Source organism: Homalodisca vitripennis, chromosome 8 (genome assembly GCF_021130785.1).
Source record: "Homalodisca vitripennis isolate AUS2020 chromosome 8, UT_GWSS_2.1, whole genome shotgun sequence".
NCBI lineage: Eukaryota > Metazoa > Arthropoda > Insecta > Hemiptera > Cicadellidae > Homalodisca > Homalodisca vitripennis.
Genome location: NC_060214.1, coordinates 108,948,222 through 109,020,310, shown reverse-complemented (window position 1 = coordinate 109,020,310; position 72,089 = coordinate 108,948,222). Strand labels below are relative to the sequence as shown.

Sequence of the window (72,089 nt, the reverse complement as noted above, 5' to 3'; positions counted from 1 at the left end):
ATCCAAGACTTCCGCGACAAGATTGATCGTTTAGAGGAGAGCGTGCTCGGCACCACTGGGACGTTGTCGTTGGCGGTGATTTCAACATGAGGGCCGTCGAGTGGGGAATGCCCTCTACCAACTCCCGGGGGAAATACATCTTGGACTTCATCGCCAGGGCCGGGCTCGTCGTCCTAAACCAGGGCGACACGCCTACTTTCAGGCGCCCCAGGCTGAGAGGCACGATCCCTGACGTAACCTTCGCGTCTGAGTCTCTTCTTTCGAGGATCTCTGGCTAGAGGGTGGTGGAGGATTACACAGGTAGTGACCACCAGTACATTGTTTTTGATCTGCATGATATAAATCGTAGAGTTTCCGTATCTCGGGAAGGGCCACTCCGGTGGAACACCAATAAACTGGACGTGGTCAAGTTCACCGAGGTCATCTCTCGGGGAGCGCAGGCGAATCCTGGTGAGGCTGGCGCCGAGGCTTTAGTAACATCCACGATGGAACTTTTTGTCTCGGCCTGTGACCGGTCTATGCTGCGAAGGAAACTCCGCCGCGACAAGCAACCCGTCTACTGGTGGACTGAAGAGATTACGGAACTCAGAAGAACATGCCGTAGAGCAAAACGTGCCGCCACTAGAGCGAGAATTCCTGCAGATAGAGTTCGTAATTCGGATGTCTACAAAGTTGTGAGAAAGTCTCTCCGCCGAGCCATCAACAGGAGCAAGGCGAATAGCTGGAGGAAACTTCGGGACGACGTCGATTCCGATCCTTGGGGTTTGGGTTACAAATTTGTAACCCAGAAACTCGGCGCCCGCTCTCCACCCTCCATTATGGAGGGCGCCACCATGGAGAGGATCGTCACTGCCCTGTTTCCTGTACACCCACAGCGACCATTAGTTGACTTTGAACGGATGGAGAACGTTCCGCTTTTTACTATTGAGGAGTTGGAAACCTCCGTTCTCACCCTGAAGAGCAAGAAGGCTCCCGGCCCGGACGGAATTCCCAGCGAGGCTCTGAAGAAGATTTTCACCATCAATTCCGGGTTGTTGCTGAGAATGTAAAATGCCTGCTTGGTTGAAGGAGTGTTTCCATCTCCCTGGAAAACCGCCAGGCTAGTACTTATTAGCAAGGGAAAAGGGAAGGATCCTGAGCTGCAGTCGTACTACAGACCTCTCTGCATGCTGGACACGGCTGGAAAACTTTTTGAAAAGTTGATTCGTTCCCGCCTGATTTCTGCCGCGGTAGCTTTCGGGGACCTTTGCCCTCGTCAGTACGGCTTCAGAAAGGGACGATCAACAATCGACGCGATCACGGAAGTACAGAAAGCAGTTGAGAGAGCCGAGAGCCACAACCATTTCTCCCGACGAGTAGTGCTTCTTGTTACGCTTGATTTCAAGAATGTCTTCAACTCGGCGAGATGGGTCGATATGTTGGATGCACTTCGTGACACCTTTCGCATTCCAACGTATCTGTTACGGCTCATCTAGGACTATCTCCGTTCTAGGCGTCTGATATACGACACTCGAGACGGAGCGCGGACGGTGGAAGTCACCTCTGGTGCCGCGCAGGGTTCAATACTCGGTCCGGATCCCTGGAATATCGCTTATGACAGCCTCCTGAGATCCGAGATGCCAGAGGAAACCATATTAGTCGGTTACGCCGATGACGTTGCGACTCTCATCGCCGCACGCAATGTTGAGCTGGCCCAGCTAAAGTTGAACCAGGTCATGCGAGTGGTCAACGCCTGGATGTCCGATCACGGTCTTTCGCTTGCTCTGAGCAAGACGGAGATCGTGATTCTCACAAAGAAGAGAATTAACACCGTCGTCCCGCTGCGAGTGGGAATGGAAGTGGTCCCACGCGTGCCGCCAAGTACCTCGGAGTCATTGTGGACAACAAGTTAAGCTGGAGAGACCAGATCTTCCGTTCGGCGGACAAGGCTGCTAAGGTGGTCTCTTATCTTAGTAAGCTGATGGTCAATGTCGGGGGTCCTCGGTCCAGCAGAAGACGGTTATTGATGTCCGCAGTCCAGTCCGTGCTCCTTTATGGGGCAGAGGTGTGGGCAGACGCTCTTACCAAGGAATTCTATAGGTTGCAACTCGCCCGGGTCCAGCGTCAAGCTGCGCTCCGGGTGTTTTCCACCTATCGGACAGTATCCGAGCCTGCCGTCCTGGTGGTTGCCGAAATCATCCCTGTCAAGCTCTTGGCAGGGGAGAGGAAGGCGATTTATCAGAGACAAGGCGAGATCGGCAAGGACGCAGCAAGATCCGAAGAGCGTGCCCGAACCTTCCAGCAGTGGCAACACAGCTGGCAGCACGAAACCCGAGGACGATGGACTGCGCGACTCATCAAGCAGGTTCAACCGTGAGTCGAAAGGCGGCATGGCGAGGTGGACTACTACCTCACGCAGTTCCTGACAGGTCACGGCTATTTCAAGTTGTACCTGAACCGGATGGGCAAGACCGGTTCACCGAATTGCATCTACTGCCCGGGCGTTCCCGACGACGCGGAACACACCTTCTTTGGGAAAGGTCCCGCCTGGAGGCCACAAGAAAACTCGGTGTTTTTTCGGTGGATACGGTCTGTAAAAAGATTATGGAGGATGAGGGGAACTGGGATTGTTTGTCACAGTTCGTCCGGGGCATCCTCCTGGAAAAGAAACCGGTCTGGACCGCGAAGTGGCCCAGATCCCTTGACCGAGCGGCTGGATAAGGAGCGAGCCCCACGGGCTTAAGCCGAATTTAGGCCTATCCTGAAGTAATGTGATAAACAATCCCAGGTTAGAATCCTAAAGAGTAGAGGAGGTTTTTTAGTGGGTAAACCCGTTTTTAGGGGAGTCCCACACTACAGGCTGGCCACCTGCGTGCGTAATTGCATTTTTCCTGCCTCTCCCTCAAAGAAAAAAAAAAACATCAGTAGTCTTAAAACAATGGCAGTCTTTCTTTACACCTCTTACAATTTCTATAAGTAGCATACCAAGTTTGACCAGACCAGGCCTAACTAGACTTGACTTCGGCCCAAATTCTTGTTTCAAAATATATTACATATCTCTACCATGGCTGTCACTATATAATGTAATTAGAAAAATGTTTCCTTGTCTTCTTCTATGTTTTACCTTTCTTTTGATACTGAAGCTATCCAAAGATTTATCATCCGACTCTAGTAAGTAACTCACCAGTAAGTAAGAGACGAGAAAATTTGTTTGATGTTGTGACTGTGAAGTTTTTTATATTATGTAAGTGAGAGGGGATAGCTCCTACCTCAACCTAGATTGTAATGATTTTACATCTTCGGACAATTTAAAAGTCTCCTTTTTACACTGCCCAAATCAATCTATTATATAAAAATGAAACTGTTCGTGTGTAACAGCATCACTCACAAACGGCTGGACGGATTCGCCTAATTTTTTTTTTAATTTGTTCGTCTTGATCTGTAGAAGGTTATAGGATACTTTTTATCCCTTTCCCGATTCAGGATTCCACCCCACTGGTTACAGAAATACCCGTAAGAAATGCATTGCAGCAAACATATGTTATTAAGTGAAAGAGTCTTTTCAAATTTTTAATCAGCTGTTCTTTGTAAACATATATAATGCGACAAAAAATATATTTATATATAATTTAATTACTACACTTATAGTTTTAAAGCATAGAGTAAGCTTAAGAGAAACGACAAATTTTGTTTAAACTGTTTCTGCAATCACTGTTAAACATAGACTTTACTATCCAGATAATACAATTCAAATTTGACGTAAAAATTCACCTTTAACTGCAATATTTATTTAATATAAACCATGCTCATGCTTGATCAGAAGAGCAATGCAGATATCATAATTACTATCTTACGTTGGCTACAAATATAAAGAATGTTATAAAATCAACCTTAGTTGTTTTTTTTTGACAGAAGTATCAGGAATGTGGTACATACCATCATAATGCGCCCAAGAAGCTCACGAAGGAACGACTATCAATTATCTCAGCAATGTTTAGAATGTGATAGAAAATGAATAAGTGAATATAGTGTACTGTTTTCAACGGGAAATTGCGTGCGAAGCCGCGGGAAACTTATTGAAATGCGCAGCGAAGCGCGCCGGGTCCGCTAGTATTCAATGTTTTAATACTATCATTTAAATGGATTATGGTCATCTGTTTAGCATTGTCATCTTCTTGGCAAGAATTAATAGTTTTTTCAGATTATGGAGCTGGGTTTTCAGATCAACATAGCTACAATATAATTAATTAATTTGGCAGGACATCAAATTTTTGAAACAAAAAATGTATTAATATTTCTTATTTTTGGAAATATCTTATAAATAAATAAATAACTTACTTCTTGACAACTGAACCCAAAAACAGGGTGTTAGTTTTGCAATAGCTACTTGTCATAAAAAATTCAATATTTGTATCTATAGGTTTTGTTATCACATTGATTTCTTACATATTGGAGTTAATAATATATTTGTAACCCTGATGTTAACATGATTTTACAAATATACCTATTGGTGAAAATTCCTGGTGAATTGATCCAACTTTCTAGAGAAAATTTTATTAAATTTGAGTGCAAGTTGGGAAAGTGAGCAGTGTTAAGAGTCATATTCAAGAGCTGTAAGATACTCAAGGGGTTACACTTAAGAGTTATGGAAAACTGGAAATAAAGGAGACAATCTTATCATGTGCAAATGAGACGTTGATTTTATTCATTCAACAATATTACAAAACAACATTCCTCGTTTACATCAGCTATAATCTGCAAATACCTGGCACTTGCTATATTTGATAAAATAACAGTAAGTTACAAGTACACTAAGTTACTTGAAAAAAATAACTCAATCTCACACCATACAAAAATTATTAAATTTTGTTAGTCAAATTTACACATACAGTAAAATATTATATTCATGTTAACCAAAAATAACAGGATGATTAAGTAAATTTTGTAATGGTTTAATTTAATTTGTTTATCTATAGTCTAGGAGCCAGGAGCCATTTTTTTGCATTGCATAAGGCACACAACATACTTTGACTTAAAATCTATAGAGGAATTTCAAGATAGAAATCTATTGTCAGCTATGCTAGTTGTGGTGGAGGTCAAAATAAGAGGGTATCACAAGGTTTCAAAATATTAAATAGTGTTTTTCAATTAGTCAATCATTTGGTTTTTGACACGGTAATGATTGATTTGAATAAACTATAAAAATACAATCTGAGAAAATATTATCATTTGATATTTTTAATCTTTAAGTAACCTTACATTCTGACCTCCACCAAAACTAATACAGTTGACACTTTTTTTTTCTTAGGAAAAATCCCTCTACTGATTTCAAGAAAAACTAGATATTGGTGATATTTTTAATACAAATTGGCTACAGGCTCCTCAACTACTAGTAAACAACTTGTAATGTAAAATTATTTTTAAAAATGTATTGATTATATTTAGTTTAACTTTGCTTATTATATTAGGGAGTTTTAATTACAATTTTTTTCGTGTTTTAATCCAAATATCTTTCATGACCCTTTTAATGCTATAGCCTATGGTCTAATGTCATACCAAAGTTACTCAGAATGTAGTAGTTCAAGAAGAAAGATCATCAAATATTGATTTAAAGGGATAATGTTTTAGTTTTTTTATTCAATTTGTCCATTATAGCAACGTAAAATATTTTGGCCAAATAATAATGGGAGTGCCAATGGCCGAGTGGTCTAAGACGCTGGACTTTGAGTCTGAGTTAGAGATATCGCAGGTTCAAATCCTGTCTGTGACCATTGCACTTTTTATCAGTACCATCGACCTTATTCTGTTTGATAAGATCCTCGCACAGGCCAGTGGCCCATGAGGACGGGCAGAATACGGCAAAAAGGAGATCGGCTTCTCCTTAAAAAAATATATATATATATAAATATAGGTACAAGAAAATAATAAAAAGTTCAATGTGCAAAATAATTTTGGGTTTCATTCATAATATTACTGTATTATTTCTGAGGATCATTGTAACAATAAATGATCAACAAAATTTATGTACATTCTTTGAGAATCAATAGAAAAAACAAAAATTTACTACGGTGCCATAGACATAACCAAAAGATAAAATGTTTGAAAAAAAGTACAAAATACTAGTGCTGTCCGGAAAGTATTGAATATATTCTACCGAAAAACTAGCTTATCAATCGCAAACTTTAGTCTTTTTCAAAGGTACTCTCCAAAGGTATGAACTGTACAAACAATCCTCCCACTTCAAGAAACAAGTCACAAAGTCTGCCTTTGGAATTGCCATTAAGCTCCGTTGTCGCATTCAACAAAAACCAAAAAATTACCAGTTGCCAAACATAATCAAACCAACTGAAGTGGGCGACTTTTATCAATTCACATACCTCCATGGAGTGAAAATTAACAAATTGAAGCTTTTGGAATAAGAAGACACTTTTAGTAGCCAATACTATTACATAACTACCGTATTTTAAGAAGTACATAGAGTAATCCACAGCAATCCCGCACTTTTAGACTAAATCATGCTCACAGGGATACTATAGCACTAAAAGGGTTAACATTATAATTCTTACGTCTCACATATTTGAGAGGAATAGTGTTGCCTGCTGCTCCTATTGTTTAAGCCTTACCTTTACGCCTAGCTGACACTGGTACAAAGTGAACCTGTTAAGTGAATGTTATATTTACTGGTTCTATTATAGGCAGATATGTGTTACTTTAATGAGTAACCTATGAACTAAAAGATTTGTAATGCTAAAAGCATTTGGTTAATACATCATAAATTAATCAATACCATTTCAACAAAAGAGTTATACATCAAAATAAATTAAATAACTATTGAATATGTTGTTAATGTGTTAATTTAATATAACTATTAAATAAGGATGTTTAAAATGAAATAAAAACAATGAAATAGAAAATATTACAAAAAAACAGTTAAATGACGTATTTTTCATGACAACATTCACAGTTTTATTCTGCTAGTACAAAGCCTAATAATCTGTAGATGCCAGAGACGGGATTCACTGCATGAAATATATCTTAACAGCTGAATCACTTAGATGCTGGCTCTCAAGAGAGAAAAAAAACAGGAAATTCTGAAAATTGCTAGTAGACACTATAATAATTTGCTGAAAGAAGCCGATCTACAGAGAGTTTAATCACTTCCACAATTTCTGATTCTTTTGTAACCATATTTATAAATTTCATGTGCAACAAATAATTTTATTTGATCTAATATCAGTGAACCAATGTGAGGTGGTTTTTCAAAGCCTTCTTTGAAAAGAACGAACTTCGAATCGTACACAAAATAGGCCTATATTTAAAACCTGTTAGCTGTCTGTTTTCATAATCGCAATCCTAAATTCTTTCTACTATATTGTACATTTACTGATATTTCTCATACACTGTTTCAGTCAACTATATTTAAAAGTATCCAGATGTATTCTATAATGTTCAATTATATTGGATTAAGTTCAGGCTGGTTGAGTATGATTCACTTCTCAGTTTGGTGTCCACTATCTGTTGGATGTCCAAGTAAATATACTCAATAATTTTGTTTTTGCTACTAATATTACAGTAATAATCTGCAGCTTGTCAGCATAAGAATAATACTAATAAGTGCCTGTTATTGTAGCATAATACACAATAAAAAAATATATTTAAAAAAGTGGAGCCAAGAATGAATCCTTGTGGCACACCATATACAATGGATTTCTGTGTCGATCATAGCAAACTGTAGTTTTCCACCTAGATAAGATCCCATCCAAATGAGAATTTTTATAGAAAATCCTAGATGACAAGGTTTTAACTGATAGAGAATAAAATGTGTCAAATGCTTTAAAAACGTCAAACAGTGTTAAAACCAGATATTCTTTTATTCTCACTAAAGACAGTTGTAATATTTACACTAAACAATGGATATCAAGAATGTTTTGTATCTGAAAAGATTTAGGAACTAAACAATGTTCCGTTTAGTCAAGATTTTTAGATAAAGATGTGGGAACAGGTGATAAGTTTATTGATAAGAAGTTGAGTGGTATCAGATTCAAACACACAAACACATGGTTTTCATTGTGGTATGATGTTACTTAGGAAATAATCGTAAAAAAACACAATGGCACAACAATAAACAAATGAAAATTGATAAGTAAAATTTAAAACTACCAGTAATACGCAAAATGAAATACTCACAGAGGGCGCATAATGCAAATGCAACTAAATAAACAAAATTAAGGAAATAACCTCAAAAAGGAAAACATTCACACAAAAATTAGCAAAATCTAAAACAGTATGAGTTATAACTTTTAGTTATGTTTAAATATCAGACTATGTTTCAGATAAATGCTACTTTCAATTTGTATTAGTTACAAAAGAGATAACTCGTCCAGTGCTATATAAATAGAGGCACAGAAATAGTGAGCATCGGACTGAGAGGTCAGGTAGTAAATATTTGAATGTTAAAAGTCAAAGTTACATGGTACAACACTAACATCGCACCTCCGAACAAACTGAAATAATCCCCCTCACCTTAGCACACCTCATCCGAATGAACGATTTATCTCCTGTGTATCTAATGCAATCAAAGGACACATTACTTGTACCAGGGTAAACTAGGCTTTAAAATTCAAAGTCTTAACAGTTTAAAACTTTTTATTCCAACATTTTTAGCTCCACAGAGTTAACTTTCATGTTACTTTTTGCTCTGAAAGTTTGGAGTTTAGCCACCAGACAAAGAGACTCTAAAGCTGAAGTTCTATCCTGAACGTAAGGTACTACTGGCAGAAAACATAATAACTTAAGCTTTCAGTAAATCTAAATGCAACTCTTTAAGTTGTAATTAAAATTTTGATTATGAGAAATACAACACAAATTTCAGAATCAAACACTCTTATAACATATGCCTTTGTTTTTTACAGCCACACTTGGTTTATACTGTCAGGTGAGGTAGTTTTTATTTAGAATTTAACTTCATCACATTCTGGAAGCATTCTCCACACTGTAAACATCAAGATCAACTCACAATCTTTTGATCTCTAATCTAGATACACTTTATACAAAATAGAACAATTCATTTCTTATTATATAAAAATAAGCTGAGTTTCCGAGATGAAAATTCGTTCTAGGCATAAAAATATTGAAGTTATTTTTAAGAGAAATATATTTTTTACCCTAGATATGTCGAATCCATTCTTCAATTTATATGCAACTTAACATTTATAGATAATTTAGAATAAATTATCACTTACATGATTACTTCTTAAAATCTCAATACAGTATTTTAATCCTATAAAAACAAATGTGCTTTTAATTAATACATTGCCATTATCGTAGACTATAATTTTAATGCATTGTTTGATTAGATTTAAAAAAAATTATATATATATATATATACTTATTTTACACTGTTACTATTCAATCACACACAAAACTCATTTTGCTTATTTTCTAATCTTAATCTATCAAGGCTATTTTGTAAGATTTCATTTGCTTAGAGGTGGGTGGGTTGATCGCAAACAAATTACTTCAATTGAGTGCAATATTTTAAGGCAGTAAAATAAAATGAGTACATATTAATTAGTTTGAAAGGAAATGCTGAATATATTTATTAAATAAAATATCATCATAGGCGTTGTAGAGATCAAATAAGCATCAATAAAACAAAACGACCTACACTTTCTGAGAAACTAAATAAAATGTTTTCGTTATTTAGAATTAACAGTAATAGAAATTGAGCTTATAATACATATAAAAACTATGTTAAAAGTATTAAAAGAGATAAGATAAATAATAATGTATGAGATCAATAATCATAGTCAACTTATTGAAAGCCTAGGACTGACTGACTGAAAGCCTTTCATCTAAATCTGCATCTATAAAAATGTTTTAGGGAGCTCAAATCCCATTTAATCTTTATAAACTTTGTTATGAATTTACACCTCACTGAACAAATACGAAAATTAGTTCCAATTTTGTTTTAATTTACTCCACTGGTCAATCCTAACACTACAATAAACAGACTATATTATCTTAACAAAGCAAAACGATAAGCAAACAAGAAACTAGGTACTAGAACTAACACCTATTAAAAAAAGTTATGACCAACACAACTAAACGTAATTACCACAAAAAGTGAATCACAGTTATATGGAATTCAAGTTGAAGGAGGCTACTTCAAAAATATAAATTTCACCAAGAAGAAAGTATTACATTAGCTTTGCTCACACTATCTAATTTTTACTAGTGTTTCCTAAAAGATAAAAAATTACAACAACAAACATTTAAATTTACAAAAGTGAACATACTGTGACTGTTGTTGCATAATAAAATTCCTCATGACCTAATGTGAATAGTTTGCTACGCATTCAAAAAACTAAATTTTGATGACCTTAAAAACAAAATTGCACTTGTAACCAATCCTAGTTAAGTCTCTTGCCTTTTAAATGCATTTTTAACTTGGATTATTTGTGAAGCAAACTGGAAGCACACACCAAAAAATAAATTAAATAATTTTGTTACAATACTAAAACAAACAAAAATGTATGGATTTCCATTAAAAAATGTACATTGATTAGAACTTTTAAACTACAATCATATATATATATACATATATATATATTTTATATATTAATATATATATATATATATATATACATATATATATATATTATATATATATATATATATATATATATATTTTATATATTAATCAAACTAAAAAGAACATATTATATATTTTACACCGTTTCTCAAGACCTCTCACTTATAAACACATTATTAACTATTCTAAAATTATATTATTATTTATTATCACTTATAAATAAAAATTGAGACACAGGTATAATAAATGCTTTTAATGAACAAAAACTTACTGGTTATATACAATTAATGCAGTAAAACAACTAAAATATAGTTTATTTCCAATTTAATGGGAACACTGTACATGAATGATTAAAATTAGATTTCACGTAGGCTTGATCATCACACCAAAATAATTTTCTGCAGATTGGAACACCACATTTATTTTAAAAGTTGAATTTAATTAAATTTTGTACAATTAGTTATACAGGGTGTCAATTAAGTCTGGAACCTCTTTTTTAATTTTTGAACCATAATAGAAAGAAATACCAAAGTTCACACGTGCTTACTGGTGATAGTAACGCACATATCTGCCCAATTACCGACCGGATAATCCCTTTGGGGACTTAAAAAGGTGGATTCATTCAGTAGTTATAGCTATTTGAATTTTAAAACAATTGAACAATGTAAATTATTAAGTATTACAAGTAAACACCAATTTTTAAGTACCTGTGATCAAAGTAAGTGTTCAAAATGTTCCCCTCCCATCATCTGACAATGTAGTAATCGAAGCCAGGAATCAATAATTATTACCAATAACACAACTACTGTTAGAATGTGAAAGTGGCAGATTGAGGCATCCACAGAAACTTAACGTTTGGGCAGGTATTATAGGAAATCAAATTATGGGCCCATTATTTATCAATGGTAATTTAAATGGTGACTCGTATCTAGCAATGTTCCAAAATGAAATAATTCCTGCACTACAAGCTGCTCTTGGTCGACAATTTCAAATAATTTATTTCCAACAAAATGGTGCACACTTTGCTCTCCTTGTTAGAGAATACTTGGATACAATATTCCTTCACAGATGGATTGGAAACGTGGTGCAGTAGAGTGGCCTGCTCGTTCCCCTGATTTATCTCCGCTGGATTTTTTTCTTTGGGGCTACCTCAAAGATAAAGTTTATGGTACTAAGCCTCGAGATTTGGCGCACCTAAGAAATCTCATAGTCCAAGAAGCTTAAGATATTCCTCGTGACTACCTTCAAAATGCAGTGGATGGCTTTTACAACTGCCTAGAACATTGCCAGACGATGGTAGGGGAACATTTTGAACACTTACTTTGATCACAGGTACTTAAAAATTGGTGTTTACTTGTAATACTTAATAATTTACATTGTTCAATTGTTTTAAAATTCAAATAGCTATAACTAATGAATGAATCCACCTTTTTAAGTCCGGTTTGCGGCATTGTACTCTGCTAAGTAAGACCTTTAATTTGATACCAAACTTGACCTATGCTGCTATTTAAGAATTTTGTCTGACTCCTTGTGGACCGTCCCCCAAAGGGATTATCTGGTCGGTAATTGGGCAGATATGTGCGTTACTATCACCAGTAAGCACGTGTGAACTTTGGTATTTTTTTATATTGTGGTTTAAAAATTAAAAAAGAGGTTCCAGACTTAATTGACACCCTGTAGAATAATGGACTATAAACAGTAACGTTTTGTCTTTAATGTGAAATATAGTAGCAAATTCTTGTTTGCTAGGTGGCAATGTGAATTGTGTTTTTGTCCCAACTGGGTTAACGGTTATGAAAAACGGTTTTTGTGATTTTCTAATAAGGTGAAATGAAATAAAAACGTCTTTATTTTAGAGCCGAAATTAGGACTTTTAACACGTTGGGGAAGACACACATGCTAGTTACATACCTAGCAGTCCCAGTGTGAATGTATCATGTAATAGGTGTAAAAAACATGGATTCTGTTGTTGCTTTGTTATTAGACAGTGTTTACAAGACGTGCAATTCTGATATCTGTGATAGTGATGGAAATGAGGAAGATGTACTTATTTTCCATGCACAAAAACCATTTGCCAATTAACGGTTTGTGTGAGGATGAAGAACCTGAATGTCAAGATAAAGGTTATTTGGATTTAATTCCAATTGTAAAGTTATTTTGTGAGCAGAGAATAAAAAAAAATCAGAATTTCCTAGGAAAAATGCTGTTCGAGTCAACCAAAACACACAAGAAAACATTTCTGTAATACTTTTCTTTATTTTATTTTTAAGCTTATTACTTGATATATATGCATGACAATTTTTATTGATGTAAAAACTACTGTCATATCTTAGGTAAAGTATTTTAAAGTTAGTAAATCAGCTAGAGTGGGTCTAATACTTCAAATAATAAACTATTTTTGTTGTTCAGAATAATGGAGGAGTGCCGATGGCCGAGTGGTCTAAGACGCTGGACTTTGAGTTTGAGTTAGAGATAGCGCAGGTTCGAATCCTGTCTGTGGCCGTTGCACTTTTTATCAGTACCATCGACCTTGTACTGTATCGACTCTCCCCCTTATTCTGTTTGATTAGATCCTCGCACAGACCAGTGGCCCATGAGGACGGGCAGAATAAGGTAAAAAGGAGATCGGCTTCTCCTTTTTATAAAAAAAAAAGAAAAAGAAAAATGTATACAGTATAATAGCAAGTTTAACAATGTTAAAGTAGCCATACAAGAATTTGATAATCGTAAATTTGGAAGATTTAAATGATTGCTACAGATTGACAACAGCATGACTGATGTAGAAACTTATAGTTTACAAGTATTTTGATGGCCTTGATACATCTGTGTGATTGTATTCCCGTATGAAAATGAAAAATGTCTTAAAAAGTAAAGTAAAGATGTCTTATTTTACCAGGCGAAGTTAGGGCTAAGAAGCCCTCTCTAACACTTAACCTGGGGACCAACGTCTTATTAGAGGTGAATTTAGGACAATAATAGTCCTCTCTAGCACTTAACCTCAAGTAGTGTACCTGGAGTTTATTACGCAACAGTGAACATCTCTTTATGTGTTATTTGATTTGTTTCCTCAATATTTAATCTATGTCATACGAAATAATAAATTGGATCTCCTTTGATGTTACATTATTAACAAATAAATTCCTTATCATCTAATTTATTGAGTTTTACAGTATTTCTGGTTTATCCGGATAACTTCCAGTTCCAATTTAATCCAGGTAAGAGGGATGTACTGTATTGCTAACCTATACAAACAATTTGAAACTAGAACTTGAAACAATTTCACAATAGAATTCAACAAATATCCACGGCAATGCCAAAATATATTCTTATCGTGTGAAGAAAATTTCATTTTATTATTCTAAACTTATCACTTGCATTTGTAAATGCACAAAAAGTGTTATAGGGGTGATATACAGATTTCTATACAACCAACTAAGTGGATTACTAGTGCAATAAAGCTAGAGTATCGGTAAATCGAATTTCAGTCCTACTAAGGCTGAATGAGTAACGCTTATAAATCAACACTTGTTAATGCTTATATGTTGTTATTTAATAGACCAATTTTTCATTCTAATAGTAAATGTGTTCATTTGATTTTGTTTCATAACAACAACGTAATCTACCCTTATGTAATAGATTGATAGTAAAAGTACTGTAATATTTCTGTCACCCATCTAGTCTTCCACTATTATGACTTTGGTCCTTATGATGACAATTAATCAGTTTTACTACCAGCAATCAGTAAAAGATCAGTCCTGTGACGGTGATACGATCAGTCAAAGTTTGATACATGTCATATGTGTGCCTATTAGCCTAAGAAGGGTCTAGAGACTACTGAACTTACACATTTAGAAAGCTCTTCATTCACTTATGAAATTGTAATTGGCAAGATCCATTTTTTGACTTTTTTTAGTTTTATTTGTGGCTAGGGATTAAGATGGCTATTTTGCTGTGTTGCCACTTTAGAAACTAGGATTTTAACAACATAAAATTCTAACCAGTAGTAAAATTTAAAGTTTCAGATTCTTCGTAAAACTGTTTGCCCCCTAATCATTGAACTACACTTGCTTAAAAGATTAAGGTTGCTTACTCCTCATTTATCCATTACACTCATTACAAACTCATAACTCACCTTAACTCGCCGTAAGGACACTGACAATAAAATGTATTCAACATAGGATGCTTGACTATTTATAACATCAGTTAGCCCCCAGAGGGTTATAAAACGTCACCTTACTATCAGTGACTGAATAAGACTATTAATTATATGACAACGGGTTAACTAGAACGATTAAGATCATTAGTATGTTTCCATACGGTTATAAACATAAGTACATTCACCAGTATACTAGAATAATATTTTATTTTTATTAATTAATAACACACATATCAACTTTAAACAACTGCAGGAAATAAGTAAGAAAACGACATTCCAAACGACCTTGTACAAACAACATCCTATAAGATCAGTACTGCCCTCTTTACATGTCCTGGGACTGACCTCAATATTCTTAAAGTCATTGAGTCCCTCAAACAACGTTTTATAGTCCAAATAAAGTTTCACCATAGATCAATAAAGCTAAGCCCATAACAGTGTGATGATCATTACGCTTATCCTAAGGAACACAATGGCAAACCAAACTGCAATCACAACTATTCAATACATCAAAAATAATGTATGCTAGTTCACAAAAACCATTTTTAATTACTTTACTGGCATTCCATCGCGCTAAACAACTATAAATATAAAAACAAAACAAAAATAGGAATTGAAAGAGTGGCAGTAGGAGAAAGGTTACAAACAGCCTTGAAGTGAGCTAATACAACAAAACAATTTACATATTCCACTTTACAAGCAGAAGTTGGAATGTTTACAACCGGAGATGTGATATTCAAGGATTGCTGAGAGTAGGACAAGGAGAAGTAGATCTCCGCTCGTCTGGCAAGCTGTAAACAGAACAACGCTTTTCTTAATACTGCAGTTTGAATGTTTACAACTGGAGATGTGATATTCAAGGAGAAGTAGATCTCCGCTCGTCTGGCAAGCTGTAAACAGAACAACGCTTTTCTTAATACTGCAGTTTGAATGTTTACAACTGGAGATGTGATATTCAAGGAGAAGTAGATCTCCGCTCGTCTGGCAAGCTGTAAACAGAACAACGCTTTTCTTAATACTGCAGTTTGAATGTTTACAACCGGAGATGTGATATTCAAGGAGAAGTAGATCTCCGCTCGTCTGGCAAGCTGTAAACAGAACAATACTTTTCTTAATACTGCAGTTTGAATGTTTACAACCGGAGATGTGATATTCAAGGAGAAGTAGATCTCCGCTCGTCTGGCAAGCTGTAAACAGAACAACGCTTTTCTTAATACTGCAGTTTGAATGTTTACAACCGGAGATGTGATATTCAAGGAGAAGTAGATCTCCGCTCGTCTGGCAAGCTGTAAACAGAACAACGCTTTTCTTAATACTGCAGTTTGAATGTTTACAACCGGAGATGTGATATTCAAGGAGAAGTAGATCTCCGCTCGTCTGGCAAGCTGTAAACAGAACAACGCTTTTCTTAATACTGCAGTTTGAATGTTTACAACCGGAGATGTGATATTCAAGGAGAAGTAGATCTCCGCTCGTCTGGCAAGCTGTAAACAGAACAACGCTTTTCTTAATACTGCAGTTTGAATGTTTACAACCGGAGATGTGATATTCAAGGAGAAGTAGATCTCCGCTCGTCTGGCAAGCTGTAAACAGAACAACGCTTTTCTTAATACTGCAGTTTGAATGTTTACAACCGGAGATGTGATATTCAAGGAGAAGTAGATCTCCGCTCGTCTGGCAAGCTGTAAACAGAACAACGCTTTTCTTAATACTGCAGTTTGAATGTTTACAACCGGAGATGTGATATTCAAGGAGAAGTAGATCTCCGCTCGTCTGGCAAGCTGTAAACAGAACAACGCTTTTCTTAATACTGCAGTTTGAATGTTTACAACCGGAGATGTGATATTCAAGGAGAAGTAGATCTCCGCTCGTCTGGCAAGCTGTAAACAGAACAACGCTTTTCTTAATACTGCAGTTTGAATGTTTACAACCGGAGACAGGATATTCAAGGAGAAGTAGATCTCCGCTCGTCTGGCAAGCTGTAAACAGAACAACGCTTTTCTTAATACTGCAGTTTGAATGTTTACAACCGGAGACAGGATATTCAAGGAGAAGTAGATCTCCGCTCGTCTGGCAAGCTGTAAACAGAACAACGCTTTTCTTAATACTGCAGTTTGAATGTTTACAACCGGAGACAGGATATTCAAGGAGAAGTAGATCTCCGCTCGTCTGGCAAGCTGTAAACAGAACAACGCTTTTCTTAATACTGCAGTTTGAATGTTTACAACCGGAGACAGGATATTCAAGGAGAAGTAGATCTCCGCTCGTCTGGCAAGCTGTAAACAGAACAACGCTTTTCTTAATACTGCAGTTTGAATGTTTACAACCGGAGATGTGATATTCAAGGAGAAGTAGATCTCCGCTCGTCTGGCAAGCTGTAAACAGAACAACGCTTTTCTTAATACTGCAGTTTGAATGTTTACAACCGGAGATGTGATATTCAAGGAGAAGTAGATCTCCGCTCGTCTGGCAAGCTGTAAACAGAACAACACTTTTCTTAATACTGCAGTTTGAATGTTTACAACCGGAGATGTGATATTCAAGGAGAAGTAGATCTCCGCTCGTCTGGCAAGCTGTAAACAGAACAACGCTTTTCTTAATACTGCAGTTTGAATGTTTACAACCGGAGATGTGATATTCAAGGAGAAGTAGATCTCCGCTCGTCTGGCAAGCTGTAAACAGAACAACGCTTTTCTTAATACTGCAGTTTGAATGTTTACAACCGGAGATGTGATATTCAAGGAGAAGTAGATCTCCGCTCGTCTGGCAAGCTGTAAACAGAACAACGCTTTTCTTAATACTGCAGTTTGAATGTTTACAACCGGAGATGTGATATTCAAGGAGAAGTAGATCTCCGCTCGTCTGGCAAGCTGTAAACAGAACAACGCTTTTCTTAATACTGCAGTTTGAATGTTTACAACCGGAGACAGGATATTCAAGGAGAAGTAGATCTCCGCTCGTCTGGCAAGCTGTAAACAGAACAACGCTTTTCTTAATACTGCAGTTTGAATGTTTACAACCGGAGATGTGATATTCAAGGAGAAGTAGATCTCCGCTCGTCTGGCAAGCTGTAAACAGAACAACGCTTTTCTTAATACTGCAGTTTGAATGTTTACAACCGGAGATGTGATATTCAAGGAGAAGTAGATCTCCGCTCGTCTGGCAAGCTGTAAACAGAACAACGCTTTTCTTAATACTGCAGTTTGAATGTTTACAACCGGAGATGTGATATTCAAGGAGAAGTAGATCTCCGCTCGTCTGGCAAGCTGTAAACAGAACAACGCTTTTCTTAATACTGCAGTTTGAATGTTTACAACCGGAGATGTGATATTCAAGGAGAAGTAGATCTCCGCTCGTCTGGCAAGCTGTAAACAGAACAACACTTTTCTTAATACTGCAGTTTGAATGTTTACAACCGGAGATGTGATATTCAAGGAGAAGTAGATCTCCGCTCGTCTGGCAAGCTGTAAACAGAACAACGCTTTTCTTAATACTGCAGTTTGAATGTTTACAACCGGAGATGTGATATTCAAGGAGAAGTAGATCTCCGCTCGTCTGGCAAGCTGTAAACAGAACAACGCTTTTCTTAATACTGCAGTTTGAATGTTTACAACCGGAGATGTGATATTCAAGGAGAAGTAGATCTCCGCTCGTCTGGCAAGCTGTAAACAGAACAACGCTTTTCTTAATACTGCAGTTTGAATGTTTACAACCGGAGATGTGATATTCAAGGAGAAGTAGATCTCCGCTCGTCTGGCAAGCTGTAAACAGAACAACGCTTTTCTTAATACTGCAGTTCGAATGAATCCAAACACAGATCCAAGAAATTAAACATGATTAGATTATTTTGAGCATTTAAAAATACTATTAACTATAGATATTTGCAATTTTTTATTACAGATTTTTATAGTATAACTACAAGAAATTCCAATTACTATAACATTGTGATACTGCTAATAATATTATAATATAATACTATTATATAATAATTATTAAATTATTATAATACTATTATTATATAACAACTATTATATATTATTGTTATAGTATTATTATACAATAATTATTATTACATAATGATTATTATGTTATTAACTCCACATTATAGGGTTATCTTTATACTAGTATAAAGAAAAGTCAACTAAAACCATTTAAAAAATGTTTTTATTGCCACACATGTTTCGGTATCCAACCATCATCAGTGTACATTAACCTCTAAATACATAATAAACAACTAAATATACACATGTGGACCATTTAAACATAATAAAGATCCTCATAACATTTTAAATAGTAATCTGAAAAATAAGACAAACCCAATTTTTGAAAAAATTAAAATATTAAATACAGATTACTAATCAAAATTACAATTGTGTTGTATAAATTTAACATATGTTTAAATGGTCCACATGTTTATACTCAATTGTTTAGTTATTTATTTAGAAGTTAATGTATACTGATGATGGTTAAAATACCGAAACACATGTATGGCAATAAAAACATTTTTTAAAGGGTTTTAGTTGACTTTTCATTATACTATTATATTATTATTATATAATATTTATAGCTACTTTAGTAGTTATCTAATCTAGCTATAAATATATTACAATAAGTTGGCATATTACAAAATTGCAAACTTACTTCTCTTCTTTCCGGGGATAGGAATGTTCATCTTTCTCTGGCCTGTCACGAGGTGATCCAATGGGCCTCACTATAAAAAAAATTAAATACAGCCTTACCTAATGCTACTTTAATAAAATATAAATTAAGATAATGTAGTAAGATAGTTAAAAATAACAGAAATGCACAACATTTATCTATGGAACTCGAATACACAATATTGAATGACAACAAAAAGGGTTATAACAGACAAAACTGTATGAATAGTTTTATAATATTCTAAGTGCCAGGCGACAATTTGAAATGAAAAATGTCTTTATTAGATGCGAAGTTAGGACTATAAAGTCCTCTCTACCACTTCTACCACCTCATAAAAAATTAAACTAACATATATCCATTTATAACTAACAATAAATCCATTTATTTAAATTACATATTAAATGAACCTTAGCTGTTTGGTGTGGTTACAGACCAAATACTCTGGATCTATAACCAGAGGACACGGTTCACTTTATAGATCTGTCAAGATTTTTCGTGTAATCCATTAGTAAATCTTACGAGTTTACACACAAACTGATTTTATTCAGTTTTAGCTCAATTTTTTGTTGACAGCAAATCAGTGACGTAACTACGATTTAGTTTTTGGGGAATGAATGTGATAGAGGAGCACATCACTCCAGAATATGGAATGAATCTAAATTTGAGTACATTAGACAGGCCTAATTCAAAGTAAAACATTTAACTGCTGTATTTCAAACAAGTTTGATTGCTGTTAAACAAGTATTATTTAATTTATTTGAGCTCTTGGGGGAGGTTCTATCCCCCTGATCTTCCTCCTTAGTTACGCCACTGCTGAAAATTGCACTCCACAATGAAACCTAAATGCTTCAAGATTATCCGTGTTAACAATTTTGTTGACTAAGCGTGAACCCGAAATTTTAGAAGAAACACATTTTTAAATAATATGTATACTGTTGTTTTCTTTGTAAGCAACGTCATGGACTAGCATACAATTATGTAAATAGCCCAATTCATTAAAACAGTGATTACTCTAATAAAACAATGTCTTACTTTTGTTCACAAGACACTTTAGACACAAGATAACTTAACAAAACAATATACTTGAGAATCAGTTGTAGTGGTGGCCATCTTGATTATAGTCCAACAAGAATAAAGTTCTTTTTGTTAAAGTTTGTTATTGACGATGGAAGATTTGAAAGGATAACAGGATATTGGACATTTATTTGCCTTCTTTGTAGGTTATAAAAGGTATAACACAACGTTTCGAGGATTGGAATCTATCCTCTTCGTCAGGTGGGGGAGGTATTAATACATCAAAAAATAAAGAACAGAAAGAAATAAAGAAGGAAAAGTAAAGGGTTCAGACATACCCAAAAGCTGCTTGGAGTCCAGGAGCTGCTTTTGGGTATGTTTAAACCCTTTTCTTTCCCTTCTTTACTTCTTTTTGTTCTTTATTTTTGCATGTACTAATACCTCTCACACCTGACAAAGAGAATAAGATTCCAATCCTTGAAATGGTGTGTTATACCTTTTATAACCTATAACAATGGCAAATTTCCGATTTTATGTTATCCTTTCAAGAATAAAGTTTATAATTTTTTTAATATTCGTATGATGAGTGCAAAAAACTTTAACATTAAAAAACCCAACAAAAATTTTAAAAAATACAAGACTACAAAAATATTTAAAAAATAAAACATCATCTCAAAATGCTACGATACAAAAATTAGGGTGTAAAACGTCTTGAGGTTTAATACTGTTTAAAAGGGTTGAAAACATGACGGCCAGCAGTACAGCCGGCTCTTAAGAGAAGAAACAAACCTTGCTCAAAAGGGCCAAAGGTGCGGGTAGCCCACAAGGGATTGTAGGGAGGTGGTGCCTGGTAGGGGGAGGGTGGCCTCTCCCCGTGTTCCACTCCCTCCAGTGGCGAGGGTCGGGTCACTGTTCCAGTGTTCCTGCAAATTAATAGGTGAACATGGAACATAGAAACTACGGACTTCAAGTTCAATACTATTCACAAGACTATAATAATTAGTTTCTTTAGATATCTATTTATGGTTTTTCATACACAAATATAACACGTGCATCTGAACGTTAATGTACGTGCATTTTTGAACAGCCAACTTTGTAAATACGTGGATTGGTCGTAGTGGACCAGTAGCTTGACCACCAAGGTCACCAGACTTGAATCCAATTGAATTTTATCTTTGGGGACACCTAAAATCCCTGGTATACACACATCCAATTGATACAATTGATGATTTGGATACAACATATATACCTATACAACAAAAATAAGATTTAAGTTTAATCTCATTAATATTATATAGAAAATTACTGAGAATAATCAAATTTTCTTGGGAGCTCAACACAAATTTAGACGCAACAACATAATTTACTCCACAATGTCTTCCTTGCCTTCTTGTGTTTCACTTAAATAGTAGACCTGTTTATAACTGATTAACTTGTACCTCAAATAATAAATTAATATAAAAAAAATTTAAACAATTTGCAACTCCAACCAAACAAAAGAAGACCTAAAAATATTAAATATATCTTTCTGAAACATCTAAAACAAACAAAATCACTCACTTTGGTCGTGTCAGCCGAGGTAGGTCTTGTGACGAATATTGTTCTAACAGACTCCATAGCCGCTGCAACATAACAAGTTAATTAGTAGGCCTACTGGAATGAAAATTTTACATTATCCTTAAACAAAAGCTCTTATTTGAAGATATTACGCAATTATTTCATATACAAAACATCTGTGTTGACTACAAACATTTCTTTTAATAATTTCTACTTTACTGTAACAATTGTGTAGTTTTATTTATAGTGTTTTATTTTTACAAAACCTATCTAATTGTCTTTTATGTTCTGCCTTTAACAGAGTTTTAGACAAATGTTTCGCTTCATGTATGATTGATTCATTTGCAAGTGAAAGAATAAAAGTACTTATGTAAGAACTCTTACGTGTCTTTGAGGTGAGTTAAAAGGGTTGGGCGGCAGTTGGGGTAACGGAGGCAGACTGGGCGAGGTTGGACAGATGTTGCGAAGGGCCCATGCCAAACCAACTGTAAAATAGTTCAAATGCTACAATAAAATCAACCTGTTCAAATATCCAGTCAACGGTCACAAAAATTACAGAGCATCATGTAATATCTTTTCATAATCTTTTTATGTAAATATTTTTACTCTAAACTTTTTGTATATTTTACGAAAAAAGACCACAGAAGTTGCAAAAAATTAATTTTTATGCATTCAATATCAAAATTAATGAAATATTCCTCCTGAAGACCTGCTGTTCATCGTGGTTCCTCTATTCACTGCCAGGCCATGGTTGATACAGTTAGTACGGTTGAACCAAAGTTCTTTATCTGAAAAGGAATAAGAGTCTTGAATCCTCTACGGAAACCTCTGAGCAAACTATGATTGCAAATCAAATCATGTTTATTGCCATAAGACTTCTACAAGTATTGACAATGTCTATTTGCCGCCAGACGGCCAAGTCAAAAGCACACGTAACAATTTATATTCTACAAACTAAATAAAATAAAAATCATACAGAGGTCCAACAGTAGCATGTACAGCAACATTATATAAGCTTAGTGGTTTAAGACAGTTTTTCTAGTACTTTTTTTAAGTAGGCTGCATTAAGACTAGTCAGAACACGGCATTAACAATTGTAAAAAGCAACAAGGTTGTAACAAAAAGTATACAATTTTACAAAAGTCCCCACGAAATACAAAAATCATTAATAGGTATAAAATTCTACAGTAAATATAAAATTCAACAACAAATATAAAACTTAACAATCAATATATACAATTTAACATTTAATATATCAAATTTAACAATCAATATATTATATATATATATAATTTAACTATCAGTATATAAAATTTAACAATCAATATATAAAATTATACAAATACAATTACATACAAAAACCCACAACAAATTAGAAACATAAATGATTTGTAGTAAGAAATTCCTCAATTGAATAAAATGGAGATGTTAACCACCAATGGTAAAATTTGTGTTTAAATGCAGACAAGTATAAAACACAACATTGGACTTGTTGAACCCTGTCCCAATACCAGTGATTGGTATAAAAAATCTACGTTACCAATTCCTAGGGTTATCAGTAATAAGGATCTATGAGAGGATGAGGCAGCACAGATAAGCAAAAAAACAAAGGGAGGAGTTCAGCAATTTTCTTAACAGACACTGAAGCCAATCTCACCCCAGAAATTTACTGATAAAATACAAGAGATAACTTCTCACCTTTGGGTGGCGTGAGAGGTTCGTTGTTACCAGCTGTGGATCTCTCGACACTCGAGTCTCCTTGCAACAATTCTCTGCAACACACAAACGCAACGGTGTCACACATTCAGCTTGCTTCAAATATTAACATTCAATGTGTTACAGTCACAACTGGATTATTTATTAATTACTCATTACTATATTACACAAAAGGTTTGACTTTTTCTCCTTGACTATACAGTTCAAGAAAATCTAGATCACTGCCATTTTGTTTATAAATTTTAGCTTCAATTTTACTACCAATTTTTTTGTACATATTATCAAATGTAATTTATGACATTAAGCAGTTGTACAAGGTATATGCAAAAAGTTACGGGAATTTTAAGTTTCGGAGGTTTGGAGAATCCGATTGTCAAGATGTTTTATTATGTTGGTATTCATGTTCCTGAAGTATAATATAATTTTCAGTTGTATTCATTGTTTACTTTTTAAATGGCAGCTGCTAAGGTTAGACATGTTTTATGAACTCAGCGATTTTCATTAGTTAAAAAAATAGATCTAAGAATTTGTATAAAATAAAGTGTAAAGTGCAGGAAATGTTAACAAAGGCTTACAGTGAGTCTGCAATGAGTAAAACAAGGGTTTGCGAGTGGTATAAACGTTTCAAAGATGGCCATGAAGACACTGAAGATGAAAAACGCTCCAGACACACCAGCATATCCAAAAACTGATGATTTTGTGAAAAAAGAACAAAAACCATATTAAGATCAGAGAATTTGCAGATGATGTTGGCATATCAATTGGCTCATGCCATGACATTTTTTCTAATATTTTAGGTATGAAATCAGGTATGAAACATATGGCAGCAAAATTTGTTAAAAATTATTAAATTTTACCCAAAAACAGCAGTGAATGGAAGTTGGTCAGGAGTCTTAAATAAAGTCAGCAACGATGCAGAATTACTTAAATGTGTTATAACAAGTGTCAAAACATGGGTTTACGGATATGAAGTTGAAACAAAGCTGAATTATCACAGTGGAGGCATTTTGGATAACCAAGATCGAAAAAGGCTCGACAAGTGCAATCGAACATTAAGGTTATACTCACTGTGTAATATTTTTCCTGGTCTTTGATTTTAATGACAGTGCATCATGAATTCTTGCCACAAGGTCAAACAGTCAATAAGGAATACCTGCAAATTCAATGCCGTTTGCGTGAAGCATTGCGTAAAAACACCCGAATTTGTGGCAAAACAATTCATCGCTTTTGCACCATGACAACGCACCTGCTCACACTTCATTCCTTATTCATGAATTTTTTGTTAAATACAGTACTGCAATGACGCCCAAGCATCCATATTCTCCGGACATGACTCTGTGTTGCTTTTTTTATTTCCAAAAATAAAGAGAATGTTAAAGGGCCGTCATTTTACAAACATAGATGACATTGAAAGGGCATTGTTGAAAGAGCTAAAGACTATCCCAAATATCAAGTTTGAGAAGTGTTTTGAAGGTTGGAAGAAGCACTGGCATAACTGCATAATATTTAATAGGGACTACTTTGAAGATGACAACATTAATGTAAACAAATAAATAAATATTTCTATAAAAAAAAATTAAAATTTCTGTTACTTTTTGAACATCTTATATTAATTGAGAATTCTATAAGCAATCCACATATAAAGACATTTTTTCACCTGCTCCGACCACTTGAGTCCACGCCGAAGCAAGCCTCCAACAAGCTGTCTGTACTGGCTCTCGGTGTGGACTGTAACTCCCCTGTGAAAAATATCGTAGAATGTATTAAATGGTCAACATTATTCACCAACAAGGAAATAGTATATCACTACTAAATAAAAAGTAATTTAACAATACATATAATATATTTTTATAACTTAACAAACAATAAACATTACAGCTCAAACAATACTTGGAATAGCAGAAATTTTTTTTTATCGATCAGAATTATGATTGCAATATTCGTAACAGAATAATCACAAAAAAGTTACTGATACCAATGATAGTATGGACAAAATTATAATATTTCAACTGGATCAATAGGAATTAAATAAGAAATCATAAACATGAATTGTTCTCATAAATCACGTAATTTCCCATAAATGTTATAAAATCACCATGATCACTACTACAAAAAAATCCTTTCTCAAAAGTCATCTGATGTGATGAACAGCACCAATAAATTAATTCTACATGCCTGTCTGAATTTCACCTATTTATCCAACAGTCACCTAGATTGAGACCAGTCACTATTAGAGAGTCAAGAGTTATTCAGAAAAATGTTTTAGCTCATTTAAAAGCCATTTATTACATGATAGATACATATCAATCACAGCGTTCTTCTAGTAAGGGAGAGATGATTTTGACCTTCCAATGGTAAGAATCTATCAAACGCTCTTTTTGTCTTTTGCAAAACTTACCTACCAGACATCATTTTGGTTTAATGACCTTTTCATAAGTTATATACAGAACTTGAACTTTCAAATGTCCTAATTGAAGAGAAAAACAAGGCTTACAAGATGCTTATGCATTGTCTTACTGGTGTCAAGTCACAAGATGACTGGTGTATCCAAATACTATATAACATCTACAAAGAAGAATACCTTGAAATATATGAAGTCCAAAAAGATCCAGCATTAAATCATCTTCCAAGCAGTCAATAGGAATCATCCTTAAAAACAAAAGAAACAATTAACATTACATAATTCAACATTTTATCACATCTCTCAAGTCACTTAAGTTAGTTACCTATAAATTACTACTTAATATATGGAATTCTATTAAATTGATAGATTACCTAACCTTCTTAAAATATTGCTTTTTTTAAACCCCCTTAACAGTTTTGCTTTTGTATCTAAAATCATGTTTTTTTCTGAATTTTGGTTTTCGCTTTTTCAGAGAGATAGGTTGTAGATTTTAGATATATACTTTTTTATGAAAAAAGTTATTTTTAGTGTAATTTTTTAAATGTTTGTTATTTTTTTATAAATGGTCCACAAAATCATTTTCACTCTCCATGTTCATGTTCATCATGCAAACAAAGCCAATTGTCTATTTATGCATACGATATTTCCATGGTACAATAAACACTAGAAATAAAATCATAGAATACTCCAAGACGGATGACATGCACAACTCTCTGCACTGTACAACTATAGCGAACTCACCAGGGTACAAAAACTCATGACACAGGACCAAGAAGGTGCTGAAATCTAGGAGAAAACGCCACAACTACATGTGCAACTGTCTTAGAAATGTTTCTTGCGCAATATGAGAACAGAATAAAACAGCAAATGTGTAATATTACGTCAGTAGCACACTTTTACGCAATCGCTATGACAAAACAGAAAACCAAAAATCAGAAAACACAAACTACAAACAGGTACTACTGTGTGTTTTTCTGTATATTGTTTTATTTTGCAGTTTTTATGCATAATATTGCATAAAAACTGTGAATTTGATTATATTTAACTTGTTGTTTCTCAATTAATCCTTTTCACTTTAGAGTTTGTAGGTGCTTCTATGCACAGTGGTCCAAGGCAAGTACAACCACGCAATCAAGCATGGAAGTATTGCCTGTTGTCTATTGAGTATTACAGGCAATAGCTGTGTCTTACAAACTACGTCAAAATTGAAGGAATAATACACACTAACTTGGGATGAGGGGTATATGATATGTTACAGCTATAAATCAAATAAGATATTTACCCCTTTCTATAGCAACCGTGATAGCTTTATGATGACTCATGTTACAATATATGTTTTACATTTATATTGGGAGATTGCTACGTTCCAAACATTTCAATTCAGATTTGTTTTAACGTATATTACCGTTATACGTAACATTTTTCATGACTATAGAATGTTAAGAATGTTTTTTTAGTTAAAACTGTTATGAGTTAAATGAATATGATCAATACATACATGAAGTTAGCCTTTTTGATACTGGTCACATACATATTACTACTATATAACTAATACTACTATCTTAGTGTTAATTTACACTCCTGCTACCTGACATGTTGACTGAAAATGTGCAGTGTAATTTAGTAAATGCACAGCATGAAACAAATATAAATTAAGTCTTGCTCAGAAGGCATTTAAAGGTAACAAAGTATACAAAGTTAACTGCAGACAAATTTCTTTCCAACTATAACCCAAGATCCATACACATATCACATGTCATCTATACAAATAATACAGGACTTCATAAATAACCGGTACAAATTAAGTGAGAATTTTCAAAGGTGACCTTACAGTGTAACAGCATTGAACACAACTAAATCAATACTCACTCAATGCCTGGCCTTGGGTTGTCTCTGTACAACAACTGCTGGGCCATAGTCAAGTCCACATCATTCTCTCCTAAACAGAAGTGACAGTGTACGATTACACCAGGAGAATAATTGAAATCACACGGAAGTTGAGGCTCAAAAAACCTATTCCCTCAACAATACAGCTGTATGTGATGTAGCTATGCTGGGAAGAGGTGATTCAATGTGAATGTTGAGTTAGCTCCATTTCACCTTCCGCTTAGTGAGCATCTGAAATGTGACATCACAGCCTTCATTCCTGGAATCTGGAGTCCACGTCTGTCTAAAAAGATGTAAAAAAGTCACAAACACCTAAACTACAAAAGAGCTCTGCCTGGTTTGCCCAGCGTCAATCGTCCAGAGTAATACAGATGGAGAGGTGTCCTCACACTTGTCGGGTGCACAATTGAGCGCACTACAATGTTTTATACATTATCTCAAAGTACAACACAGCAATCGTAAAACTCATGAGGTGAAGCCTTTATGGATTTCAGACGAGTACCTATCTATAATACAGATTTAAACTTTATCCTTAGTAACGATATGTGTCAGACAATACATAGAGACTACTCTTCAATAGTAACAGATTGCTGTGGATAGTAACGATATGTGTCAGACAATACATAGAGACTAGTCTTCAATAATAACAGACTGCTGTGGATAGTAACGATATGTGTCAGACAATACATAGAGACTAGTCTTCAATAATAACAGACTGCTGTGGATAGTAACGATATGTGTCAGACAATACATAGAGACTAGTCTTCAATAATAACAGACTGCTGTGGATAGTAACGATATGTGTCAGACAATACATAGAGACTAGTCTTCAATAATAACAGACTGCTGTGGATAGTAACGATATGTGTCAGACAATACATAGAGACTAGTCTTCAATAGTAACAGATTGCTGTGGATAGTAACGATATGTGTGTCAGACAATACATAGAGACTAGTCTTCAATAGTAACAGATTGCTGTGGATAGTAACGATATGTGTGTCAGACAATACATAGACACTACTCTTCCAATAGTAACAGATTGCTGTGGATAGTAACGATATGTGTCAGACAATATATAGAGACTAGTCTTCAATAGTAACAGATTGCTGTGGATAGTAACGATATGTGTGTCAGACAATACATAGAGACTACTCTTCAATAGTAACAGATTGCTGTGGATAGTAACGATATGTGTGTCAGACAATACATAGAGACTAGTCTTCAATAGTAACAGATTGCTGTGGATAGTAACGATATGTGTGTCAGACAATACATAGAGACTAGTCTTCAATAGTAACAGATTGCTGTGGATAGTAACGATATGTGTGTCAGACAATACATAGAGACTAGTCTTCAATAGTAACAGATTGCTGTGGATAGTAACGATATGTGTGTCAGACAATACATAGAGACTAGTCTTCAATAGTAACAGATTGCTGTGGATAGTAACGATATGTGTGTCAGACAATACATAGAGACTAGTCTTCAATAGTAACAGATTGCTGTGGATAGTAACGATATGTGTGTCAGACAATACATAGAGACTAGTCTTCAATAGTAACAGATTGCTGTGGATAGTAACGATATGTGTGTCAGACAATACATAGAGACTAGTCTTCAATAGTAACAGATTGCTGTGGATAGTAACGATATGTGTGTCAGACAATACATAGAGACTAGTCTTCAATAGTAACAGATTGCTGTGGATAGTAACGATATGTGTCAGACAATACATAGAGACTACTCTTCAATAGTAACAGATTGCTGTGGATAGTAACGATATGTGTGTCAGACAATACATAGAGACTAGTCTTCAATAGTAACAGATTGCTGTGGATAGTAACGATATGTGTGTCAGACAATACATAGAGACTAGTCTTCAATAGTAACAGATTGCTGTGGATAGTAACGATATGTGTGTCAGACAATACATAGAGACTAGTCTTCAATAGTAACAGATTGCTGTGGATAGTAACGATATGTGTGTCAGACAATACATAGAGACTAGTCTTCAATAGTAACAGATTGCTGTGGATAGTAACGATATGTGTGTCAGACAATACATAGAGACTACTCTTCAATAGTAACAGATTGCTGTGGATAGTAACGATATGTGTGTCAGACAATACATAGAGACTAGTCTTCAATAGTAACAGATTGCTGTGGATAGTAACGATATGTGTGTCAGACAATACATAGAGACTAGTCTTCAATAGTAACAGATTGCTGTGGATAGTAACGATATGTGTGTCAGACAATACATAGAGACTAGTCTTCAATAGTAACAGATTGCTGTGGATAGTAACGATATGTGTGTCAGACAATACATAGAGACTAGTCTTCAATAGTAACAGATTGCTGTGGATAGTAACGATATGTGTGTCAGACAATACATAGAGACTACTCTTCAATAGTAACAGATTGCTGTGGATAGTAACGATATGTGTCAGACAATACATAGAGACTACTCTTCAATAGTAACAGATTGCTGTGGATAGTAACGATATGTGTGTCAGACAATACATAGAGACTAGTCTTCAATAGTAACAGATTGCTGTGGATAGTAACGATATGTGTGTCAGACAATACATAGAGACTAGTCTTCAATAGTAACAGATTGCTGTGGATAGTAACGATATGTGTGTCAGACAATACATAGAGACTAGTCTTCAATAGTAACAGATTGCTGTGGATAGTAACGATATGTGTGTCAGACAATACATAGAGACTAGTCTTCAATAGTAACAGATTGCTGTGGATAGTAACGATATGTGTGTCAGACAATACATAGAGACTAGTCTTCAATAGTAACAGATTGCTGTGGATAGTAACGATATGTGTGTCAGACAATACATAGAGACTAGTCTTCAATAGTAACAGATTGCTGTGGATAGTAACGATATGTGTGTCAGACAATACATAGAGACTACTCTTCAATAGTAACAGATTGCTGTGGATAGTAACGATATGTGTGTCAGACAATACATAGAGACTAGTCTTCAATAGTAACAGATTGCTGTGGATAGTAACGATATGTGTGTCAGACAATACATAGAGACTAGTCTTCAATAGTAACAGATTGCTGTGGATAGTAACGATATGTGTCAGACAATACATAGAGACTAGTCTTCAATAGTAACAGATTGCTGTGGATAGTAACGATATGTGTGTCAGACAATACATAGAGACTAGTCTTCAATAGTAACAGATTGCTGTGGATAGTAACGATATGTGTGTCAGACAATACATAGAGACTAGTCTTCAATAGTAACAGATTGCTGTGGATAGTAACGATATATGTGTCAGACAATACATAGAGACTAGTCTTCAATAGTAACAGATTGCTGTGGATAGTAACGATATGTGTCAGACAATACATAGAGACTAGTCTTCAATAGTAACAGATTGCTGTGGATAGTAACGATATGTGTGTCAGACAATACATAGAGACTAGTCTTCAATAGTAACAGATTGCTGTGGATAGTAACGATATGTGTGTCAGACAATACATAGAGACTAGTCTTCAATAGTAACAGATTGCTGTGGATAGTAACGATATGTGTGTCAGACAATACATAGAGACTAGTCTTCAATAGTAACAGATTGCTGTGGATAGTAACGATATGTGTGTCAGACAATACATAGAGACTAGTCTTCAATAGTAACAGATTGCTGTGGATAGTAACGATATGTGTGTCAGACAATACATAGAGACTAGTCTTCAATATTAACACAGATTGCTGTGGATAGTAACGATATGTGTGTCAGACAATACATAGAGACTAGTCTTCAATATTAACACAGATTGCTGTGGATAGTAACGATATGTGTGTCAGACAATACATAGAGACTAGTCTTCAATATTAACACAGATTGCTGTGGATAGTAACGATATGTGTGTCAGACAATACATAGAGACTAGTCTTCAATATTAACACAGATTGGTGTGGATAGTAACGATATGTGTGTCAGACAATACATAGAGACTAGTCTTCAATATTAACACAGATTGCTGTGGATAGTAACGATATGTGTGTCAGACAATACATAGAGACTAGTCTTCAATAGTAACAGATTGCTGTGGATAGTAACGATATGTGTGTCAGACAATACATAGAGACTAGTCTTCAATAGTAACAGATTGCTGTGGATAGTAACGATATGTGTGTCAGACAATACATAGAGACTAGTCTTCAATAGTAACAGATTGCTGTGGATAGTAACGATATGTGTGTCAGACAATACATAGAGACTAGTCTTCAATAGTAACAGATTGCTGTGGATAGTAACGATATGTGTGTCAGACAATACATAGAGACTAGTCTTCAATAGTAACAGATTGCTGTGGATAGTAACGATATGTGTGTCAGACAATACATAGAGACTAGTCTTCAATAGTAACAGATTGCTGTGGATAGTAACGATATGTGTGTCAGACAATACATAGAGACTAGTCTTCAATAGTAACAGATTGCTGTGGATAGTAACGATATGTGTGTCAGACAATACATAGAGACTAGTCTTCAATAGTAACAGATTGCTGTGGATAGTAACGATATGTGTGTCAGACAATACATAGAGACTAGTCTTCAATATTAACACAGATTGCTGTGGATAGTAACGATATGTGTGTCAGACAATACATAGAGACTAGTCTTCAATAGTAACAGATTGCTGTGGATAGTAACGATATGTGTGTCAGACAATACATAGAGACTAGTCTTCAATAGTAACAGATTGCTGTGGATAGTAACGATATGTGTGTCAGACAATACATAGAGACTAGTCTTCAATATTAACACAGATTGTTGTGGATAGTAACGATATGTGTGTCAGACAATACATAGAGACTAGTCTTCAATATTAACACAGATTGCTGTGGATAGTAACGATATGTGTGTCAGACAATACATAGAGACTAGTCTTCAATAGTAACAGATTGCTGTGGATAGTAACAATATGTGTGTCAGACAATAAATAGAGACTAGCTTTCAATATTAACAGATTGCTGTGGATAGTAACGATATGTGTGTCAGACAATACATAGAGAATAGTATTCAATATTATCAGATTGCTGTGGATAGTAACGATATGTGTGTCAGACAATACATAGAGACTAGTCTTCAATAGTAACAGATTGCTGTGGATAGTAACGATATGTGTGTCAGACAATAAATAGAGACTAGCTTTCAATATTAACAGATTGCTGTGGATAGTAACGATATGTGTGTCAGACAATACATAGAGACTAGTCTTCAATAGTAACAGATTGCTGTGGATAGTAACGATATGTGTGTCAGACAATAAATAGAGACTAGCTTTCAATATTAACAGATTGCTGTGGATAGTAACGATATGTGTGTCAGACAATACATAGAGACTAGTCTTCAATAGTAACAGATTGCTGTGGATAGTAACGATATGTGTGTCAGACAATAAATAGAGACTAGCTTTCAATATTAAGAGATTGCTGTGGATAGTAACGATATGTGTGTCAGACAATACATAGAGAATAGTCTTCAATATTATCAGATTGCTGTGGATAGTAACGATATGTGTGTCAGACAATACATAGAGACTAGTCTTCAATAGTAACAGATTGCTGTGGATAGTAACGATATGTGTGTCAGACAATAAATAGAGACTAGCTTTCAATATTAACAGATTGCTGTGGATAGTAACGATATGTGTGTCAGACAATACATAGAGACTAGTCTTCAATAGTAACAGATTGCTGTGGATAGTAACGATATGTGTGTCAGACAATAAATAGAGACTAGCTTTCAATATTAACAGATTGCTGTGGATAGTAACGATATGTGTGTCAGACAATACATAGAGAATAGTCTTCAATATTATCAGATTGCTGTGGATAGTAACGATATGTGTGTCAGACAATTCATAGAGACTAGTCTTCAATAATAATAAATTGCCATGGTTAGTAACGATATATGTGGCAGACAATACATGTGACTGTCAGTCTTAGATAACGTCTAGTCAGTGCAAAATTGGTGCAGGATACAACAGCAAAGATTTCATCCTGGAAAACTGTTACCTTTGACTAATTCTTATTCCTTCATTCCTTCTTCATTCCTCCCACATCCTGATATTTATGAAAAGAGGTTTACTTTAGATACTGTCTTTGACCATCAAATTTGATGTGATGTCCAGCAGCGGATCACACACAGCTTTAACAATGGTGAGGTAGTCATACAAATCGACTTTACCTTCCAGTAGTCCACAGCATTCATCAGGTAAACAAAATGTTAATCCTCTTACTGGTAATCAACGGTTATTTACCAACTGAGGAATCGTCTCATTTTGTAAACCAATGGCATCCGTCTAGTAGACATCTAATCGCTCTTGTATTTGTATAGTCCAAAACGCTTATCAACATGATTGAAGAATCGATGGAAACATCAGAATATGAGCTACTGTATATATTGACCGCATTTATCTTTGTTGGAGTCCATCCCGTAATATCGTCAGCCATTGAAATTCAACTTTTTATCTGTCATGCTATCTTGGGATAATATATTTAGTTGCCAGCAAGTATGACAGTACCATTATAATTGTTTTATTTGGAATTGCAATTTTATTTTTAATTGTTTTAAAGTGTCTGTGGATACAAAATGATGTTTTCTTTGTACTTTTATTTTCATAAAGGAAATTACTGGCACATACTTAACTATTCTTCATGCTTCTACGTAGTTCATCAAATGTTGTGTTTTTATAAAATAACATAAGATTTACAATATAGTGCCCATCTCACATTTCATTTTCTCATAATTGTACATTTGCAAAGTAGATGCCTCCCCTTTGAATTCTTTCATGACACTTGTAAATGATCTGTCAATAAGAAGTGAGATGACTGACAACTTTCATTTTATCTTGCCTTTTTTTGCATCTGACATAAAGTTATTTCATAAATTAATACCCAAATGAATTTGTTGTCTACAAATCCTGTTTAATATTTTTGAAAATAAAATTCCAGTTTCAATCATTGAAAAAATGTTGTATACACAATTTCTTCTTCTGTTTTCCAATACAAAAATGTATGAAAGATGTCTTGAACTGTTTCTTTTTTTAATTTGCTGTTGCATAAAATACAAACACACTGACACAGGCACAAAAACTTGAAAGACATTTATTCTTTTCAAATTGGAATCTTTTCAAACTTGTCACTCCCCGCGGGGCCCCGGCTGTGGGGAATCATCCTCTCTCGTCGGCAGATCTATTATCACCAGACTGCACTGATCCGTCGTCTCAAGAACTATGGACTGTTGGGGACTCTCCTCACCGCTGCCACTCCCGCTGGACCACGACTCCCAGAGACTGCCCAGTTCTATAACAATGTCTGCTCGCTTTATTGATCGTACTCCATCTCTTACTGAGGCCTGTCCGTAATAAAGTTTTCACAGAACCTTTACAAAGTTCTCCCATGAGTCCGAGAGTAATTTAAATTTATGGAATCCTAGTATCTGATTTCCTTTACTTCCTTATATGTATGTCGCACAAAACTGTTATTTTATATCTATGACCTGCTGAGCAATCACTATCTACATAACACTTGCACTGAACCTTTCTCTCCTTCCATATTACTCTATGCTGAAGAAGATAAATTCTTTAATACTTAGTAATTAATCCTGTTCCTCCACTCAGTAACTCTCATAATGGCCAAAATTGTCTACTTAACACACTTTATGAGAATTCAATTATTTGAGAAGGGGCAAATTTTCTGTTTACCTTTTTTCTGTCCTTCCAACAGTAAAGTGGCAGTGTCAATACAGCTTGTTGACAATATTTATTGACAGCACTCACCAATGGGATGACAACAGTTGCATTTACTTAACTCTTCTTATTGTTTACATCTGTTAAGCACTTCGTATTCCTACTGCTTGTGTTGTGTTTGTTTATAAAATCAAGTGTAAAACCGAATCAGAGTGAAGTTCTATCCTTATATTTAACTGAAAAATTAAGAAAAAACAAGAAACCAAAATTGCTGCCACAAAAGTAGAACATGTTATTCCCACCTAACAGGCCTTCATCCTCAAATAGAGGTAACAGTTTTTCTGGTCATAATTTTGATGGAAAATTTGGAGGAATTCATTAAATTTATAATAATTCAGATAATAATGGTACAGATAATAGAGTTACATTTCCAATTCCGTACAATGTTTTGCACCATGAGTTTTCCTCTTTCTAAATTGCACTTTCAAAACTATAACAATTGTGTTGTCCCTCTTCTATAAATCTAAAATTTAGAAGACATACTAGTTTTGAACTACCCAAAACAAAATTCAAATTAACCAAACGATTCCATTATATGTATGATTCTAACGATACGAAATCAGAAAATAAATTAAAATCATCCAAGATTTAAAATTTAATAAGTTTTAGCTACCAAAGTTCAACTATGGATGGAATGGTACTTTGGGACATTTATTTCTTTTTGTATTCATTAATACTTTTCATTTTAATACTTCAGTACATTAGTTCAATTGATTTTATCCTAATATGTCAAGTGTTAACTTTCTCTCCTAAAAATATGAACTAATAACAAATGTACTTCTAGTGAAAATATTAGTTGCGGATCATCTGTACATTGGGTATGGATAATTTGAAACTCAGGATAATAATATAACTTAATTAATTTTGTAAAAAGTTTCAAAAGTATATTAACTCAATCAGGTAATTCAAATTTTGGTTAGCTTGGAACAAAAATCCATCAGTTTCTCGTAAATATGTAAGAAATTCGCTGAATCGTCACAACAAACGTAGTGTTACCTGACATTGTCTCGTCATCCACATCGTTCTCGTCATTGCTAACCTCCCCACCGGTCTGTCTAGTTCCGTTGTTTTGGTGTTCACAGTCCTCCGTATCACTGAGCTCCTGCAACATCCAGTCATCTATAAACTGTTTCTTTCATGCTGAGTTCTCCAAGTTTATAGACAGTTAGTTTATAGGACAGAGATGAACGATAATTTTTTCCAAACAGGCATGAAATACTAATATGATGATGTGACAAATCAGAAGCAAACATACCTCACTGTCTGTAGTGCTGGCACTGGAAATATTGTGAGGCAGTGGTAGCGTTTGTGCACAGGTGCGCAGGTTTGGCGTGGACGCAGAGCTGGACAGATCGACTACATTCAGGCGGCGGCGATGTACTTTACTTCCTGACTGTGTCTCCTGACAGACACCGCCACTCCTGCTGGCACAACAAGTATCAATGTTACGATGTTACCATTTCAGATGGTAATTTAAGATAAACCAGTTTTGGTTCACGAACACTGTACATCTGGATTTGTGCAAGTATCTTGTCTAATGTGATAAGAAACTGACTGAATATAACACGCTTTGATAGAAGTTGAAAGTGAAAGCATTTGAATTGTTATGACATTAGCGTTAAAACATTAATCATTCAGACATCTGAACTTCTCAGTTTCATGACTCTCGAGTTCCCAAGTTCTAGTTCACTAGTGTAACTTATAGCTTATCCTTGTTTCCCAAGCACATCACATACGATACAATACCTGGGCGAGGAAGGAGAAGTGTTCAGCAGTCTAACAGAGTCCACTGGGTTGACACTGCTTGGTTGCAGACTTGAATTGTTGCTGACCCCGCGTATCGCAGCGTTCAACGCATTCCCGCACAAGTTGATCGTCAGTTGCTATCAACACAAAATCATTGATCAGTTATTATTGACAAAACAGTTTTATACGTTACACCATCATAATTCTACAATTAATCCACAACATTTTGCGGGGAAATGTAATAAATCTGTTTACGAGAAGTTTTTTGTGTGATTTGACAGTCCATAATATTTATATATCTTGGAGATTAAAATAACACAGAATTATAGATATGTGTCATCATCAAGTGTTACAAAACAGAAAAAGGTTTCAATAAACGGAATCTACTCTCTCCTTTAGGTGTCATATTGTGTTGCTGTTATTGTAGCACATAAAAATGGTATTTGATCATATTGAACTTTAAAAAACAATCAAAATGGAAACCCAAAATTCCTTAATTTTCAATTTACAGTGCAAAATAAAATAACTTTTCCTTTAGAAAGTTGACAAAAATGTTTAATGACCACGGCAATCGTACACACTTGTACAAATGCGATTTATTACCATCTGGGTAATTTGTCAACAGAGAAAGAGAGACAGATAGATTCAATTTGAAGTGTCAACAAAAGTTATAAAAGTTCTTCCCAATCATACAGATCAAACCTGAGGGAATGGGAGTTAGTTTACCAGTGGATAACCAAATCCGGAAAGCCTCCTAAGCAAAACATTATCAATCAGTCAATTTATTTAGTAACTCACCTACTCCCTTTGCAGGCTTACTTAAGGACTAGAAACATTCTGGTCCAAATAGACATAGTAGTGTGTTTTAATATGTTATATTGTGTAAAATAGACATAGATGAAAGTGCACATTTTTTATCTCCACTATTTGACAACGATAAATCTTTAAAATATCCCCGTCTTTCCACCTCTTACTTCTTATTCTCCTCGACAATAATCTACAGAAAATCAAAGTTTTTAAAACTCCTATACAAATATTTTCTGTTTGTGTGAATGAAACTCTGAAAACTCAATGACGTATTTCAACTTAGCAGAATAGAACCCTCATTAGCACCGTTCCAGTTATACATTTCATTACGTTATCTTGCAAAAAATTAATCTTGATAACTTAGTAGTTCTTAACAAGTAGTAAAAACTTTGTCCTTTCTTAACTAGGAAAAAAGTACATGTTCTCATTACTTTAAAATTCATAAAAGGGTGTCATTGAAAGATAAACAGTACCTCCTTTAACTCATTTATCTGCTGCACATGCTGATTCTGAAGGGTCAGCAGCTGGCCAATATACCATTGTTGATCTCTGCAGCGCTGAAAGAAGGTGGGTGGCCTCACCTGGAACCTGATCAACAAACAAACACACACGTTTGTAAATCTGCTGCACATACTGATTCTGAAGGGTTAGCAGCTAAATACCATAGTTGATATCTGCAGCGCTGGAAGAAGGTGGGTGGCCTCACCTGGAACCTGATCAACAAACAAACACACATTTGTAAATCTGCTGCATATACTGATTCTGAAGGGTTAGCAGCTAATACCATTGTTGATCTCTGCAGCACTGGAAGAAGGTGGGTGGCCTCTCCTGGAACCGGATCAACAAACAAATACGTCCACGACATACATCTGAAGGAAACAGGATTTTTCCGGACATTTGCCATCGTTCAGTGAAACAAGAAAACAGTAACACTACGTTTCGAGATCTGCAATCTGATCTCTTCTTCAGGTAAAGAACTAACCTAATACATAATTACAAACTAGGTTAAAATAATGTTTTCTTGTTTCACTGAACGATGGCAAATGTCCGGAAAAATCCTGTTTCCTTCACAATCCTTCCATCGTCAAAAATAACCTTCAAACAAAGAACTACATCTGAACTTACTTCACATTACCATGTGGGATATTACTGTCTCTACCCATATCCAGACTTTCTATATATAACGATCAATTTTCAGGGTATTAACCCTTTGAGTGCCACGGTGACGAAATTTCGTCACCAATGATAAATGCGAGAAATGCCACGGTGACCGACTTTTCGCCACCAGTTGTATATGCGAGAAATGCCATGGTGACGAATCTTCGCCACCAATTATTTTAAGATCCTTTGTTTATATTTTTCGGTATTTTTATGTTTCTACGTAATAAATTGTATTTCCAATAATATGCCTTTAATTGTCTGTGGTGTTTGGAAAAAAAAAATCCAATCCAGAAGAGAATCTAAAAAAAAAAAACAATGGCCATCACAGCGCTGCCGACAGCTGACTAGCGTGGCAGACGACGAATGCAGAACCGCGTGCTAGTGTGTTTGTTTCTTTTGAAACATTGTTGCTTGAATTCTAATAAGCGTAATTATTACGTTTTGTGCTACAATCGTTTGAATTGTGCGTGTAGTGTTTATTATTAGTGTGTAAAACACTTAAGTAGTTTTCAAATGGTTGAATAATGGATCCTGAGAACCTTAGATCAAGTGAGGTGGACAGAGAACTTGATGGTGATGTATCTGATGGTAATTTACTAACCTCAGAAGACGATCTTAGTGATTTTATTTAGTGATGATAGTGATGCTGATCCATTGTATGAGCCACAAAAAAATGTACATAGAGGTCAATCCTCAGAGAGTGACTTTGATGTTTCTAGACCTAGGCCTAGTACGTCAGGAACACAGGTTAGGCCTAGACCTAAACGTAAGTTAGAATCATTGATAGGAGTGTGTTATCCAGTTCCTCTGAATCGGGTGTGATGATGCCGACGGGCCTACAGACAATGATATTTGGCTTAGTATAAACGAGAGAGCCGCAGTAACTTCACTCATTGATTTTTCTTATGTTGAATCTCCAGGACCTAGACATTGCCCATCTGTTGACTCTAAGCCCATTGACTATTTTTTACACTATTTTTTTACAGAAAACACTTTTGACTATGTTTGTGGTTGAAACCAACAGGTATGCTAACCAGACAATTTCATCTTTTGCAGACAATGACTCACCTGGTAGTCGTAGGCACAGCTGGATCCCCGTGAACATTTTGGAAATGAAGGCTTTTATTGCTGCTGTTTTAAATATGGGCCTGATTAGGAAACCAACTATCCCCATCTTATTGGTCAACTAGTGACTCACAAGCAACTCCATGGTTTAGTAAGATGTTCACACGAAATAGATTTCAAATTTTGCTTAGTTTCTTTCACATTGTTGACAATGAAAAACTACCTAAAGCCAACCAACCAGGTTACGACCCCACTCAAAAGTTCAAAACCCTTAATTGAGCACTGTAATAGGCTATTTAAATTTCTTTTATACAGCCCATGAACAGTTGTCCAGTCGACGAATCTCTAATTGGGACGAAAAGTCAAACCGGAATCACACAATACCTCCCCAATAAGCACCACCATAGGTGGGGAATAAAGTTATGGGTGTTGTGTGACTCTGTATCTAATTACTGCATGAGCTTATTTTTGCTATCAGGGTAAGAAGAACACATCTCCATCTGATGAGGTAAAAAAATATGGTCTTGGCTATTCGGTTGTCACTTCTCTTCTTCGTGCTTGTAATTATTTACAGAAAAGGGTTTCATGTTTTTACAGACAATTTTTTTTTCTAGTATTCCGCTGGTCAAAAAAATTGTATGAGGAAAAAAACCTTTTTTACTGGCACAGTAAGGAAGAATAAAAAAGGCTTTGCCTGATGGAATCAAAGAAAAGTTTCAAGTTGGCCAGAAGAAGTACTACCATCAAGGAAACATAGTGACACTGGCCTATAGACAAACAAGCATCACAAAAAAAAAAACCAGTTGTTTTGCTGTCCTCAAAAGCTGAGATAAAAGATATTGTACATACCAAAAGGAGGCATGGCAGGGTAACAGTTGAAAACAAACCATCCATCATACTAGATTACAATAAGCACATGGGTGGGATAGACACATTCGACATGATGCTCTAATTCTCTACCTTGACGAAAGACGAACAGTTTAAGTATTGGAAAAAGGTTGTTTTTTTAATCTTTTTGCAAGAATGGTAATAAATTCCTACATTATATATAGGGAAAATTGTGTCCAAAACAACAGGAAACCTCTTTCTAGATACCAGTATACTGTGCAAATCATTGAAAGTATTTCTGATGAATGGGTATCACAGCAAGGTAAAAACTGTAAACGTAGAGGGTGACAAAAGAAAAATTGGATTAGAAAAAATTGCCCGGAAAAAAAGAAAAGACTTGTTTTGTATGTACAATGAGGGGGCCTGATTTCAAAACAGGAAGGAAGAGGTCTAGAACAGTTTGCACAAACTGTGGGGAAGGCTGTCATGGCACCTGCTTCCCAAAGCACAAAATGCAAGTGAAGTGAAGACAAACTGTTGTGAATAGTGTATATAAATAATTGTATATAAACATTTAGTGAAGATTTTTGAGAACTGAAATTTCATTCTTTCATTCTTGAGCATAAGAAATACTGTATGTGGTGAGTAAATTTTATAAGTTTTCTTTTAGACCACACACACAAATGTATATGATGAGGCTATGTGTGTATTTTTTTCCAAACTGTTTTTGGTCTAAAAAAAAAATTTTTTTTGTCCGGTTTTGAACATAACACTATGAAATTTTGCACATTTTTTATTAGTAATAATTCCCTTAGAAAAGAAAGTGTTTTCCATAGTAAAAATGTTTTTTTTATTTGTAAAAACTGCAATAAAACTTTAAAAAATGTTAAAAAAGAAAACTTTTTTGTTTTGTGGTTTTAAAAATATATATATATAAGAAATAAACTGTAAGAAAATTTACTAATAAAAGTATAGCCCAATTAAAACCAAGCACTTTGATCTACAGCATGATAAGTTTCTATGGAAATAATCCTGTTTAAAAAAATGTTTTACTAAGGTTGCTACACAACTGGGATTTCCGGGTCTGGCATTTTTAGACATACCCCTGAATATAACATATGTTGCAAAAAGTTCCATAACTCAATATATGGTCTTGGCACTCAAAGGGTTAAATGAGCAAGATGACATACTTTCGGCACATCCTCACTTGAGCTACCACACATGGCATCAACAACGTGAGACAATAATTAACTCGACACATCTAACCTACGTCATATGGCGACCAACAGTGGGTTATTAAGTAAACTCCGATAAGTTGACCATCATCAAAATATGATATCAGATATATATATACCACTAAATACTCAAAGCAATCATAAGTATACATTTAACTATAATATACGATTTTACTTACAACGTTTTATGTTCTTTGTTTGAAATTTATTTTTGACAATGGAAGGATTGTGAAAAACCAGGATTTTTCTGTTCATTTGCCATTGTTTAGTGAAAAAAAAATGGGAACACTACGTTTCGAGATCTGCAATCTGATCTCTTCGTCAGGTAAATACTAACCTAACACATAATTACAAACTAGGCTAAAATAAACAAATCATACCAGAGCGTTGTGACACGCCTAAGTCAGGAATCACAACCACCATGTTGTGTGTCAACTTCACTAACTCTAAAACAAGCACTCAATAAAAAACTAAACACAACACTAATTATTAAAACTGAACTACAGAATACAGGTCACAATATGTCTGCATTCGTCGATCAACCACCTACAACTGACCAAAGGCCAATAATTGCAATTGGCCTAGTTTGTAATTATGTGTTAGGTGTAGTGTTACTAATTTTTTGTTTCACTGAACGATGGCAAATGTCCGGAAAAATTCTGTTTCCTTCATGTACTGTAAGAATTGTTTGTGGTTACCTTAAGATAAGAGTATCCATTTCAGTGTTGAGGTATCCCTCACTTGCCAGCAGGTCCAGGCGGAAGAAGCGGTTGTAGCCCCAGCACTCCCCAATCTCAAAGTCGGATGCAAACTCTCGAACTATATTCTTACTGGCATCTCGCGAGCCCTGGTGTATCATCTCCACCCTGTATTCGTACCTGGAATTGAACAAACTGACACTTCAGTCTCACTTTTCATTGATCTCAATGTTACATTGCAGAGAATCCTTACTTCAATAATAAGAGTCAGTGATCTAAGGCATCGAGATTGGAACTGAACTAGAGATAATGCAGGATTAAATCCTGCCTACAACCGCACTTTTTATAATTACTGTATGTAGAGCTCACACTGTATCGACTCTCATCCTTATTCTGTTTGATAAGATCTTCGCACAGGCCAGTGGCCCATGAGGATGGGTAGGCTAAAAAGAGGATTGGAGAATTCGTGCTTGCTCAAACTCAGAGCCAGACCTAGGTGTGCAGTTATAATGTACTGCAAATAAATTTGAATTGATTTATATCCAAATTTAACGACCAGTCTTGTTCCTGACATGTGCTGCTACCTCTCGATCTTTAACAGAACTATTTGAGCAGATTTTTGTTGCTAAATAAATACTCTAAAATCAACTGTAAACAGCTGTCGACACAGCCAGTAGCTCGCATGTCACATCTACTTTTGCCATATACGCACATTGGTTGTTATAAGCTTTGTTTATCTTGCTTTTTACTATATTATTGTTTGTTAACCTCTATTTCACTTCTTTTATTTATTTTTATTTTTTCCTTATTTTAAATAGAAGAAGACGATAGTAATTAGAATAATTAAAACCATAAAAATAACAATAAAACTTTGCTTCCTAATTTTTGTGTACATTTCATTTTTTTATAATAGTTTTTAATCCATTAACCACTTATCACGTGTGGACGGCCGACACGGTACCAAAACGCCGATCACAAGACAGTACCATGATGACGACACACATTATTAAATATTTATTTAAACATTAGTACGATCTCCAGACGATCAATGTAAAACTGTTATGGAAGTTGTCTCATTTTGAAGATTACTACGTATCCAAATGCTTTTTAGTTTTTCTTGTTAAGTTTATACTATTTTATCATTAAAATTCTGATGTACAATAAAGTATGAATACTACATTTTCTGGTACCAATAAAATTGTTTTCTGAATAACCAATAAAAATATAAATATACGCGTTTGGATGCGTAAAACTAAATCTTTATATTAACACTTCACCTGATGAGGGAATTAATGACCGCACTTGAAAGGAAAATCAATCACTTTCAGTTACAAAGCCTAAAAAAAGAATCAGTAATTCAAACTTCCACACATATATTACTTGGTAAGATAAATATATGAATTTAAGTAAGCCCAAGGTTTCAAAGAAGCAAATTATGATCCTATCAATCAGATGTGTTCCTTTTAAACTTTTATTCTCATCCATAATTTCTTCTCTCACCATTTTCTTCACTACATTTACTGTATTATTTCCAGCGACTTACTTGGAAGTTTCAGGCAGGCCGGCCGTCAGTTCCAAGAATACAGAGAGATAGTTGCCTCTCACAACTCCATTCCCATCAGGGTACACCTTCAGCCGCCAACAAAGCCCATTGACGTGGAGGGGAGGAGAGTAGACAGGGTCGGCCTTGTGTTGCAGCTGAGTAAACTGTTGCATGGCGAAGGTACTGCTGTCATATCCTGGCACTATCTCACTGTAACATAATAGATACATTGTTGGTCAACATTTGACAACAACAATACAAACTGATACGGACTGGAGGAGAGTAGACAGGGTCGGCCTTGTGTTGGAAACGGGTAAACTGCTGCATGGCGAAAATACCCCCCCCCTAAACCAAGTCTTAGTTACACCACTGGACATTTTACTAGATTGATGTACATAAAACACGAACCAACTTCATACAATAATTTACAATATTCTAACACCAACAGACTTTTTATCCTGAACTCCCCCCTATATTTATTTTTTTCTTTTTGTTGGCTTAGAGGTGAAATACAAAACGGTAATGAATTATTACAAACTTGAACAGCCCATATTACTAAAATTATCAACAAATGGTAAATTCAAATCCACTAATATTACCTCTGAAAGTCGGCAGGTACCGGTGCTGTAACGAAGCTGGCCATCGGTTTCTTACGAACTTGATGTATCATCCGCGAGAGCTCTGCCGAGTGCGATATGAACTCACTCCGTTTACGTGTGTGCAGTTGGCGTTCAATCTCTTGCAGAAGGGCCTCCAGCTGCTCTGTCTCCTGTGTCAGAGATGACTTCTGTGCCATCAGTGTCAACAGCTTGGCCTTAAGCTGCGAATCGAGCCGAGCGATCATAAGCTCCACCGCGTTACGTATCTCACGCACTCGCTCATCCTTCGCTGACCGCACGCTCTCCACATTTCGTTCCTGGGGAGGAGAAAATTATAAAAATGTTTAGTTCAACATCAGCAAGTTAAATATTTATTAAATTTTTTATTGCCTAAAAATGCAACAAAGTTTGAAAGAGAGCAGATCATGTTAGGTAAGATATGTATTTGTTTATCTTAGCTTTTAATTCGCCATCCTAAAATTTATCTGATTGTAATACATCATGCGTAATCTAAAGGTAAAATGCACCAAGCAGGGATCACTTCTGGCTGGTTTATACCTTCCAGTTGAACCTAACACTGGGCACAGCAAAAACTGATGTGTCACTTAAATCTGGGCAACCTTATAGACGTCCAGGAGTGGCACATCACTAACCGCAAACTAAGATTCTGAGGTGCAAGGGTAATTCGATAGGTCTAGTCTACTGCGGGAGATGACTGTTGGAGTTGGTGGGGTACGTTCCCTAAGTGTCAGAGGTCCTTGCTAGCCTCAACATAAGGGTGTGCCACCCCCTGCCTGCTTTGACTGAAGAGGCTGGTTCAGAAGTGGCCTCCCCTTCTTTCGAGGGGACATGACTTTGAAATTAGTGCCCTAAATTCTTCCTCATGGATCTCAATGGCGCGGCCCCTACCTCCAACCTTACCCATCCTGAATATCCTGTCTCTCCGGAAGCAGCGCAAAGGTCCTTATAGGACTATGTACAATTTATAAGCCTCTTGTCCCAAGAGAACAAACAAAAAAAGTGAAAATGGGCCTCCATCTATTATTTATAAATCTTTTCGAACAAATGGCTTACTATCTGTTGGCCCTTGTACATAAAATACAAAAATTCATTTTCCCAACAATAACATCTTGTTTTACTAATTATAAATACTATTAAAAATACAGCTCCATGGCTAGCATGTGACGTGCTGAGTCCGAGAAACATCACACTGCTCTTTCACCAAAATCATCCAAACAAACAGTACACTAATGGCCATAAGCATTGGACATACATATGTACCATGTAAATAAGGACAAAACTAGTTTAATTGAGTTCACATTTGATTGTAAATCAGATTATATGCACTGTAAAGTAAAAATGTAAATTGTCAATATAGGCTATACATTAATATTTAAGTTCATATTAAATGTGTCTTTGTGTTATAAAACATACACATATATACACTTTGTTATACTTACAGGTTTAAAATGACAATTTTTGTATACTGTAAAATTGTGGTTGTAGATCACCTGCACTTTTTTTATCATTTATGCTCCTAAAATATAATCTCTTGCTAGCACTAAAAAACCCTAATACTTCTATGCCCCTGAGCCTATTAACAAAGTCCTATAAGAATAGCCTACAATATACGAGGGGGTACCCAAAAAAAACCGGAATTATTTTATAAAAATTATATATTATCAAATTTTTTACAATACGACCTTATCTCCTTCAAAATAATCTCCATTACAACTAATACACTTGTCCCAACGGTATTTCCATTGATCAAAACATTTTTTGTAGTCATCTTTAGAAATGGCTGCAAGCTCGAGCTTCGTTTTTTTCTTAACCTCTCTTCAACGCTGTCAAATCGTTGACCTTTCAAGCCTCTTTTCATGTGTGGAAATAAAAAAAAGTCACAAGGAGCGAGTAAGGTGCGTGGTGGGGCAGCGGAACCATGCCGTTTTTGGCTAAAAATTGCCTAACTGAGATGGCTGTGTGTGCCGGTGCGTTGTCGTGGTGGAAGAACCAGTCTCCAGTCTGCCACAAATCGGGTCTTTTCTGGCGAACACTGTTGCGCAATCTTCTTAAAATCTCCAAATAAAATGTTTGGTTGACAGTCTGACCTGGAGGAACAAACTCAGAATGAACAATGCCTTTAGCATCAAAAAAGCAAATGGTTTTGATGTTTGATTTGACTTGCCGACATTTTTTTGGACGAGGTGAAGATGGCGACTTCCATTGGCTTGACTGTTGCTTCGTTTCTGGGTCATAACCATAGCACCATGACTCATCACCAGTAATTACCTTTTCCAGAAAATCGGGATCATTTTCGAGATGTTCTTTCAGAAGGCAGCAAGTTTCAACTCGATGTGCCTTTTGATGGTCAGTCAGAAGTCGAGGAACAAATTTGGCAGCAACCCTTTTCAGTCCTAAATCTCCTGTTAAAATTCGCTGAACCGAGCTCCAAGTTAACCCACTACTCTCTGATAGTTCCTCAATTGTCTGTCGACGGTCGGTGAGCACAAGTTCACGAATTTTCTCAACATTTTCGTCCGTTCGAGAGGTTGATGGACGTCCAGAACAAGGTTTGTCTTCAATCGACATGTCGCCATTTTTAAATCGAGTGAACCACTCGTAGGCATGCATGAGTTTTCCCCATAGCATCATCTTTGTAAGCTGTATTCAACATTAAAATAGTTTCTGCAGCATTTTTACCAAGTAAAAAACAAAATTTCACAGCTGCACGTTGTTCACTTAAACTTGCCATGACAAAAAACGAAACAAGAACAAAACAGGGTTAGTGAAAACAGTCACTACGAACGAACAGAATGCACTAGGACAACGGAACTGGGGTCACTGAGCTCGCAATGGGTTGAGCGACACACGCCTAGCGGCAGGAATGTGTACTACACGCTGCCGGCTGCCAGCAGTACAATTCCGGTTACTTTTGGGTACCCCCTCGTACTACCACTTATGTTCTCCACTAACGTCTTAAAAAGGAGATAAAATTTCAGAACATTTCATTGTTGTAAATGGTTTACAACTAGCAATGAAGAGGTTCATCTTTATTACCTACAAGCTAACTAAGCACTACAACAGATTCTCATCTGTAATACATTTTATCACCACTCTTTATAAAACTAAACTCTTTACAAAGTTTTACAATATGTGACGAATAAACATAGTTACCATATAAGGTTTAGTTACCAGCTAAATATGGTAGAAAACTTTTCAGCGTTTTCAAAATATGAAAAAAAATATGAAGGAAGTTTTAAAATTGTCTAACATAAAAGACTCAACACTTTTTGCCAAAATAATTACTATTTTAGGGAATATTGTACTTTGTAAAGTAATAAAAATAGTCAAATTATTTTCTAAAAATTTCTATTTTTATTAACTCGAGAACACTAAAAATGTATATTTACTATGTGCAAATCAAAAAAGTAGTTACCAAACGTAGTAAAAATTATTACATGTCTGTTTGGTTCTAAATTGACTTAGAAAGATAATAAAGAAATATCACAGTTCTAATACATACATACATTTAATTGCAGGTTATTTTTTGGAAGGTGAAAAGTTATTTGAACTAGTCTCTTTTGTTCCCATTTAAATGTTGTCATTTTCAAACCCAATAACTCGAAAACTCTAAACCAGGGGTGCCCAACCTTTTTTTACCCAAGGGCCACATTGTAAAGCCTTTATGGCCAGGCGGGCCAACATCCCAGGGGATTTGGAACCCCAAACAACTGAGTTGGGTAGGGGTTACGTCACCGCACCGCACCGCGCGCTGTGCCGTGCTTTACGCGCGCTCTATTCGCCAGCCGGCAGCCACCACCGAAGTCAGTGAAATCTGTCTGCAACTACTTTACTTCTTTCAACACTCATACTCCACCAAATGAATACGGCTCGTTGTTCTACGTGAAATCGGCTGGACTGCTTGGTTCTCAAAATTTGTATTTATTTAATATTTCAAATGCTTGTAAACAAATTTGGTTGTTTTGGCAACAATGCGGGCCACATAAAACTGACTCGCGGGCCGGATTCGGCCCACGGGCCGTAGGTTGGGCAGCTCTGCTCTAAACAATCTCAACATGTTCAACACAGCTAGCTATCACATATTAGCCACAACACCAAGCGAGTGTTGTCAGAACGAAGCAACTACAACTTGTGAGCTCTACCAACTTTATCACCCTGTCTCAGATTCAGAATCAGAATCTCCTTAGTGTGATTTGTCAATTTTACATCGCTATAAATAATAGCAACAAGTAAAATGTGTAGAGTACATTACATTACACAAGGCATACATACAGTACATTAAGTTAATATTAAAAACATAACAAAATAATTTGTCTAAATATGACTGATAATTTGAAGTTTAAGGGAAAGTCCTCACTTCTTGAGGGCCTGTATCACCCAGGCACATTGGAGTGCTAATACAAAACATGAAAAAACAAGAAATTGGCAGTGCCGGTCAGCCTAAACAAGAAAAGCCATCCTCAGAAAGTGAAAACTGCCCCACATCCACCTGCCCTAAGTAAGATTAATATTATTGGTCAAAAATTCCTGAAGTGAATAAAACACCTTACTTAAGCCACCTTGACAATTTAGCTGCCTATGGTTGAAGTTTTAAGCTTCAGGACTCTTGTGGTAGTTTGTTAAAATACTTAACAATTTAAGACAAACTATTGTATTCTGTAACCTGGAAGAAGTTATAATAATATACTAAGAGTATTATAGTCATGGGCATCATTAAAACAAATAAAATCAATAAATTGATGATCTTAAAATGATTATGATTGAATCATTATTACATTCAACGACATTCAACAATATTAAAACTTTATATTTTATGAGGTCTTTTGATGGCAAGACTATCTTCTTTAGACACATCACAAAAGTTAGGTAGTTAGTTAGTCATAAAACTGTTAATTAAATTATTATTTCTCAAAGTCATACATTAGTTAAATAATCAATGTTACACAACTGGTTTAAAACAATCTCTTAATGGCAAATAATGTACACAATTGGTGTTTGAACGGCAACAGATAAGAGATACCTACCACCTCCTGGACAAGGCTGATGAGTTCCAGGAGACGGCGGCGCAACTGTGCCACCTCATCTTTGATCTGGGAGGCGTGTGTTTCGTACACCTCCTCCAGTGGCTTGAACGTGTGGTTGGTGTGGGTACCGCCCCACAGAGCGCACTGGTGACATATGCAGCACCGACAGGTCCAGCAGTACACAGACAGCTTCTCTTCGTGACTGCGGCATCTGCAAGCACAAGATATAGGAAGTTCATCAAGTTAACGAGTTTGTTTATCGAAATCCAGTATTTCCAAGTTTATTTAGTACAAATTACATTGAACTCATCCACATCAATGATCCACTTAGTTTCTAATCCTAACCTCCAAAGATGAAAAATCATCCGCACTTTGCAAAATTGTGATTATATGAATGATTGCTACCATGAAATCTCAGATACAATTATATATTATCTATATATATAAAAATTAATGTTTGTGTGTTTGTCCTTTATGGAATCGTGAACTATTTGACCGATCATTATGAAAATTTGTATGTATATGTATTTTTCCACGGAAAAGGTTTATATGCTATACCCATTGATGTAACTAGCCACCAGGTGACAGTGAAAATATAAAAGTTATTAAATCGCCTGCACATTTTAAACTGCAATCACTAGACAGTTACATATATTAAAAAGCCAAAAACTATTTGAAGGCTGAATTTTTGGTTGAACTTAAAGCTTGAGTGCTAGACCACTTTATAGTGAAGTACATGAGCGTGTAGAATGGCTATAAATATACACTTCGACAGATTTTCTTAATCGTGGCAACAAGCTTTACATCGGTGTTGGAAATAATGATTCGCTTGAACCAGAAGTACTCTTACACAGGGAAAAGCTTACGAAAAGCATGCGAAGCCGTGGGAAACAGCTAGTGATCTATAAAAATTTTAATTGTTAATTTGGATATAAAAGTTCTTACTAGAGTAAAACCAAAACCAATCATTTGTAAATACATTAAATTAACGTCAACAGACAGTTTCTGAAACAATTTCGACCCCTAAAAATCATTGTATTTGTTTATTACTGGCCTATTTTATATCATTCTCTTCAGAATTCAATTATCTTCAACCTTTGGTTAACATGTTTGCATGTTTATTACTTATTTCATGAAGTTAATGTACTTCAAATAAAATAAAAGCAGGTTTTTCAAAACCGAATGTTGCACATTACTGATATTTTATATATGGGTGGTCTTACAGGTCTGGTAGATATTTTATTACATTTTTAAGTTCATTTTACATAAAATCCGAAAATTTAAAACCCATCTTTATACCACAAAATCATTATTTTCACTTTATTTATGTTCTTTCCCAGAAAATCGGGTGACATTTTTGCAGACATATGTTTTATATGAACTTTTTTCATTATTTTGATAAGAGAAAACCACCTGAGAAGTTTTGTCAGGTAACTCGTAAGATACCTTGTATATAAGTGACAGTTCAACTAAGCATTAAATATAGCCACTATGTGTATTCAATAATATATTATCTTCTAATTTCTACAAAAATATGATTTTGGTTTTTTTCCCTATAACTCCCTTAGTTTTTAAGCAATCTAGTCCATCAAAAAGCATTTTGCAACTTCTTTTTAGAGCTATAAGCTCATCTAAATAATTTTTTCTCAGATCTGATTTTTAAAAAGGTTCATGCTAAAAGGGCTCAAAAAAGATACTTTGCACAAAGGAATGCAAACTTTAACAGCCATATCTTACTCAATTTTAACCCTACAAAAAATAAATAAAACAATGTCACAAAAATGATTCATTCTGGTAGAAAATTCTACTGAAGCAACTTGCAACATTGTAGGCAGGATTGTAGAAAACGGTTTTAAACTTAGCATTGCACAAACACGATTCTTTCTGGTCGAAAATCATACAATTCCAAGCTGCTAATTAATGAAAATAATACTGAAGATATAATTCCAGAAAACAAAATAGATTCTTTGCCAATGTACACCTCAAGATAATAATGATTAAACCTTTGGTGGTAATGTCCAAACTACCTGACACTATCTACGTGTTTCTCACAGTCTACATGAAACACCAGCACTAATAGGGTTAAATTACTAGTTTTAATTTGAGATACATTGTTCAGCCTTAAATATAAATAGAAAGTTATCGCCAAGCATTGTGAGTGTTTTGTATCTTAATTTCAAAAACGGATCATAGCAAAAGATATCTTTTAAATGCACCATTATAAAGAAAAAAACTTTTTTTTTAATTAGAAGACAATATAAGACACACTTTGCTATTAAATATAATAATTACTATTTTTATTTCTTTATATTGTGGTTTTTCTGAATCTTATCAAGAAATTTTTTTCCCATCTGAAAATTGTAGTGCTGCATATATTTCTCTTTTAGCTTAGCATCGTGTACACCAAAGACAATTTTGGTACACAAACCACAATCTCCAGTGTTAATTGACTCAATGCTCCTGACGATATTCCATATTACCTGTCTCTGTCGAAGTCGTCGCCACGCGGCTGACTGACACCGGCCGCCTGTAGAGTATCCAACTGCTGTGTCACCTCCTCCACCCAGCGACAGTTGACCAGCTCGTGCAGGTGCAGAGATGCCCGACAGTGGGGGCATTGTGACCGCTGCTCTGTCAGCCACCGCCGGATACACACGTAGCAGCACAGTTTGGAGCAGTGCGGGCAGAGGTGGGCATCCCGCAGCTTCTCCATGCAAATGAAACAGCGGAAAACCTCCGCCAGCGTCTGTTCGGATAAAGTTCAATTCATAAGTACTTTGATTTTTTGATTTTCTATCACTTATTTTAATTAAAAATTATTGTGGAGTGCAATGCAGTTTTTCATGAATATATTTTCAAAATCAAATAATAGGACACACTACTATGTTTATAACCACAAACAATGTGAATTGGAATATAAGTTTATTTACACAGTTTTCATATTGATACAGATACTATAAACATGTCTGCAAAGAATTAATTAGTAAGCAAAAATATTTAAAAAATTGTAATTTCTGAATATATATTTTATTGGAAATTAGCCAACATGGGCAAGCAGCCTGTGCGTAGGCTAGAGCCATTATCCTTTAAAGAAATTAATTTTAGTTTGTTTTGCCGGGTATGGTTCAGAGGCAAACGAAAGAAGAACAATAATAATAACAATTTAAATTAAACAATGCATCACGAAAAATATATTTAATTTACTTGAACTAATTATCAACTTGAAAATGTAGATGAATGACAGGTGGTGTTAGTATTTAGTATCTCTAAATACTAAAGAATAAGCTTTTTGACTTGACAATAAGAATGTTATTACAACCTTAGGATTAAATTATTTTTCATTACTTAAATTTTATATCAAAACAGCGATAAGTAATTAGTCTTTTTTGTATTCAATAGCAGGGCTGGAACTTATGGTTGACTTTCATGCTATATTGCAAATGGAATGAGTCTGGTTAGGCTTTCATAATTCCAGCTGAGAGATTCTACGTGGTCTCCTAACTGCACAAGAGGAGAACAGTGACTGGCAAGGAAGGGAAGCGGCTACAGAGGGGCTCACGACTTCCTCTCCACAAGACCAGTAGGTGCATTGCCGGGCCGAGGATCACATGGAATCTCTCAGCCTGTAGATATTTTTAAATAAACTAATCAATTCAGTCGAGTTTGTGATAATATTCCCAAATATTTTATTTAAATTTGATGTAAAAAATATTTTTTTTTTTATCAATTTATTTTTTTGAAAATTGATGAGGAACTATTGAAGATGGCTGTCTATAGAATCCCGTTATAATTTGTATACTACTATAAAATCTGTTATCTCCATGAAAAAAATATATAAAATGAGTTTAAACACAGCAAAATACAATGTGTTGAAATAATGGAATGATATTTCAAAATATGATATATTTCAATGTTTCCTACACTATTCATCATTTTTAACTTTATTTAGCATTGTATCATAATGAATATAACATCACATAATAACAGCTATTTAAAAAATAAGGTAGGAAAATCAAGAATATAATTCGATTTAACAGTATTGACAGAATGAACATTGCAAGGTCAGCATAGCCTGTGTGTATGCATGAGTTGTAAAAACATTTCAAAAGTAGACAAAAACGTACATGTCATAAGTACATTGTATTTGGAGTCATTTCCTCCATTTTGTAATGAACATTAAATATATAATGCAATTAACTGAACTAAATAATAATTAAAAACATTGGTTATTAATCATCGGAAAAACAGTTGATAACAGTAACCGAAATATAAGAGCTTTAAGAGTGCGTATAAGAGCAGTAAGGTCGGTCAGGCTCTATGATTCTCATTCAGGCATATAAATTGTAAGAAAAACTATCCAGATTGCTTTGTAAACCTAGCTTGAACTTTCTTCAGTCTCATAAATGTAGGGTTAATAAAAATGTTTCAATGAAGTAACTTTATTACGTATGCCATAAATCCTCCACATTTTATTACATTGATTAAGACAGAAACTCTCAATTAAAATTGTTTATTTTTTAAATTGAATTCCAAATATTTTAAATTGACTAAATACAAATTTTGTACACTGAAGTATACCAAAATGTTTGCTTATATCTTGTATAATAAATTATATCTTGTATAATAAATTAGAATTATTTTATTTATTAAAATAAATTAATACAAATATTTTAACTCTATCCTGGCTGGTATATAGTGAGTGTGTTTGTTGAGATTAGATACAGGATGAATCTAAATGGATATTTGCTAAGTAAAGGGTTAAGTTATTATTGATAATGAACTATCGACAATCAATATTCACTAAAGACTGTAAGATATAAAGACTCTAATCAGCAAGTGAATATTTTCATTTAGGTTTGAAAGTTAAGAAAGCAGCTTCTTTTTTATTATTTCTCTGGCCATAATGTAATAAATATGAGAAAAGTAAATTTCATTTAGAATGTGTATAACACAAATGTTTTGTAATTTACTTAAAGCCAGCTTTGTCTGAAGCACTCTAGGAAGGATAATTTTCAGTATGTGAAGCGCTCTATTCGAAAAAAAAAGGTTTTTGTCAATTAATAAATCTAGAAACTAACAGCTAAAATAATCTTAACGTTTGTTATCAATACTGTAAGGGTTGAAAGGTTAACAAGATTTTGGACATTTGACATTGTTGTGTTGCAAAATGTATAATACCTTTTAAATTTCGTGTTATACATTATGTAACATACAACAATGGCAAATGTCCGAATCCTGTTATTCTTTTAAAATAATCTGATAATATTTTTATTTTGTACTGTTGGCAGAACAGGTTTGTGGTTAAAGTTACTATTTGTTTATGATTAAAAATTACAAAATTCATCTTATTAACATCCATAAATAATTTATGAATAGAAAAAGTCTACCAAAAATGATCAATTAGACTTGAAAGGCTCATCCACTTTCTCCCCTGAAGGAGCGGAAATGTTGATGTTTGTGTCCTTTGCACATAAGCCCAGCTTTCCTGATTGCTCCAAGCAAATAAAATAATGTATCTATTAAAACATTAAAAAATAACGGTCCAAATATAGAACCTTTTGGAAGCCTTTTGTTGTAAAATTGTTTTTATTTTATATCTTTTTTATAAAAGTTTTTAATATTGAGCATGTCTACTTACAATGTACCTTAAGGTAACTTCATACATCTCAAACAATATGTTGGATCTTTCAATGGGTACCGGTATTTCTGTTTTCTGAATTCATCATGACAATTATATTCAGTAGTGAACATTCTTACTTTCTTGTGCCCCTAGATCCCAAAAGAATATTGTGATCCCCTTAAAAACTTTGTGAAAATTGTTGTACCAAAAGGTGACAAAAAGAATAAATTTGTATTTGTTACAAAAGGATTTGAAATTGGTTGCAAAAAATTACTTATATTTTATAGGATTTGAGGTACATTATGTCAATATTAAGGAAAAGAATCTCAAATTTGTAGCCTAATAAATTTCATGAATTCACAAAGCAAATAATAAAATCCCACTGAATTTGTGACCTCTTAAGCCTTGTGGTCTTAGACCCTAGTCTAGTGGCTGTAACAATAAATTAGCAATTATTGATATTATTATGATTGATAGAAAAAACGCTTCCGAGACCCAATATTTCTGAAAAAAACATGTGGTCTCTTGTTTGGAAAAATGTTGATGATTTAAAATACAAAGTATTAATTGCTAAATTTCTTGCCAAGTAAAGTACATTTTAAATGTATTGTTGTTCATTTTAGATAACAATATGTGACATTTATTATTATTATATGAATCAAATTAAATCAACTTTACAAATTTAGTGACAAGGTAACTAAGAAAACAATATTATAGTCTGTAAACAAACCTTGCTTAGCAACAACTTATAATATGAGCATTTGCACTGCAAGAAAATTGGCAAGAAGAAATTTGAGCAACTGACTCATAGCATAAGTCAATACACAAAGGAATAAATTATTTACTAAGTACTCTTAAAAAAAACATACCATCGCTGATAAAGAAGTAATGCTGTTACTCATAATTCTTGGTATCATCATTTATATTTTTTTAATATTTTTGCTAAAAAAAATTTGGTTCATTTTACACTGTACATTTTACAAAGCAGTGGACAATGTTTTATGTTCAAAAAACGTAACTGAGAAACTGGCAACAGGGAATTTTTATTAGACAAAACAAAATCTCCCCAGTGTACAACTATATGAGAGTGTTACTCGGCAACAGTATCTATTTTGTTTCTGCATTAACACCAATTAAATTTGGGAGAACCGGTGGCCGAGCAGTCCATATTAAGTAAAGCATTGGGCTTTGAACACTTTTTAACAATAATGTTGATCCTGTACATACCAACTTTGCTACTTATTCTGTTTTATAAGATCTTGCACAGACCATAGGCCAATGAGGATAGGCAGGATAGGGCTGAAGTGAGGATTGGCTCTTCTTAGAAAAATCTATGAAATAAAGTTTTAAAATTTATATATATATATATACCTTCAAATTACACGTTTTAAAGTGATTTTTAAAGTATATACTTAATGAATTCAATACTTGTATGCAAAGGGAATTAGAAATATTAAAAAATACGGTTTTATTATACCAACACAGGAAAAAGGTCATTTAAACATACATTCAAACATTTGAATTGTCAAGTAATTAATAAAAATTTATATTTATATAATTAAGAGGCCATCAACATATAAATTAGTATTAAATGCTCCAAAATGTCATCGTTTTGTGGTGTAAAGAACCTGTCCCTGAAGTTTGTAAAAGTAATTTTGAAACACTTTATATATCTTATTGAAAATATACTTCAAATATACATATACTTTTATGGTGCTATTTTATAAGGATACATTTTTATGCTCATTTATTCAAATATGTACAAGCACTTTTAACCCTACAACAATTTATGTAAATTCTGCTCAGACAATTAACGCGATACTGAATACATCTTGAATTTTCAAAAGCAAGAATTGCATTAATATTAAAATACACACATTTTCAGTATGACTCATTTGTGCTTGCTGTATACTGTTGTGAATAGTCAGCTTGACTGTTCCAAGAGCTCTCTGCGTTGTCAAGATGTTATAAGAAATGGCTCATAAGGGTTAAATTTTTTATGTAAATTTACAAATGATTGTTTATATCATCGGTTACATGTATTTACTGATTCAGTTCATACATTTTACATAGGATTCATATGTAATAAGATTCAACAAAATTATTTTGTAAACTTGGGTTTTGTTTAAATAGTAAAAAGAAGTAACATTAGAAACCACTCAAATCAAATCAAATCAAAAAATCTTTATTCATCAGATAAATATACACTAAGAATTGAATAGTGTCCAAAGACTCGCAGTCTGTACATCTTAAAACGACTAATATAAGTACATCTAAATCTATAAGGAGGTGGAAAAGTACTCCTCCAGAGAATACAATGCCTTGTTTATAAAAAAACATTTAACTGTGATTTTGAATATTCTCAGATTAGTTAAATTTTTTATACTAGTGGGTAGATGTTTAAAAAATTTCAGCCCCATGTATGATGGTTTTTTTCTCATAATACTTTAAATTGTGATGAGTTGTTACAATGTATTTTTTATTTCTGGTGTTGTATGGATGAGGTTCAAGATTTAATTCATTACTTATTTGATTATTTTTTGCAATTAGAATTGTGTCAAAAATATATTGGCCATATATTGTTAGAATTTGTAATTCTTTAAATTTCTCCTTTTACTGTTTCATTGTAATCTAGTCCCAATATAATTTCTAATTGCCCTTTTTTTGTAGTTTAAGAATTTTATCCATATTTGTTTTTGTCGTTGCACCAAAGAGATATATTCCAAAAGATAAATGAGAGTGGAAATTTGCAAAATATATATTTCTTAGTGTTTTTTGGTTACAAAAAAACGACATCCTATAAAGAGAAAATATCCCCGAGCTTAATTTTGATAATATTTTATCCACATGTTTGTCCCAGCTTAAATGTTGATCTATTGTTAAGCCGAGAAATTGTGTGCTTTTTTTACTCTCAATTTCTTCTGAGTTGTACGTAATTAATGGTTCGGATATCTGTTTGTTGTTGTGTGTTTTAAATCTTACAAAGTTAGTTTTTTGAGCATTTAACATTAAGTTGTGCTGTTTAAAGAAAGTTCCAATATTTTCTAATTCAATGAAACTTATTATCTCAACCTGTTCAACAGTATTGGCTGCTACTTTAAGATTTGAGTCGTCTGCATAAAGACACAGATTATTTTGGGGTGCTCGTGTGAGTGCGCTCCCTACATCATTTATATAGCAGAGGAACAGAAGAGGGCCCAAAATCGATCCCTGAGGGACACCATATCTAATCATTTCAGTTTCTGAAGAAACCTTTAAGACTCTATTTTCATGCGTTCTATGGGTATTTTCTACAAATTGGCATCTATTGTAAATGTACGATTGAAACCACTTAATCGCATTTTTTTGTATTCCTAATGATTGTAATTTAGTTATCAGGTGAGAATGGCTTACACTATCGAATGCCTTAGATAGGTCCATAAAGATTCCTGCTGTATATTCACCTTTGTCTTACTGATTCGATTATAGACTCAACAAAAGATACAGCAGCGGTTATTACTGATTTTTGTGGTCTAAAACCGTGCTGAATATTAGTTAGTAATTTAGAATCCTCTAGGTATGTTATTAATTGTTTGTTAACTATTTTCTCATAAATTTTTTGAAATTATCGGAAGAAGGGAAATTGGGCGATAGTTTGACACAGTTTTCTGGACAGTTTTTCTTATGGATTGGTATGATTTTTGATCTTTTAAGCTGATTTGGGAAAATCCCTGAAACAAATGATGAATTTATTAAGTGGCTTAAAATTTGGATTAAATACTGTTTGGTATTTTTGATCACTTTTATAGGGATTTCATCATATCCGGCAGAGTTTTTGTTCTTTATTGAGTTTATGGTTTTTTCCACCTCCTCTGCATCAATAAATTTAAAGTTAAAACCTTTTCTAATACATTGTGCTTGTTCCTTTTCGCTAACTTCTGTATTTTGACAACTAAATTCACCGATCTCCTGAACTACATGTACAAAGTATTTATTAAATACATTAGATACAGTTTTAGGACTATACCAACTTTTATTTCCCTCTTGCAAAGAGATGTTTTTAATTTCTTCATCCATGTCTGACTGTTCCTCATAAGATAAGGATTGAACCTCTCAAGAAGTGACAGCCTTGTTTCACCCAATACATTAAATGGGGAAATACAGACTTTTCGGCTGCACACTATATCTTCTGGTTGTTATGGCTGCAAAAGGTGTCCCTGTTTTCACAGAATTCTAGCACCTTGGTTGATGCTCCAAAGTGCAACCTTGTGGTGGCCAGTTATCCACCCATGGAGTACTAGTAGTGGTGCCAGTCTGTTCGTTATTGTACCAAAACAGCACAGCTGTCGCAGCACTCAGGTAATTAATAATGTAGTTCATGGGATATAGCATTGATAATGCATTAATCTGTAACTGGACTAGTTTGCTCACGAAAAAGGTGGTAACCACCTTTGCATTCTGTGCAAGGACAACCAGAGCTGTCACTAGGATGAGTTCTCTCTCCTTATGTGGAACCTGGTTTTGCACAACCTGTTGGGTTTACTTCACAACAATGTTTTTATACGTGACAACTGTCATTCTTGTGACTGATAACTTTGACACTGCAATCACTGAACTAATCTCAGGACCTTGTGGAAGAACTAGTGGAATAAGCTTGACCTTTGCTGCTACCTTTGTATACACTGTGTCAGCTGAGGACATTAGTGTTTTTTCTTTTTCTTTTTATTGACAGGCTCTGAAATTGATATGAAGCTTGTTATTAGAAATCTGAGTGTTGTTGTTCTGGAGAGCACATCTGGACAAGTTTCTCATCAAGGGAGATTGACTCTTGGTACAGTACATACAAGTGATAGGCAGTTCCTGACGACTTAATCCAAGACCTTTGTACTGGCCATATATCTCTGTAATCGGTATGGCAGTCAACAACAAAGATTAAGGTGGCACTGACCAGAGTGGTCATCATCCAGATGACAGCCAGCTGACTATAATATGAGCTTTCTCAAGTACTCCAGTGCTATTTTGAATTAATGTCTTAATCCCTTCCAGGGCAATCACCTAAAATTGCCATATCGGGGAGCCTGGTGCTGAAGTCCAATCGCCTTAATATACTGTATCACCGCTCTCTGTTTTGTGCTGTCATAATACAACAATTGTTTTTAATACTTTTTAAAAATACATTTGCAGTAATATTGGTCATTTGTTGAATGTTTTCCACATTGCGTTTGCAGCAGAAGTATGTATGATACCTTATTTAGTAGAGTTTGTGTTGCTTTGGTATTATCTGGAGGCCACTAAAAAAAACCACACTATTAGAAAGAACGGACTATTTGACTTACTGCGAAAAATTACATTCATTATGTCCAGTATGATGATCGATTCTTGTTGTCTGCCTCCCAAAAGTAAGTGATTTCAGTGAGAAGTAGACCACTTTGCTTCTTATCTACTGTTAGTTATTAGGCATATTAGGCTATACGCACATATTATAAAATATAAAAAAGTTTAAGCCCATATTTATGTGCGCCTACGTGACCTGAGCTTAAATTTAGAGGTATACTATATCGAGGTTTTTATTTTCTCACTAAAAATTGCAAAGTGGCACCAAAGACGAGATCGTCAAACTTTTCAGAAGTCAAATCATGTTGGGACGATCTGGCCTTCAGTGCCACGATAATAATTAAACATAATTTGATGTCAGAAAAAGTTTCACGATCTGGAATGTGATCTAATGTCGGTAAAATACTGATCTGGATGCTCCGCAATTCTAGCAAAAAAAAAATAAAAAGTTCCTCAAAGTAGTTTGGCTGTATTATAATAAGCGGACACCAACACAATCAAATGATTTGGAATCTTTGATATTCGTAACCATGCAAAGGACTGAAAGCAAAATGTCAGACTAAATAACGTAATTGATATTTCAAAGAACAATATGGTTTGGCTAGTTTTCAATCTTAGAAATTAATATATAAATATTAACATAGACCAATTTACAAATAAAAATATAATATATCAACAAAACAATAACATTAATTTATCTTATTCATTTTTGAGGATATATGTAACTGCTTGTGAAACAAATCATTGTTTCTTGTACTATCATTTGTCAATAACGAAACACTTGATTTTAATTTTGTTCTACACATTTGGGGGGGGGGGGTGGGGGGGGGGGGGGGTGGGGGGGGGGGGGGGTGGGGGGGGGGGGGGGTGGGGGGGGGGGGGGGTGGGGGGGGGGGGGGGTGGGGGGGTTATATTTAAATAAAATTGTTGAAATATGAACAGCCTAAGCTCTAACATGTTTTTAAAATGTTGAGAGTGTAAAACTGTTAACAGGTTTTAAAGAAACTCATGAATCTTGAAAAATAGTTATACTTATTTTTGTTATATACCATTTTTTTACTTATAAAAAACAAATTTGGTAAATTATTGCTTTGAATATTAGGAAACCCATTATAAAAGTAGTAATAAAAACAAAATGATGTGAGTGAGATGGCTTATTTAATATCTGTCCAATAATTTAATTGTTTCATTGCTGAAACTGTGTAAATATAGTTTTTCTCATGGCTTTCAACAAATTTATTATTTCGCTTTCGTTCACGGTCAGGTTTATGGGTTACAGACCTAGTTTGTCTGCACCTAACCTTGAAATGACAAAACTTAACAAATATTCAGTTGATATAGTCTAAGGCCAGCTCAACAACAAGTTTATTAACCTGAACTCCTTTTCTTGTTTGACCTTTAATACTGCAAACTAGAAACAATTCCAATTTTAAACGATTCATGTTGGTTATTCATACTTTTCTATGTACTGACCGATTTGGACATAGAGCAATACCTAGTTCTGTTCAACTTTTTTCGCGGCTTTATAGTGAGTAATTGATTGTTTATTGACAAATGAATAGTTTTTTTATTTACTTATTTATTGCGAAAGTGGATATTGGTAGGAGATGGTTTTATCTTTCCCAAAAACTTTTGGTAATAAGAGGCTCATTTAAAATGAATAGTAAACTTTAGATATGAATATAAATAAAACTAATTACTAATTAAATATAATTAATAGTAATTGAATCTAGATATACATTAAAAGTGAATAATACGTTATTTATACACCTTACACAGCCCAACTGTTGAAACTTGTAGGTGGTTGGGGATGTTGTGGATTGTATCCCTGACGTTGGAGGAAGTCTGTGATTGTCTCTGCCTGACATAGAACACTTGGGAATGTTGACCCGCCATGGCCGCAAGTTACTGGTTCCTCACCAGGCGCATATTTGTGTAAGTTTGCGCTCACTGTTGAAATTGCTTGCAATCCAATTTTTAAATTGTATTTTTGTAGGCCAATCCTTCTTTTTTATATCAATCTGATAATGAAATATCTTTTTCTATTAATCACAAATCATGAATTTATTCATTGGAAAATACGTGTTCCAGTAAGAAATGGAAACATTAATTTCGGGAAATAATTTTTCAGCACAGACAACTAACTATTTTGATTGATAAACAATAGATGTGTTAGGCAGCGGATAGATTAATCCTGATCTAAGGTGATCAGTCACTTTCTATTATTGTACAAGTTAGTGTTTTAACTCTAGCACTGGCCACTATGAATTCCAGGTTTTAGAGGAGCTTAAAATAATTAAAAACTGCGATAAAACTTGTAATTCTCAGGGATTTTTCTCATAGAAAAATTAGTTAAAGTTTAGTTTTTGACAATAAAAAAATACGTTTTATACTAAATGAATTGGAGTTGGTTTATTAACTTATGGGAATTGATAACCAACCACCATATAAGTTTATTTGCATGCTTTATGGTTAAAAAATAACAAAAACAGGCCTAACCTAATTTATAACTTGTCTCACTTTTATTACACACTACCCAATGTCATATTTATAATCTATCCAACCCATAACTTAATTAGTTTCAAACCCTTAATTAAATCTTTCCGAGGAAAATATATTGGTCTGAAGAAAAAGGAAACGAATTTAAATAAACTTATCACCTGGCGGATGCACATGCTCCAACCTATTCTACCCGAGGACCAACCTCTCTACCAGGATGTCTGACCAAGACGACTCATCAATGGGTTGCCCAGCTGATCTTTGCCCATTGAGATAAGATTAAACCAATACAACAACAAGAAAATGTTTATTCTTGTTCGTTATAGGTTATTTTAATTTTCATACTTATACATACAAAAATAAGTTTGGTCAATATTACGCACAAGTACCATTTAGTCTTTAAAAATATAATAAAAATTGCATTAATGTATTTAATAATAATTATATTGTACTTGCTCTTTTCTATCACATGCATTTTTAAATAACCAAATTGAAATTGTGGTCAGTAGGCCAAATACCTGTAAAATGACTGAATTTCCTTTAAATATGTATGTGGCCGTAACCTAATTTAAATTGTATAACTATTGATGAACAAAAACAGGATTTTAGCCCTAATCTCTCACCTTCCGAGTGCAAATCCTAACTATATTACATATTAATACTTACGTTATAAAAATCTTTCCCACAATGCTAGATCTCATGCATACAAAATCCATTAACCTACCTCTAAATTTGTTATTTTCACAGTTGTTTAAAAGTGGTATTTTATCCATAACAGTAAAATTTATTTTCATTCAGACGTTCAAACTGTATAAGTCTTAAAATTATGCACCTACTCTATCTTTGTAATATACAATTATTATCAATTTATAGAATAAAATATTGGGAAGTACAACACAGAATGTCAGAAAAGAAGTAGTAATTCTCTCGGATAATGCTGAAATCTGGTAGCAAAATATGAAATGCGCATAATGGAAATATTCCATCCAGGAATAATCTGACATGCTATAGAGATATCTGACATTTATAATGAAGTAGGCCAATAAGTTTAAAATTTGGAAATAGATTATGAATTTTGAATTTGAGTGCTAGATCAAGTGAATGCCATCAAAAGATATTAAAATATATAACACAGAATAAACTTGTTAGGTGAATCGAAATGAGATAGGGAAGATAATTATAATTGACTCGCGATGAGTAAATATTGACACATGGTGTACGTTGCAGTGAGAGCGAAGATGGTGAGTCGTGGTACTACTCATCTCCAGCACAGCTGGACGAGCTGCTAGAGTCTCTGGATCCCACAGAGTTTGAGGCGCCACTGTGCCGTGAGATCAACGACTTCAAGGACGAGATCATCCGCCAGATGGAGCTCACGGAGGAAGATCACAAACCAGCACAAGGGGAACAAGAAGTCCTACCTGGAGACAGAGAACAGTAAGTTACATTCATTCCAGTTTTGTGATAAAACTTGTGAAATGCCCCATTTCAAACGATTCAGGCTGACTGTTAAATTTGTTAAGGGACCTACTGAGTATTAGAGGTTCTCCATACATGTTGAGATGAGTCTGGTCAAAGACAATCTTCCAAACCTAACATTTTATTGAGATGAAATAGCTAGGATTCTGTCATCAGTCAACAAAATGTATTAGTGTTGCGCTTGGATCTTGTAAATGTTAGTTCCTAGATGTGAGACGTGTGTTATCTTTTCTGTATACTTGAAAAGCTAAAGTACAACTGACTAGAAGATATTTCTAACTGAAAACTTGTTATTTATCCTTGGTTTTGGCTTGAACACATAAACCAACTAATCCCTGTTGGAATTTGGTGGTTTTTACCAAGTTTGAAGTTGATCCAAGTGTCCTAAATGCTAGCTACATGTTAAGAAAAATCCAATATTATAGACCAAAGCACTGCCAATGTAACATCATTTCACAGTTAGTTAAACACTTCTGTAATATCAGAGACTTACACGTCATCGTAAAGCTGAATAATGTCATATCCAACCTCATGGAAGATACAGGATCTCAAACTGAACAACTGTACTATTCCAAGATGACAAGCAACTTCTTTTATTCCACAAAATATATGCTTAAATGTCTTTACTATAATATGTTATTGACTTGTGTCCATCTATTCTTGCAAGTATTGTTAACTGTTATTTTATTTTTTATAAAGGTTAGTTTTAATATGTGGATTTTGAAATGTTTCCTAGTACAGAAAAAATGTAATAAAACAAAAATATTCTAATAAACTGAAAGGGTTGTAAAACAAAGATAAAGCAGTTTTTTTTTTATTTCTTTTGTCAATTTGTTACTTTTTTGCTCTAAAATTCTTTGTGTCTTAAATTTTATACCTCACAGTTTATTGCATAACAGTTATTTTTAAAAGACACAGTTATAATTTGTACATATTTTAGAAATGTATGTATGTAAATGGTGTATGGAAATGCCATTGTCATTTACTGTATAACCAAGCACTGAACATGAGTAAAGTACATACAAATAATAAATCGGTAGATTAGGTGGGACTAACCCCCACCATGATCTTATAGTGTGAAGAAAAATAATTATGAACAAGCTGATAAAAACATCTTGCTACACATAGTAGTGTAACAGATTTTCAGATTTATCAAAACAAAAATTATATTGTAAAACTTAATTAAGTTAGGTCCATGTTTTTTATCTTTATTAGCTATATTTTAGACTGGGATCTGAAACTGGCTTTACATTGAATTAGTATTATGATATTTTGTTACTTTCCGCGTTGTGTTCGTAAATAATGTCTTTCTATCATATTTATAATAAAGTAGTGCATGCATTAAAGTGTTTTGTTAAACAAAGCTTATTATTTTCAGATTACTTAATGAAAATGCAGAAGGAAAGGCAAAGAGAGACGATTAAAAGAGGAAGAAGAAAAGAAGGAAAAAGAGAGACAAGAGGAGGAAGAGCGCAAGGAAAAGGAGAAGAAAGAGGAAGAAGATAAGAAGAAAATGGAAGAGGACCAAAGAGAGAAAGCAAGGCAGGATGTTGAAGACATGGTGCGGAAGATGCATTGAAGAAGCGGCCGGGATGGTTCCTGGAGATCCTGACCACATTGCTGAGCTAGCTGTCGGTGAGTTCATTTTTTATCGATAAAGGATGAGGAATTTTTAAATGTTTTTCTTAACCTTGGAACTTGGCAAACATAATTGTGGTCTCTCCCACTCATTCAAGTTATTCATGATCATTATAATTTGATTTAGGAGTTTGTGTCATTCTGCAGTCCTCCGTGGCTCGTCTGTGGGCCTAATTATTTTGGATTGTGTTATCGCTATATTTAGTTCTTTGAGATACAAGCAGTAAAAGTTCATTTTTAAGTTATAGAAGGAGATTTTCAAGAAAAGACAAGTTGGGTTTGGAAAGCTTTCACTGCCTGTCTCTGTGTAGTTGTATTGTCCTAGGTCTTAATCATGTGCTAATAGTTATTTGTCTTTTCCATCCGATTTTGTACTCATCAAGGCTGTTTCTGGTATAATCCTATTTCTTATTCGGTCCGAGGCGAGGGAGAAAGCCATGTCTTCAACCTCTGTGGATTTATGGAAATAAACCAGCAGCAGCCATTGAGTTGGATGTAATCAATCGTACTGTAGATGGCAGCACCTGATATGGTTCTTAACATTTCTTATTGTGTTTTGCTGTATATCTTTAAAATACGGTCAAACAAATTCAGTTTAGGTAATAAATAGATAGTAAACACTCCAGAATATTTTAATATTACTGTTTATGTGTTATGTTAATTATTGTGTATTGTTCATATTCTGTTCTGTGATTAGTCAGCAGATTTATCCAACTCTTGTTACTTCACTAGAATATTTCTTGGTGTTGATGATTATTTGGGATGTACATCATAGATTTTTCCTAATACTATGATGTTAGTGTGTTAATGAGACATATCATTTCCATGTGCGTTAAAGTGACCTAATTACTATGGTGGCGTTACCTTTAGATGCCGCCTAAGTAAGTTTAATTAAAAGTGTTAATAAGACTAACCGGTTTTTACCAAAATGTGTAATGGTGTATTAAAAAAACTGCATCTTTAACACTGACATTGATATTCATATTAATTTCCAACCAATTTCATTTGGCATAAACTAGAAAACATGTAAAATAAAAATAAATACTGTGTTTTGTGCAGAAACTGTTTTTACTGGACCCACAAATAACTTATTTTTTGTTTTACAAATTTTATTTTGTTTTGTTGTACATATGTTTTGAAAATATATGGAAAGTGCTGGACTCGAATTGCAATTATATCTTAATTTACGAGTTGGTGTTAGGATATTGCTAGTCATTTATTGAAACTATTGCTATCAAAAATTGACGAAAATATGAGGAGAAATAATAATAACGATACAAATTTGAAATTATGAATCGATAACAAAGACAGTAATTGACAATACGTACAAATATCTTTAAGTAATTTTGTAATATTATTAATTCAATGGGGTGGGGGGGGGGGGGGGTGGGGGGGGGGGGGGGTGGGGGGGGGGGGGGGTGGGGGGGGGGGGGGGTGGGGGGGGGGGGGGGTGGGGGGGGGGGGGGATGAATAAAATTATTACCTTTATTTCTTGAATAACATTTTGTTTACAGTACATATTTTATATATGTATATGATACATTGCCATCACGTGCTGTTGTGTGTATTCGTGAAGAACAGCTGGTCTGAAGTACGCTAACTACCGATGGCTACAACCTGTTGATAATAATACAATTAATATATTATCATAATTTTGTAAATAATATTTAGCTTGCAGGATCCTGTCTAAAGCTCAGCGACAAGCAGGCGTTCACTAATGTTTTTCGGATGTAGTGAAATTGTGAAGTTTTATTAATATGTCATGTTAACAAGTATACAAATATTTTGTCTAACCGCTGATTCTGACTAGGTTTGCTTTTAACGGTACTAAAACAACAATTATACACATATTCTTAGTTATAAATAATATATGCATCAGTATCATATTCAGAATCGTTAATTAAGACTTCAGTTTTGGTATCAGAGTCATATTTTCTTGTATTAACCTATTCTTAAGTTATTTGACATGCAAGAAATTGTTTGATTTATTTTGAAGGAATTAATTAATTTACATGATTTTCAGCTCAAACCCAACAGAAGGTTTCAGATCATGAAGGGGGCAGATGGCAAACTGCAGGTCAAGGGTCTCATGCCAGGTAACTAATTACATTTGTTGTGTCTTAAATATTTCCTGTATCTTATTGGTAATATGCATTTTAAATCCTGTCAGAGGCATCACTGATTATAAAATGGGACAAATTATGTTATGACCATTAGTTTTGTTCACTTTCTATTGTAAGACAACTTACGAATCCAATTTGTTTTCATTGTGATTGATTTCACTCCTTAAGCATCTTCAGGCATTGCTTACAATAATTATTATCATTCAGTGGTACACAAACTTATATTTACAAAATAATAAATAATTTATTATAAACAGTATTTAAAGAACACAGTGAGACTCCCCCTTAAAACGGAGCAAACAATAAGTACACTAATAACAACTTAGATCATTAATGGCTTTCTCAGAGTAGGTCTAGGGTTGGAAGTTAACCCTTAAAGTGCAGAGTTGTCAACGGTGTTGTCACGCGGTACTGCCGGGTTTATTTACCGTGCACAGAGCCGCTCCTTTGCCAGCTTATGTGTAGTGTATTTCTCATCCACCATGATCAATTTCATCAACATCTTAATTTACAAAACTGCTGCCAGAATCTCCTGATTAATCAAGTCAGATCGTGGTTAATATGTTGAGTTCATATCCTGATCGCACGCGGTCACTATCAGGAAAGTTACAAACTCATCTGGACAAATATAAAATTATTCTAAAAAGTCTCATTATTATTATAAATAATTTCTGCCATACCGACTGAACCACAATCAAAATAGAAAAAATTACAGCAGCAACTTCAAAACACAAATGAAAAAATTAGAAAATAACAACGTTCTGTTTTAGCGTCCTGGTACAACTTCACCCTGTACTTTCATTGACCATCAGAATGTGGTAACAATTAAACAGCACTCCTGTGGATTTGTAGTAGTTCAAAAAACATTTCTAGAGCCCAAGGTGGATTATCTTACGGCTGCCAGGTGTCATGTAGCTCCGGTTTGGCACCTGTTAACAAGGGCATGGCAGTTAAGTGGTTAAAAGTTTTACTGTTTCCAATTATTACAATCACACAATGTCAACTGTTTCATACTAAACATTTAAACCAGAAGAATAAGTATATACATGAAAATATTTACTGACCATTTAGTAAGTCTTGTTGATCTTGAGTTTTATAAATTTTTAATCCTGTCACTGTTGTGTTTTTCGGTGATAGGTCAGCAGTTGGTGCAGATGCCGGACGGGAAACTGCACGTGTTCAGTACAGCGGGGGCAGCTACCACCACCCCCCGCCTGACGGCCCCTGCTGCCCCCGCCCCCCAACAGGTCACTGTGGTCAAAACCCCTGGGGCGGCGGGGACACAGCCCATACTGCGACAACTCCGACCCGTCACACCTCTTAAGTCCAACGCCGTTGTCGCCAAACCTGGACAGGTATAATACTCCTTTCGTTCGGTAAAGTGATTAAAAAATGTTGCTTAAATATTGTATCAACTGCTGAAGCCTTGTATTGTTATTGTTACTGATGTGTTTAGGACCAACTATATGTGATTTGTTTGGTTTTTGTAGACTAAACAATAATACTAACATTAAATTGCAATTTGGGTTTTAGGTTATAAATGACATCATTTACTTCTACTCAACCAAATATGATGTAAAATCCTATTAATAGTATTTATATTGTGAGATATCTTTGAAATTAATGTATGACATTGTGAAAAAGAAGAATTTTGTGCAGTTGGCAGTGCTTGTTCTTATACTTGATAGTTAGCTGCCTTATTCAGATGTTTTCTTCTAACATTTTTTTAACTTAAGATGGCCCTCTGCTACGTAAGTCTAAGAATTAGAAAACACTATTGGACAAGTGCAATAATGATATTATTATTTTAACTGGTAACTCTAATTCTACCCGAGTGCAAAAGATTAAATTTCACCTGAGAGTGAATGATTTTATTGGTCTCATGTGATATAAATTTGTATGTAATACAATTATTTATTGTTACAGACGGTGATGATAAGACAAGGTTCTCCTATCGTCCAGAAGCAGCCTGGGACACAGACTGTTGTAGTGTCTGGGGGACAAGTCTTCTCCTCCGGTCAGATCGTAGTCAGTGGCAACAATGCAACTCAGGTACTGGACATCATAACCTAACTCAGGCTGTAAAATAGAAAATATATTCATTCTAGAGTCATGGTTGGAGCCATACTTCTATTTGATGAAAGATTTTGGGTATTAATCCTTACATGATGGCTTTATTATTGGTCAGTTTTTGAGGAAATTCTCTAATGAGGACTTGATATTTCTTTGTTGTTTATTCAGTTTGAATTTCGTCAGTGTTTTGTATTCTTTCAAGTGATAGATAAAGAATGAATTATAAATAATTTCTTAGTGTGATACGAAGAAAGTATTGAGTAATTCTAGTAATTGTCCGTGAGAGGTGCTTTTTTTTCACAAATTGTTTTTAAAAAGATATTACGAAATACAATTGATTATGGCTTTGTGGTTTTAGAAGAAATTTAATCTGTCTGTTCTGTAGACTTTCAAGTTGTAATTTTACTGGATTGTACTTACGGTGAAAATTTCTGGATCAGTAGTACCCTTTCCTCTTTTTTCAATGTCTTCTGTTCTGTCATCAAACCTGTGATTGCTGTTGGTGCGATCAAAGTAAAATGACCACACGTACACATATGTAGGTCGTAACGCAGAGCGGGACAGCTGCTGAACACCAATCAGATAATCGTGAGCAACCCGAACCTGGCTCAGCAGTTGGCGTCAGGCAAGGCCACACTGGCTACGATACAGGGGCAGCAGGTGCTGATACGGGCGGCTCCTCAGCCGGGGGGTAACCTGGTGCTCAAGTCCCAACCACAACCGCAACTGGCTGCCACCGCCACACCTCCCTCCCCTCTCAAGGTTGTTAACAAGGTGGCACCGACCACCACTTCCACCGCACCTGCTGCTACTGCCGCTGCTGCGACTGCTGTAGCTCCTGCTGCTGTCACCCCTCAAC

The 72,089-nt window shown here is 34.7% G+C and overlaps 3 protein-coding genes across 4 annotated transcripts in view; 2 read left to right on the top strand and 1 right to left on the bottom strand.

The window, feature by feature from the left end:
- Positions 1-14,919: 14,919 nt before the first annotated feature.
- Positions 14,920-57,170, bottom strand: LOC124367867 (E3 ubiquitin-protein ligase TRIM37-like). 2 transcript variants are annotated; one of them, XM_046825043.1, is made up of 20 exons: positions 56,975-57,170; positions 52,966-53,231; positions 50,486-50,696; positions 45,441-45,757; positions 44,842-45,051; positions 43,299-43,478; positions 38,785-38,899; positions 37,505-37,641; positions 37,014-37,182; positions 36,755-36,860; positions 27,949-28,018; positions 26,257-26,324; positions 25,333-25,414; positions 23,658-23,731; positions 22,344-22,444; positions 21,963-22,024; positions 21,192-21,325; positions 19,371-19,440; positions 18,450-18,490; positions 14,920-15,458 (listed from the first exon to the last, which is right to left on the bottom strand). In XM_046825043.1, the coding sequence occupies exons 1-19, from the start codon at positions 57,023-57,025 to the stop codon at positions 18,457-18,459; spliced, it is 2,457 nt and encodes an 818-aa protein (XP_046680999.1). In that variant the 5' UTR covers positions 57,026-57,170; the 3' UTR covers positions 14,920-15,458; positions 18,450-18,456. The 2 variants fall into 2 exon arrangements, with proteins under 2 accessions (XP_046680999.1, XP_046681000.1); XM_046825044.1 differs by having other exon boundaries at positions 37,014-37,179; positions 56,975-57,169.
- A 6,120-nt stretch (positions 57,171-63,290) lies between these two features.
- On the top strand, positions 63,291-67,031 carry LOC124367162 (nucleosome-remodeling factor subunit NURF301-like). Its single transcript, XM_046823814.1, has 3 exons — positions 63,291-63,353; positions 65,145-65,354; positions 66,775-67,031. Exons 1-3 carry the CDS (start codon positions 63,313-63,315, stop codon positions 66,818-66,820), a joined length of 297 nt encoding a protein of 98 aa, XP_046679770.1. The 5' UTR covers positions 63,291-63,312; the 3' UTR covers positions 66,821-67,031.
- Positions 67,032-68,985: 1,954 nt separating this feature from the next.
- LOC124368314 (nucleosome-remodeling factor subunit NURF301-like) overlaps positions 68,986-72,089 on the top strand; it is a 16,259-nt gene continuing 13,155 nt past the window's right edge. The window contains exons 1-3 of the mRNA XM_046825588.1: positions 68,986-69,130; positions 70,295-70,512; positions 71,084-71,209. Coding sequence (XP_046681544.1) covers positions 69,085-69,130; positions 70,295-70,512; positions 71,084-71,209 — 390 coding nt within the window. The 5' untranslated portion in view covers positions 68,986-69,084. The remainder of the gene's footprint in view (positions 69,131-70,294; positions 70,513-71,083; positions 71,210-72,089) is intronic.

Coding starts and splice junctions, on each gene's coding strand:
- LOC124367162 (XM_046823814.1), top strand. CDS start 63,313: ATGGCCGCAAGTTACTGGTTCCTCACCAGGCGCATATTTGT. Junction 63,354..65,144: donor CTCACCAGGCGCATATTTGT/GTAAGTTTGCGC, acceptor TGTACGTTGCAG/TGAGAGCGAAGATGGTGAGT. Junction 65,355..66,774: donor CTACCTGGAGACAGAGAACA/GTAAGTTACATT, acceptor TATTATTTTCAG/ATTACTTAATGAAAATGCAG.
- LOC124367867 (XM_046825043.1), bottom strand. CDS start 57,025: ATGATGATACCAAGAATTATGAGTAACAGCATTACTTCTTTATCAGCG. Junction 37,183..37,504: donor ACTTCTCCTTCCTCGCCCAG/GTATTGTATCGT, acceptor TTGTTGTGCCAG/CAGGAGTGGCGGTGTCTGTC. Junction 26,325..27,948: donor AACCCAAGGCCAGGCATTGA/GTGAGTATTGAT, acceptor TTTGTTTTTAAG/GATGATTCCTATTGACTGCT.